At 35.1% G+C, this 72089-nt stretch overlaps 4 protein-coding genes, 2 long non-coding RNA genes and 1 pseudogene across 6 annotated transcripts; 5 read left to right on the top strand and 2 right to left on the bottom strand.

Annotated features, from left to right (window-relative positions):
- Nucleotides 1–22727: 22727 nt before the first annotated feature.
- On the top strand, nucleotides 22728–25611 carry LOC146915022 (uncharacterized). The gene is made up of 2 exons (XR_015014463.1): nucleotides 22728–24738; nucleotides 25361–25611. It is a non-coding gene; the product is annotated as an uncharacterized LOC146915022 (long non-coding RNA).
- A 2563-nt stretch (nucleotides 25612–28174) lies between these two features.
- Nucleotides 28175–28662, bottom strand: LOC146915021 (uncharacterized). Its single transcript, XM_085721205.1, has 2 exons — nucleotides 28420–28662; nucleotides 28175–28333 (listed from the first exon to the last, which is right to left on the bottom strand). Exons 1-2 carry the CDS (start codon nucleotides 28660–28662, stop codon nucleotides 28175–28177), a joined length of 402 nt encoding a protein of 133 aa, XP_085577331.1.
- A 527-nt stretch (nucleotides 28663–29189) lies between these two features.
- Nucleotides 29190–32325, bottom strand: LOC146915020 (uncharacterized). Its single transcript, XR_015014462.1, has 2 exons — nucleotides 32196–32325; nucleotides 29190–29546 (listed from the first exon to the last, which is right to left on the bottom strand). It is a non-coding gene; the product is annotated as an uncharacterized LOC146915020 (long non-coding RNA).
- Nucleotides 32326–34457: 2132 nt separating this feature from the next.
- On the top strand, nucleotides 34458–35612 carry LOC146915019 (uncharacterized). The gene has a single exon (XM_085721204.1). It carries the CDS (start codon nucleotides 34458–34460, stop codon nucleotides 35610–35612), a length of 1155 nt encoding a protein of 384 aa, XP_085577330.1.
- A 4295-nt stretch (nucleotides 35613–39907) lies between these two features.
- On the top strand, nucleotides 39908–43154 carry LOC146915018 (uncharacterized). The gene is made up of 3 exons (XM_085721202.1): nucleotides 39908–39981; nucleotides 40127–40732; nucleotides 43127–43154. Exons 1-3 carry the CDS (start codon nucleotides 39908–39910, stop codon nucleotides 43152–43154), a joined length of 708 nt encoding a protein of 235 aa, XP_085577328.1.
- Nucleotides 43155–50187: 7033 nt separating this feature from the next.
- Nucleotides 50188–52709, top strand: LOC146915017 (uncharacterized; the record flags this gene model as incomplete). The annotated part of the gene is made up of 1 exon (XM_085721201.1): nucleotides 50188–52709. A coding segment is annotated over one exon (594 nt), but the record flags the coding sequence as incomplete, so codon positions are not given.
- Nucleotides 52710–56618: 3909 nt separating this feature from the next.
- LOC146915016 (uncharacterized) lies at nucleotides 56619–57937 on the top strand (annotated as a pseudogene).
- Nucleotides 57938–72089: the final 14152 nt, after the last annotated feature.

Raw genomic sequence — 72089 nt, 5'->3', positions numbered from 1 at the left:
CACGAAAACCAAAATAATAGTGACAGAAACTAAAAATATAATGTGAGCATGACAGAGAAAGTTGTTACAAAGGTTGTTATAAAATGGTTGTACAAATATCATTTCTCTTAATTTAAATTGATAGAGTACATCCATACAATACAAATTAAAAGTCGCTTAAAACAAAAAAGATGAATCTGCAAACAAACTTCCAACATCCATATTAATAGCATAAAACATCAGAGTACTTATGCCTACTAACATGATTATATTAAAGTCATCGCAAAACTCATGGATCTGCAACGTCGACGAAGTCAAAATTATTGATTAAATTTGCACTTACTCAAAACTAATCTTTCAACCTAAATCAAATAAACACAAGACTAAGGCAAAAAATCAAAGACAAGCCGCACAAAGAAAGGAAAACAAAACAAACAGAGTTGTGCAAAGATAGCGAAATCACAAAGAGAAACGAAACAAGACTGAAAATATGTGGAAATGAGTTATTTAACTTAAAAAAGAAGGAAAAACAACTCAAAGAGAGGTAATTTCGATTAAAATTGATCTTAAATCACCCCATTAGATAAATAAGAAGAAAAAATATGATGCAGGCAAGGGTTTGAGATTGCTTGAAGAGAGAAAGAATTGATCTATTGGACTACGTACATCTAGCCATTTGAATGTTTTTGCTAGTGCAAATGCTAACTAGACTTCAAATAGGACGAGACATAGATTAACTACTAGAGGATGGTATATTTATTCCTTTCGGCACCAACTCTCTCTCCTTTAGGCTTTGTTAGAACACTAGTTATAGCTAGTGAGAAATTTGGATAGAAAAAACAAAATGTAAGAACTAGTGTGTGGGTGTGACTTAAAAATGATCCACATTGGTGAGCCACCCCAACTAGTAAGTGTTTATATATGGGAAGAGTGACCTCCAAGGGTGTAAGACCCGTAATTTTAAGAATAAATAAATATTAATAATATAATATTACGTCACTTTGTCTATTTTAGTTTATGATCAAATAAAAATAAATAAATACCTTCGACGATGAATTTTTATCGCTACTCGAATATTTTGTAGTTGTTGTCGCGATAGCGACTCATGATAAATTTTTCAGAAAATTTCTCGAGAATTTAATTTTCAGTCTTTTCCACAAACGGAAAATGTACCGCGCTTAATTTTTAAAACAAACTCCGTTTTGTACGAAATTTTTTGTATAGGCTCATAAAATTATTTATGATTGATTTATGCAATAAAAATATTTTTCCCATCGAAAATTTTCTCTTATAAGAACCAATTGTAACTAATAAAATTAAGGAAGTTTAGCTTTAAGGAAAATATCTACCTCTAGTCTTATCCTCTTTTTCCCACGGCATAAGTTATGGTACATAAGCCATTTGCTTATGCACCATGCATAAGGACTTCACAACCATTAGATTTATTGGACACTTGTAATAATCCTAGCCTTCTCAGCTCATACCCCACAATTAAACTTCATTTGTTTCTCTCACCAAAACATAGGCCGGCCACTCCTTCTTCTCCGGCGAGCAAAACGATTCCGGCACGGTGGCCGGTGGTGCACCACCGTGCCGGAGTTTCAAAACAACTCCGAATCCATTTTTTTTTCATATTTAGATATCCTTTTTCATGTAGATTACAGATCCGGCCTTAGTTTTTCAGAACAAAGCTTCACAAGTTCTAGATCTAAAAAACAGAGACGAAAAAGAAACCTTGAGGTTTATGTACAGTTCTCTTTGCGGTCCTTTTTCACAGTTTTGCTCTGAGCTTGCTTCATTCCGATATGTTCTTCTACGGATCTAGCCAGTTGCTTGTATAGTTTGGGTAGTGGTGACAGATTCACACTCGTGGCTGTGGTTTGTAGCTTGAACTAATTCGGTTTCAGTGGTGTTGTGGTTTAGAATCCGAATCTGTGATGTGTGTTGGTGGATTTTGAATTTCAGTGATTCTGGAGGACTATGGTGTTGTGTTGTTTGATTTTGGTTTGATTTTGCTGGTTTTTGAGTACAACTCACAGAAACCATTTCCACAGCTAAATGGTTTTGGCATTCTGGTATTGTAACATCCCGCTCATCAGCTTAAGGAACTTTATCTGTTAAATGTATCAGAGGACTCAGGTCCATGGAAAGTAAGTTAATGGAAATATTTTATGAGATGTCAGCTTAATACGAGTTAAGTATCAGAGACGGATGTAGCACGTTTGAGACAAGGGCAATTTGGTATTTGCACACAAAAGGATATTTATTTGATATTTGTCCCAAAATATTTCATTTTCCCTTATTCTTTCTCTCTTTTCTTCTCTTCTCCCACGCCATGTTTTCTTCTCCCACCCTCCTTCAAGCTTGTAACTTCTTCCTTCTTGGAATCTTAGAGTAGAGATGGAATTTTCAACATGGTTTTTCTTCTTCCTTCTCTCTCTCAAGAACAACTAGAAACTTGGGTGATCCCACAACTTCTTCTCTTCACCAAGAGAAAAATCCATGAAGCTAGGGATTGTTGGTTAGTAAGCTCAAGAATGGTTTCTTCATGATCAATCAAGGATCATGATGTCTTTGATTGCAAGAAAAGCTTCAAGATAGAAAAGTTTTGGACAAAGGGAACAAGTGGAGTGAAGCTAGGGTTTGCTTGGGGACTTGTTGATGCTTCAAGAGTATTGCTAGGTGAGTTCCATAGATAGATTGCCTACCTTTGGGTTTGTTAATCTTGTGAAGAAATCATGATTTATGTTAGTTTAGTTTTTATGAAACTTTAGTACCCCAAAGCAATTCTAGTTGATTATATGTTAACATTGCCATGGAATATGTTTAAATAAGTCTATATATGTTGTTGGATGTATATGGTGCATTACAGGATCGAATTGGACGAATTTTGGGTCGAAAATGGCGAAAACCCGTAGCCGAAAACACCGAAAACGCAAATTTCGCAGCGCTGCGCCTGTACAAGGGCGCTAGGCCCCCACAACACAGAGAGCTAGCGCCAGGCGCCCTTCCTCTGGCGCCAGGCGCCCCAGACAGGACAACGTTCGCGTTGTTCTGCGTTCGGGTGCTTGGGGGCAGTCGCGTGGGGGTCCGTAGCGATCGTTTCGGAGTATTCTTGTACTGTTTTCACTTGCTTTTCTACTGGAACAAACTTGGCTTTATCAAGTCATAGAATTTTCTAAATGGCTTAAGACTTGGGTTTTGGCATTTTCGGTCTTCAGAAATTAATGGAAATATGCACATTACATCAAATGATCCTTGAATCAGAAATCATGGCAATCTTAACATGTATCACAAGGATGGCTCAAGAGAGTTTAAGCATGATAGGATAGCAATGAACTAAGAAAGGGAATGTATGTAGAGCCTCGACTTAGCTAGTCGAGAACTAGAAAGATAGCAAGAATCCCTAGAATGATAAGACGCGAAGTGTAATATCTTCGCACATGAGCTAGAATGACTTAGCTAGTACGTAAGTTGTGGATTGATAAGTTATTTCTCTCCACCATGTTAAGTATGAACAAGTATAAGTTACCATCAATCGGATCGATCAAGGTTCCGAGGTAAACAAGCAAGTATGTATATGTTTAACTTATATGCACGACAAGACCATGATTAATATGTGTAGGTGACATGTCTCTTGCTATCCACATCAGGGGGATACAAGGGGTTCTCATTATGAGAACGATTCAAGCCGTAAGGGACCCGCATGTCACTGAGTAAACAAGACGTAGGTGCTCGTGTCTCTTGTTATCCACGCTAGGGGGATACGGGAGGTTCTCGACCGAAGGGGAACGGTTCAAGCCGCAAGGGACCCGCACGACACCGAGGGAGTCCGATGTACGTACATTGGTCATGTATGGGATTGTTCTCGGGGTTACTCCACCCGGGGCTCTCCGTAAAATGAACCAAGATAATAATTGTTTGTTCAACGCTAACCTAATGAATGAACTTATGCACGACTATGTATGTTATGTTTATGATCATGTTTATGAGTATGTAAGAGTGATTACATATATAATTAAGATATGAGCAAGAGCATTAGATGCTAAAAGACAAGTACAAGTTATGTATAGAGCAAGTTATGAACATGATACCGATGACGATCTTAGGTTTCCCCTAATCGTCCGGTTTTAGAATCGTGCCATGATTATGTTATGTTTAGGCCTCGGTACGTAGAGCGTATCTTTGGCAATGCGGTTTTAGGTTCCCCTCGACCGCCATGACACGTATAGGAAGTGAAGCCTATAACAAGTTAAGATAAGATTATGACGGCTCTAGTATGCACTACCGTCTAAGTATGCAAGTCCCGACACACGTATAATCAACCGGCAAGTTGTAATGTAGACACGTGGTGACCATAGGTTTCCCCTGAGGTTACCTATAGCTTAGGATTTAGGGGAACTCACTGAGACATTATGTCTCATCCCAATCCTTATTTGTTTCAGATAAGCAGGATGATTATGCATGTTCGTAGCCGGATGGATATTACTTCAAGGGTTCGTTCGTTCGTACAGCTGCAGGATGTTATGGACATCAAGGATGTATTTTTATGTATGGATGAGATGTATTGTATTATTATTTATACGAACGTGACTTGATGTAATTATTATTCATTCGGAAAATTTTTATGTTGTATATTTTAATGGATCCAGTACTAAGAATAATGTTCATGCTAAACTTTCTAGATACGTTTAGTATGGGTGTTACAATTGGTATCAGAGCAGGTCGATTCAGACCGTGCCTTGGGTCATTAATGTTACAACTAAGGTAGTGGGACCTTTGGGTTCCAGGTAAATGTTCTAGTTGTTGTTGTTAGTTGAGCCTGATCAACTCAATTTAGCATTCAACGATTAGAATGGATGCCTGAGAGCTGAATAGGACCCAGGAGGAACGAAGTATGTGATGAAGATGCACTGGAAAGTGTGAACTCAAAAGTAAGAACTCGAAATGAGTGTAAGTAGGAAGTTTGATCTTGCCAAAAGGTGGCCGGTGAACTAATCAAGTAGAAGTGTGAATCCTCCGGGAATGTAAGGCATGTTAAGAAGGAATGTTCCGACAATGTCAGGTAAGATGATAGTGATACTTAATGTACCCGTAAGTGAAGAAGTTGGATATATATATATATATATATATATATATATATATCTAATCATGACCGAAAGATTTGATAAGAGTTGTTGTTGGAACGGATTTATGATATTCTGGAATGTCATAACAAGGCTACAAGATAGTGAGAAGTCGACATATGTTGACGGAGTCAGCAGGCTCTCAGGAATAGCAATATGTGAATGAAGTTAAGGACATGTATGCTCGGAAAGTTGCGTAAGTGGCAATGTAACGAGGTAAGTTATTCGTAGTGGAGGAAGTTAAGGATTCAAGAGAAAGTATTATGTTATCAGGAGTAAGGCATTGATTTCCGGCGTGCCAAGAATTGTATCGAAAAAGGTTGATGTTGCCATGCATATGTTATAGAATATTTTACGATGATAGGAATGAATGATGTGCATTGTATACTTGTGAATAAGAATTTTATGCAATAAATGTTTTCTGAAAAATAGAGTTGGAGAAGCTCACCAATAGCATGCCTGGGACGAAACTTCCCGTTTTGTGAAATCTACTAGTTTGTTCCTATGGTTTGCAATGACTATTGGGGAGATGTCTTCACAATGATATTTTTATGTGACGAAAATCTTTTATGACATCAAGTAACGAATGCATATCATATCCTAAGATTTCCAAGGAAAAAGACATGGGCAACCATCAACGAAATCGATACGGTTTAAGGTAGCTTTGGAAGTTAATGTGTTAAGAATCAAGAACGAGCCAAGATCAAAAGTATAGACATTCTGGTATCTAGAAGGAAAGTCACAAATGTTTATGCAAGAGGTATGAAGTAAGAAGTTAAAGCGGTGCAAAGTTATGAGAAATCACAAGGTTCAAGGATTATGTGGAATTATGATGTATCTCTTGAACCTATGTTTTGCTTAATTGATTTGCTAAGGCTCATTATGAAGTTGAACTATAAAGTTTAAAGGATTTTAAAAAGATTTACACGTATAGGTGATTGAGGTTGATATTTTGAAAATTTACGAGATTTTCTAAGAACCGGTTTGCTTCGACACTCGTAGAGCGGACTAGACTTATAAGAGTCTAAGTTTGATGGCACGTATGTGTTATCAACTCGTTCTATGATTTTAGAGCAACGACCGGGGCCTAAACTCAATTTATATAGTAGAAAATTTTCAACGTCAATGACCCGTGCGTTAGTTTACAAAGTTTTCTTTAAAACAAAAATCAACGAGCAAGCAATGGTATGATTAAGCAAAATGTAGTATGCGAGAATGCGAAGGTACAAGGTTAGATGTTCAAGAAAGATATGACCAAGTGCTAGATGAGTTTGTAAAAAGGAATTCAAGATTTTCTCGAAACAAGTTCAAGTATGTTATGTATACCTCAGCAAGTAAATTCAACCACCCAGAGCGTAAGGATACCCCTGTGATAAGTATTATGAGCATAAGATAAGTTATTATGAGTTTTGAATTTACAAGACAAGTGTAAGGTTGTGACGTTGGTTGCAACATGAAAGATCTTGAGAATAATTCAAGAAGTAAGTATTCAAGTGATAAGCATGAATTGAAGTCTCAATTGCTCTAACAGATTAGAGTATTAGTTTAAGCCAACCAGTGGGAATCAGAGTAGCGCCACGGAAGTTAATGGTAATCATGAAATGTGGAATTTTAGTATGTATGAATCTTCGTGAAGAATATTCGGTTGGAAACACAAGTTTAACAAGAATGCATCACAAGACATGCAAGGAGTTCTCGAGGTGATAAGTAAGGATGAATTCTTATTCAAGCATTGTTGGCTAAGGTAAAAGTTTTAAGTATGTGTCGTCATCTAGGTAAGATAAAAAGGACAAGAATTGTCGTATGTGAATTGGTCAGGATGCATGAATGATGATAATAGAAAACATGTAAGGTTCAGAAGGTTACCTTTCGTGACTCAGTTAAAGAATCAAAGCATCAAGAATGATGACCGGTATTCGGGGAAGGTATTAATGTTCAAGTAATACTTGAAAAGAATATTTGAAGATTCAAGTTTAGTGTTCCGAAGAAGAGGAACAAGTTAACGTCAAGAGGTTCAAGGATTTTCTATGGTTATGATAAGTGGTAATACAAATAAGTATATCAGATAAGAAAGGAAGAATCCACTTGCGAAGTAAGCATGTTATCACGAAAGGAGATGCAACTCTTTAGTATTATGCAATGAAATTCATACCCTTGTATGCAATACTTGTTGAGTGAAAACGATATTTGTTAAGATATGTTAAAGCAAGATTTATAACTTTTAAAACTACGATTGGTATTATGGAACTTGGGAACGATGCTTATTTTTTTAAAAAACTCATGGAATTATACATTTTTGAAACTGATAAGATACGTCGTAAGTAAACTCACTTAAGACGTACAAACTTCAGGACCAACTTGTCATGGACAAGTTTGGGGCGAGTTGTTAAATCTTTTTCAAAATATAGAAACTCGTCCGATGGTTCTGTGGTACTATTACAATTTCAGGTTTGGACATGATAAAATCTTTTTAGTCATGTATCTATTTGTTCCAAGAACCCGAATACCAAAGCTTAAGAAAATTTCTTCAAGAAAAATGCTAGACACATATCGTTATCATTTAACAAGAGGTGGCACTTGAAAGTATGTACATGTTTTATCTTGGTTTTCGGGTGTCAAACATTGATTACGTTTGAACCTTTTTAACCTTTGATATCTCATTTTTTCTTGGGAAGGGAAAAAATAAGCAAAACCCTTGAGAATCGAGGTCCGGGAGTTGTTTTCGCTACGGGAAGGTGTTAGGCACCCATAACGACTATAGTATCCTATAGGAACCGTCTTTACTTTCTACGCGCGCGCTTTATTTTTAAATGCTATTTGGAAAATGATATTTACACCTAAGAATTTACTAAGTCAAGAATTGGAGGGAGAAGAATGTTTGAATTTTTGTTTTATTTGAATTGAAGGAATTTTGATTCCCTGCCTACGTACCCTTTTAAGGGATCAAATCCACCGTAGTTCTCTTCCAAAAATGTTTTTGTTTTTGTTGGTTGATTTTAAGTTTGAAAAGGGATTTTGAAGAATGAGAGAGAGAGGCCTCAAGGGCATGAGATTTTAAGAAAAAGTGAGGTTTGATTAGTTATTTTGAAAAAAGGAAGTCAAGTATGATTAATTTTCATTGAAATTTGATTAAGAAAATAAAAGAGAAAATCAATGGGATTTTGGTCCCAAGGTTTATTTAGAAAATGATTTGAGTGATGTTGTTCATGTTTTTTGGAAAAGGGTTTTTTGTCTAAATTTCAAAGTAAACATGCATCTAAACATACATTCCCTAAGCATACATCTAAAGCATACACTCCCTAAACATTCATCTAAAATATCCATGTGATGTGTGTGCATGTGTCGGTGCTTGTGTCGGTGTACATCATTAGAGTCCATTGACCTTTACATCATTGGCCTAGATACATTCTATGATCTTGCAAGAATTAAAAATTGCATGAAGTAAAATACACCACCCTAAGTTTTTACATTCTAAACCTATGCATGAAAATTAAAGTGTATGATAATAAGGACCAAGAATATAAGATGGAAGATGCTTATGAAACAATGAACAAAGGGTTAGTACTAATAGGCATTGAATAGTAGAAAAAAGTGGCAAGAAAATAAAGCATATCAACATGGTAAAAAACAACAAAAAGTGGCGAAAATGCACTTAACAAAACACCAAAATTCCAAGACAAATGCAAGACCTATAACTCTCACATTTTGACACTTTTCAAGGATTTTTTAGGTTCAGCCCCAATGTGAGTGTTACAAGGAAATTATGCGCCGAGGAATCATAGTATACTACTAAGCCAATTTTGCACTAAATCACACATTAACATAACAAGTAACTTGCTAACTAAGCGACCAATTATCACATATCCAAAAACAGCACCACATACTTCAATTTAAACACTAAACAAGGTCTCCAAAATACTCAACAACTAACCACTATTATAAGCAAAAGAATTGGAAACAACCCATACACCAAAAGTTCTTCAAAATTGCACCAAAACGACACAAATCGCAAGCTACTATCCATGCATTTTTCTATCCATTTTCAGCATACAAAATTCACATAAAACAAATCTAAATCATCAACACAATTGCGATAAGGACTCACCAAAATTTTTACAAGTTTTTAACAAGATTTTATCATGAATCGAAAAGAAATGAATTAACAACAAACAAATATTTTTTCATAGTCTTTTAACATGCAAGAAACCACTAAAATATAGAGGAAAAAGTTAAAGAACAGATAGAAAATTATTTGGAGTTTTTTACCATGAGAATTTAACACAGCAGGGGGGGTGTAATTAGCATGCAAGGGAATGATGAAAAGTAACCAGAAAACAAGCAAGAAACAAAGGAAATGGGCTCCACGTTGGATCAGCCCAGGATCCATGGGTTATGGGTATGGATCAAATCCATGGGTCATAGATGCAATTGAAATTGGTTAGCATCCCTTCTTCTTCATTTTCTTCCAATCGTTTCTTCCCCTTTTCTAAACACACAACACCATAACAGATACACACACAAACCTCACATCACCTCTCTTCTCCTATCGAAAATAACATCACACAGAAACAAAACGCAGACATGACGGAATCCAACACATACACCAGCAACAAATCGGACTTAAAACACGTTCATAAGTGCAAAACAGACGGTAGATCGGAGAAAAGGAAGAAAACGACGATACCTGAGTTAGAAATAGGGAACACGACGAAGCTTAAGCCGGAAAACTTCTAGCCAAACCTCCGTGTCGATCTTGCTTCACGTCGTCGCTGAACAAATCGATCCGGTTCTTCCACGAGCTGTAAACACGCCTCTCCTTGAATCCTTATCATAGCTGCACCTTCTCTGATTCTACAAAGCGCTTCACCGAGATTGCTTGCAGAGCTTATGAACGGTGTTCGGAAATTATGTTTGTTGATATGATTCTGATCATTGGCGATGGTGGGAGATTCGTTGTAATCAACGCCGGTGGCTTCGAGGATTTGAGCTTCGACGAAATGGCCGATTCTGACGGGAGAGATGACGGGGATTGAAACGGAGCATTTGATGGATTTGATTAGGGAAGGATCGGTCATGCGTTGTTGATCGGAGACGGTGATGGCGCAGGCACCAGCTTGTTCGGCGATTTTGGCTTGGTGGAGGTTGGTGACGTGTAGAATTGCGCCGCCACGGGGGGTTTGTGTGAGGGAAAGTTTGAATGAGTATGGAGTTTTTAGTGGGTTAGCTTTGATTTTTGGATGATTCAAGCTTTTGGTTATGGAGGTTTTTTGTGATGGTGGAAATTTGTTATGGTGGTTTATTAGAGGTTGAAGATGAAGTTTGATGGTGGTTGAAGGTGGTTGTGGTGGAGGAAGTTCGTTAGGGTGGAAATTGTGGTGGAGGAAGTTAGTTAGGGTGGTGGAAAGTTGGTTAGAAGAGAGGGAAAAATTGAGAGAAAATAATTATGAAGTTTATGATTTTTTGTGGAGTTTTTGTGAAATGTTTAGTTGAATGAGAAATTGTGAAGTGAGTTGGATTTATAGGTGCCATGCAATAATTCTTGACCAATGGGAAAGTGCCACATGGACTAAGTAGTAACAAACTTTGACCAACTTTGACCTTGACCATAACAAACTCAAAAAGGGTTGAAATGCAAATAACAAAAGTACAAGGACCAAAGTGAAAATTAAGACTAAAATTGGAAAAAAGAGGTAAATTGAATGTGAAATGACCAAAATGCCCCTAGGGACTAAAATGACTCAAAATGACTCGAATACAATTTTTAAAATGGTTTTTTTAACAGGGAATTAAAGCAAGAGGTTATTCAAGCTAATTGAAAAGACTCAGAGACAATTTTTAGAAATTAAACAGAGCTTTGACACTGGAAATGACTAAAATGCCCCTAGGGGCTAAACTGACTCAAAATAACTCCAAATGTAATTTTTGAAATGGATTTTGACATAGAATTGAAGCAAGACTTATTCAAACCAATTGAAAAGACTCAAACAATTTTTAAAGGACCAAAATGAGTTTGAATGCAGGGAATGACCAAAATACCCTTTTTTCATGAATTTTGCAAACAACATTGAAATATGATGCAGAGAAAGATGCAATTGATCAGAGACAAATTTAAATGACTTGAAATGCAAGAAAAGAAGAATTGAGCTAGTATTTTTAGGTCCAAAATTAGGGTATAACAGTACATGTTATGGAAACGACAATGTTCGTATGAAGCCAATATCCTACAGTATACACGGAAATGTGTTAAGAATGTTTGATGTATGTGCAAGTAGATGTGCTAGAAAGTTTCAAGATGCATGTGAACCACAACGTTGGTGATTAAATTGTTAAGATGAATTGGCATAGTTGATTCACATTTCCATGTCAAGCTATGTGAGTACCCACTAATTCAGGTGTAGAGAAATCGCATGAAGTCGGAAAATTTCCTAAGGCTCTGAAAGGAGATAAGTGATTCGTGGAATCGTCTATATGAGTAATGTATGTAAGAGGCATAAGTCGCAACGCGCGGTAAGAAAGATTATGTAGGCATGAAAAGATATTTAATGTTGCAAGTAAGCACTGCAGGGCAAACCTGGTTTTCGGTAGGATTCCAGTTAAAAGGCAAATCCTGAGTGTACATGTTTATGATAAGATACTTTTATGAATGGTTTATGTTAAATGGGTAAGGTACAAATCCGAAACAATAAGCTTATGTGTATGAATTAAGAACCAAGATGAAATGTATGTTTTAAAGGGAAAATTATATGATGAACTTCTTGAGAATGTATGATTAGAATATGTATGGCTTATACCAAGGATGGTAAGTTTTTGTCATGATGATTAGTAATCGATTTCTAAATTTCGAGGACGAAATTTTTTTTAAGGGGGGTAGAATGTAACATCCCGCTCATCAGCTTAAGGAACTTTATTTGTTAAATGTATCAGAGGACTCAGGTCCATGGAAAGTAAGTTAATGGAAATATTTTATGAGATGTCATCTTAATACGAGTTAAGTATCAGAAACGGATGTAGCACGTTTGAGGCAAGGGCAATTTGGTATTTTCACACAAAAGGATATTTATTTGATATTTGTCCCAAAATATTTCATTTTCCCTTATTCTTTCTCTCTTTTCTTCTCTTCTCCCACGCCATGTTTTCTTCTCCCACCCTCCTTCAAGCTTGTAACTTCTTCCTTCTTGGAATCTTAGAGTAGAGATGGAACTTTCAACATGGTTTTTCTTCTTCCTTCTCTCTCTCAAGAACAACTAGAAGCTTGGGTGATCCCACAACTTCTTCTCTTCACCAAGAGAAAAATCCATGAAGCTAGGGATTGTTGGTTAGTAAGCTCAAGAATGGTTTCTTCATGATCAATCAAAGATCATGATGTCTTTGATTGCAAGAAAAACTTCAAGATAGAAAAGTTTTGGACAAAGGGAACAAGTGGAGTGAAGCTAGGGTTTGCTTGGGGACTTGTTGATGCTTCAAGAGTAATGCTAGGTGAGTTCCATAGATAGATTGCCTACCTTTGGGTTTGTTAATCTTGTGAAGAAATCATGATTTATGTTAGTTTAGTTTTTATGAAACTTTAGTACCCCAAAGCAATTCTAGTTGATTATATGTTAACATTGCCATGGAATATGTTTAAATAAGTTTATATATGTTGTTGGATGTATATGGTGCATTACAGGATCGAATTGGACGAGTTTTGGGTCGAAAATGGCGAAAACCCGTAGCCGAAAACACCTAAAACGCAAATTTCGCAGCGCTGCGCCTGTACAAGGGCGCTAGGCGCCCACAACATAGAGAGCTAGCGCTAGGCGCCCTCCCTCTGGTGCCAGGCGCCCCAGACAGGACAACGTTCGCGTTGTTCTGCGTTCGGGTGCTTGGGGGCAGTCGCGTGGGGGTCCGTAGCGATCGTTTCGGAGTATTCTTGTACTGTTTTCACTTGCTTTTCTACTGGAACGAACTTGGCTTTATCAAGTCATAGAATTTTCTAAATGGCTTAAGACTTGGGTTTTGGCATTTTCGGTCTTCAGAAATTAATGGAAATATGCACATTACATCAAATGATCCTTGAATCAGAAATCATGGCAATCTTAGCATGTATCACAAGGATGGCTCAAGAGAGTTTAAGCATGATAGGATAGCAATGAACTAAGAAAGGGAATGTATGTAGAGCCTCGGCTTAGCTAGTCGAGAACTAGAAAGATAGCAAGAATCCCTAGAATGATAAGACGCGAAGTGTAATCTCTTCGCACATGAGCTAGAATGACTTAGCTAGTACGTAAGTTGTGGATTGATAAGTTATTTCTCTCCACCATGTTAAGTATGAACAAGTATAAGTTACCATTAATCGGATCGATCAAGGTTCCGAGGTAAACAAGCAAGTATGTATATGTTTAACTTATATGCACGACAAGACCATGATTAATATGTGTAGGTGACATGTCTCTTGCTATCCACATCAGGGGGATACAAGGGGTTCTCATTATGAGAACGATTCAAGCCGTAAGGGACCCGCATGTCACTGAGTGAACAAGACGTAGGTGCTCGTGTCTCTTGTTATCCACGCTAGGGGGATACGGGAGGTTCTCGACCTAAGGGGAACGGTTCAAACCGCAAGGGACCCGCACGACACCGAGGGAGTCCGATGTACGTACATCGGTCATGTATGGGATTGTTCTCGGGGTTACTCCACCTGGGGCTCTCCGTAAAATGAACCAAGATAATAATTGTTTGTTCAACGCTAACCTAATGAATGAACTTATGCACGACTATGTATGTTATGTTTATGATCATGTTTATGAGTATGTAAGAGTGATTACATATATAATTAAGATATGAGCAAGAGCATTAGATGCTACAAGACAAGTACAAGTTATGTATAAAGAAAGTTATGAACATGATACCGATGACGATCTTAGGTTTCCCCTAATCGTCCGGTTTTAGAATCGTGCCATGATTATGTTATGTTTAGGCCTCGGTACGTAGAGCGTATCTTTAGCAATGCGGTTTTAGGTTCCCCTCGACCGCCATGACACGTATAGGAAGTGAAGCCTATAACAAGTTAAGATAAGATTATGACGGCTCTAGTATGCACTACCGTCTAAGTATGCAAGTCCCCACACACGTATAATCAACCGGCAGGTTGTAATGTAGACACGTGGTGACCGTAGGTTTCCCCTGAGGTTACCTATAGCTTAGGATTTAGGGGAACTCACTGAGACATTATGTCTCATCCCAATCCTTATTTGTTTCAGATAAGCAGGATGATTATGCATGTTCGTAGCCGGATGGATATTACTTCAAGGGTTCGTTCGTACAGCTGCAAGATTTTATGGACATCAAGGATGTATTTTTATGTATGGATGAGATGTATTGTATTATTATTTATATGAACGTGACTTGATGTAATTATTATTCATTCGGAAAATTTTTATGTTGTATATTTTAATGTATCCAGTACTAAGAATAATGTTCATGCTAAACTTTCTAGATACGTTTAGTATGGGTGTTACAGGTATAGTGATGATGACGATGTTGATGATGAGATTCAAGATTCTGGAAACCATTTCCACAACAAAATGGTTTTGGAGTACAACTCGCAGAAACCATTTCCACAGCAAAATGGTTTTGGAGTACAACTCGCAGAAACCATTTCCACAACAAAATGGTTTTGGAGTACAACTCCCAGAAACCATTTCCACAGCAAAATGGTTTTGGCATTCTGGGCAATGCTCTAATGGATTGTTTTTTTCCCTCTTTAGGAATATCATAACAGAAGAGAAGGAGTGAGCACATACAAAGATTCAGAAGTTCTTAACGGCATTATAACTATTGTAAGGCTTAATAGTGTAAACTTGGAAGTGGTTATTATTTTTTTCTTTTGAGTTTATAAGGACCTAATGATATTTCAATTGAAATGTTTTCCAAATTCAAAATATTCTCCACCATTAATTAAACAGCAGTTACATATAACAAATCACGATATGATCAAACCAAATAGTTGACAATAATCACATTCTATTTGAATAAAATGGTACTACCACCTTCCAATCACCCTTGCAATCATATGTTTGAATTTCTTAATTTGTTTTGTCATGAGAAACAACATCAGTCACGCTCACATCATAAACTTTCAACCAAAATGGCTCGCCTAATGAATGGTGTGCCTTATTGGTTATGAAGAACAAGGATGCGAACCTGGAATGCTTTATATGGAAATTGGAAGTTAGCTCTGATGTTTATTTATGGTTATTGAGAACGAGAGGATAATTGAGAAAGAAACACTGATATGTGGTTGTTGAGATTATAGTCACATACAATTTCTGTCACAACTTTGATTTATGTAGTTATACTGGATAATATATTTTCTTTCCTTTTGAGTTTCTAATTGTTTTGTTTTATTTTGTTTGGTTCTTTTTGGGGTGTAGGAAGCAATTCTGTTGGGCTACAGGTTAATGGGCTGGACTTATGCATGATGCATAAGGATTTTCCTTATGCATTATAACCACACCCTTTTCCCACACGGTTACACCACACACACTTGCATTATATATTTTATTTTTTATTTTTTAGAGCAAATACTCTATTTTTACTTATTTATATGCATGTATGTATGCAAACTAAAGTGCTCATTCATACTTCCTCTCATTCTCTCACTTCATCTTCTCTCTTCTCCCTCGTTCTCTCTCTCTTCTTTCTTCATTCTTCCTTCTTTCTTGTTCTTCATTCTTATTTCTTCCTTCCTTCTCTCTTCTCTATTCTCTCTTTTCTTTTCAATACCTAGAACTCCTTCAAAATTAATCTCCATGAAACCTTTACTCATGCAACCTCTACACTCTTTCTTTGATTTTAACATCCATTACTCAAAATTTTTATAGAGAATCATAAACACAAACATCAACTTCTAATAAGGATATGAATCAAATCATTTGGCAAGGATTCATCCTCCTCTTTTCTATTTGGCCTATAACTTCTTTCTTCTTTAGGAACTAAGAACTTTCACTTTTAATTTGTTGTATAAAGGCTTGAAGGAAAATAAATGAATAAATAATTAGAGAGAAGCTAAGTGAACTTGGACATGAAAATTGTTGAAGAAAGATAGATTTAGAGAGACATATAGAAAAGTGTGGTGGTGTCGATATAAGCTTCTCAAAACATGATCCATCAGTGGCGTGTGGTACTATTGTAGTGTTGGATTTTCAAATTCTCCAAATTGTTTAGAGTATTACTTTTCCCACCCTATGGCCACCTCGCGCGCCCTGTAAAAATTCCAAAAATACCCTGGTCCGGATTACATTTTCCGAACCAGATTGTTAGTGTTTCCGGATTATACAATCCGGACCAATTCGATAGGCATATTTTGTGTCTTTCTTTGATGTCAAGGGTCTCTGTTGGCCGTTATACGACCCCCGCATAAGCTGCAAAGCAATTGCAGGGGTCGTATGAGCGGTCAACAATGACCATGACACCACAAACTCTCGTAAAAAACTAAATACATACGAAGAAAATTGAAGAAAAGTGGTGAAGTGTTTTCTGGAAAACTTAATCCGGACCAGATGCTATACGCTTTTTTGTGTCTTTCTTTGATGTCAAAGGTCTCTGTTGACCGTTATATGAACCCCACACAAGCTGCAATGCAATTGCAGGGTTCATAGGAACGGTCAACAATGACCATGACACCAGAAACACTCCTACAAAACTTAAAAAATTTGAAGAGAATGGAAGAAAATTGGTGAAGTGAAGAATGATGGTGTTTGTTGAAGATGGAAGCCTATTTATAGCCTTAAACAAGTCCTAGGTCATTAATACAGTCAATGAAAACGTGGTAGTAGTTGTAACCGTCCAACCACTAATTGATGGCACTCTTTCAAAAGAAGCCAAGCAATCTTTCAAAAGAAGCCAATGCTGAATCATTCCGGATTATACATTCCGGAATGTCCTTCGCCCTACAAAGAAGTGCAAACGTTCCCCTCGTTCACCATAAGAGCACTATAATCGCACTAATCCGGAAAATATATTCCGGAATTCAAAGGTGCATTCCGGATTGTATATTCCGGAACGCCTCAGTGCCATGGCCGGTGGTTTGCCACACGCGTTTTTGACTGTGGTCAAGTCAAAAACGTGTTTTACCATGTTTTTTGACTGCATTTATTCCTTCCCAACCGTTTTTCACCCACCCCTCCCTATAAATACCCTTCCAAACCCCACCATTTCTCACACCATCCCTCTCCTCCTCTTCTTCCTTCTACAACCATGGTTTTCCATCGTTGGTCTTTCATAGATAAGGGTCTCGTTGAAAACTTTCAGGGTTTGTATGAACGGTCAATGAGGATGGAACCACGCTGCAACAAAGTGCGGTTCATCTGAGGGTCATGTGGGTCAGTGTGGTTATTAGCTTCGCCTGCCTGGGCGTAAGTGTGAGCACCCTCTTCCCTCCTCCTCCGGTTTTCCTCCAATAGCCAAACTACTGGTATGTCCCATCACATACCAGTGGATTGGCACTTAGGAGATTAGAATTAGGCTTTTAGGAGATTAGAAATAGGCTTTTAGGAGATTAGAAATAGATTTAGGATGTTATGTAATAAGCTTAAAAAGCTTGAAAATTATTGTAATGTATTGTTCATATATTAATAAAATGAGTTGTTTTTATGTTTGTGTCTTTTTATTAATGTTTTTTATTTTATTCGCATTTTATTTTACGAATTGTAGAGCTTAAAATTGCAAAAGTTCTGCTAAAATACTATTCCGGATTATATAATCCGGATATATCTGCAAATAAATCCGGAAAACATAATCCGGACAAGGGGTAAAATTGGAAAAAAATAGGGCGCGCGAGGAAAGACATAGGGTGGGAAAAGTGATACTCAATTGTTTATCAGGATTTCGCTTTTGTTACCCTTCGTGTTCCATATGTCCCTGGCTTCCTTGCCTTTTGAGAGGTTCTACTTTTCTCTATTTTCATTTTTCTTTTATTATACACTTAATTTAGGGGATTATGTTTAGTTAAAATTAACCGATAGTAGTTGATAATTTTATGTTCATGTCCACTTGAGAATTAAAGGACATTCTTGCCTTAAATTTACAAACAGAGAAGAACAAAGGAATATTTTTCTTTAAAACTATATTTAATTCACAACATATGAAATGAGAGGATACAAGCATGTCCTTTTATAAATAAGGTTACTAGTGAAAAATAAATGGACATATTGAATTTTGTCTTTCTCCAAGCCATAACTAACAAAGTTTAAGTTTATGATCTGTGTAAAACAAAAATGATAAATTAATTTAGTAGAATTAATAGTTGTAGTCTTTGACTTTGGAAGGAGACTTATTTTTGATGTAAAAATAGATTATGAAGTCTTTGACTTTGGAAGGAGACTTATTTTTGATGTACAAATAGATTATGAAGTATGATTATATTTTCTACTTTTAGTAAATTTAAGGAGAATTTAAAATTATACCTTTGTTAGTACTTTTAGTCTAAAACTAATTATTTAGTTAGTAACATATAAAGAATGGTTATTAGACACTAAATATATAGTATTGTTTTTAGAATGAATAGCTTAACAATTTTTTTATATATATGCGCTGAATATTTTTCATCGTAAAATTTGTAGGGACAAATTGTGTATTATGCCTTTTTAGTCCTTTAGAAAAGATGGGTGACCATGATCTCAACTGCTTTTAAAAAAATAATGTTTTTGACGTTGTTAATAAATTTTGACCGCGCGTAAAGTGTTAACGTACTTAACAAAATTCGGGAAATGTTGTAAAAAAATAAAGTAGACTCCATCGAATTTTCCTAGGAGTTTAACAACAAATACATTAAGAATTAGTATAGTTCATGACATGTTAAAGATAGGAAACTTTTATTAATTAGACGTTATTTCGAAATATTAATTTATTTTAGAAAAGGATAACTTCTAAAAATTTTAACTTGTACCTTAAGAAAAAATAAATGTAATAAATCCTGGCCTTATTCTCGATCTTCAACATCGTGGTCTTCTTGGGTAGAAAATTGTTAAGTCGTATTTTCTTGCTCTCTCTCAAGTCTGAGTAGTAATTTATTGCTCCCTCTCTCATATCTGATCATCGCTCTATTTGCTCCGGTTTCTTTTCCCTTCTCTTAAGCGTCGGTGTCATGAATTTTGAGAGAGGAGTGAGGTTTGATTGAAAGTAAAGTGAGATTGTGAGAGTTTAGAGAAATGAGTAAAAAGATAATTAAAAGCATTTAATGGAATGACTATGGATTCTTAAGGGTCTTTCATGACTAAAAGAAATAAAAGGGAATGTTTTTCTCAGGTAAGGGCACCTATCCATTTTTAGATATATAAATATGATAATTAATTATGTATGTTTGCCCTGTATTTTCATGTGTGCTTGATGATGCTTAATTTCCAAGGTGAATATGTGAATACATATATGCAATCTTTTATGCATGAGATAAATTATTTACATAAGCTTATGCTAAAATTGAGATATGTAAGTTGTGGCATTAGCATATAAGGAGAATCATATGCTCATGCATTTCATAGTAAACGTGGCCACCAGAGAGGAGTTACGAGGTGCACACCGGAGAGGTGGCACGGGGTGCGTTGAAGACCACCTTATCCCGTAGTGGATCATTGAGTCTGATAGATGGGTAGATACTCATCTCCTTATGTGGAGTTGCCACAACCCTCTGCGGAGGTGTATTAATTCTGGAATCATTTGCATGTGATGTCCTGTAATAGGCTTCACACTCATGTAGAGTCTGAATTTTTAGGCTAAATGTGCATTGTTATAGTTTATATATTGAATGGTATTTTAAAGCCATTTACCATGCCTACATGCAATGCATGTTGTATTTCTGTAATTATGTTGTTTTTAGATCGTGACCCTCTACATTAATTCGTGGATCGGGCTTTGCCCCACATCTAAATAGGGAATCATTAAGCGGGAGTGACAAAGACTTTGGAGGAGTAGCAGTTTGGGAAGTCAAGCTTGAGGTCATCAGTAGGTCTCAAACCAAGTCATAACAGTTTAGAGTTAAGGATCAGCTTTAGGATTCTTTTTAATTTTTATTTAATACTTTTGTTAGGAAACTTTTCCCTCTGCGTAGGGATGTAAGTGAGTCTTGTAAATTGATCAGTCGTCATACAAAGCGCTATATAACTCTGACGTTCATTTTGAAAAGGAATCTTTAATTTATTTTGTTAATAAAAGTCTATAACTTTGTTTTAAGAAGGTGTAACACTTTTCTTTTGTTCGATTTAAAAAAAAAAACTAACACAATTTTTGGTGCTGAAAAACGGGGCGTTACATTGTGGTATAAGAGCTTTGGGTGACTTTTCTTTAGAGTCTTTCAGTCGTTTGTCCTAAGCTGATCAATATTCGAGTTTTAGTGGGAGAAATTTGTTTGGAGTCTTGTTGTACTTTGGACTTTTTCTTTTTGGTGAAGTAAGTTTTGCCTCATTTAGTTAACTTTTTCTTAACTCAACCAAGTGCTTGTATCACTTATGTGGTATGGTATCCCTTGGTGTTGGGTCTTATAGGAACTTAGTGGGTCAGAGAGGTAAAGAATGTTCCATAGATGGAACAATTGTGTGGGGAAAGTCGTTCACACATATCCATGAATTGTGTAGATCGTCTGAAGATGTTAGTAACCCAACTACCTTATGACTTAGTGTGATCGAAACTTGCTAAGAAACTAACTTTAATCGGTTCTGGTTAACCATGTAGGATAATTGTTTCAGAAAGCTAATTTCTAGGTAATGTAATTTGTTTACCCCTACAATCTATCGAGATTTATCTCGAAGTGGATTGAATAATATTTCATTAAGTCATATTGAATGGAACAAATTTCTTACTTATTGTTGTCATGTGTAAAGATGTCAAATACCCTATGTTGAGAACGGTACGAGATCATCACTTCATGGTTCCTTAAGGGAAAATATCTATGTGTTAATTTGAGGACGGAGTTAAAAACTATAGCGTTTGGATTTAGGCGCCTGAGTGGTCTAGTAATTAGTGGAAATATTTCCCAAATGAAACGAATGTTGTTTAGTTAAAGCGTAAAATTGCTAAAGATAAGCTCATAAAGTGTGGTTTTACATATTATGAAGTGATGATCTCTTACTATTAAAATTTAATGATCTTTTACAAATAACAAACATTTACTGTACCCGTGCGTCAGCACGGGTTTGTTACTAGTTATGTCTGTGAATTTAGGAGAATGATACGTTGAGAGGAATACCTCCAAGAGAATTTTTCGTAGTACTACATGTTTTATTGTCGTTTATGACTAATAGAAGTATTCCTATCTCCAAGTTTCGAGGACGAAACTCTTTTTAGGGGGGTAGTAATGTAAGACCCGTAATTTTAAGAATAAATAAATATTAATAATATAATATTACGTTACTTTGTCTATTTTAGTTTATGATCAAATAAAAATAAATAAATACCTTCGACGATGAATTTTTATCGCTACTCGAATATTTTGTAGTTGTTGTTGCGATAGCGACTCATGATAAATTTTTCAGAAAATTTCTCGAGAATTTAATTTTCAGTCTTTTCCACAAACGGAAAATTTACCGCGCTTAATTTTTTAAACAAACTCCGTTTTGTACGAAATTTTTTGTATAGACTCATAACATTATTTATGATTGATTTATGCAATAAAAATATTTTTCCCATCGAAAATTTTCTCTTATAAGAACCAATTGTAACTAATAAAATTAGGGGTGTAACGGTTCGGTTTGGATTGGTTGTCAGTCAAAAAAATGTCCGAACCGATGAAACCTTCATCGGTTTAGATTGGTTCGGTTTTTACTGTTTTTCAAAAAAGAAACCGAACCAAACTAATCAGTTTGGTTCGGTTGATCGGTTTATTTAAAAATACAATTAAAAAAAATTCATATTCTCACAAAATATTTCATAGAACTTTGTATAATTGTATTTCATATTTTGTTTTTTCGTGTTCTTTATTTTTCAAACAACTTTTTATAACTAACCTTACTCAATATTTCATACATATGATCCAAGATTCATTCATCCATCATCTTCAAAAATAAGTTCATCAAACTCAAATATCTCAGCGGTGACCGGTGGCGATGAACAATGGGTTTGGTGTGTTTGACGGCTAGGGTTTTTTTTAGTAGAAATGAAATAGTCTGACTGATGAGATGAGATGAAGATGAGAGAAAGTGAATGGATTAAAAAATATTTTATGTTTAATTTTGGGCCTAACCATAAGTTTGTGTGAGGTGGGATAATATTAGTAAAATAAGGAGTGTGGTTATCATCGAATTGGTTCATCGGTTTCACGGATCTCGAAATGAAAAACCATGAACCAAACCAAACTAGATCAGTTTCGATTGGTTCGGATCGGTTTCAAACCAAACCAAACAAGGTCGGATATTTTTTCGGTTTGGTTCGGTTTGAACTTTCGGTTTCGTTGGTTTTGTCCGAACCACTTACACCCCTAAATAAAATTAAGGAAGTTTAGCTTTAAGGAAAATATCTACCTCTAGTCTTATCCTCTTTTTCCCACACGGTTACACCACACACACTTGCATTATATATTTTATTTTTTATTTTTTTAGAGCAAATACTCTATTTTTACTTATTTATATGCATGTATGTATGCAAACCAAAGTACTCATTCATACTTCCTCTCATTCTCTCACTTCATCTTCTCTCTTCTCCCTCGTTCTCTCTCTCTCTCTTCTTTCTTCATTCTTCCTTCTTTTTTGTTCTTCATTCTTATTTCTTCCTTCCTTCTCTCTTCTCTCTTTTCTTTTCAATACCTAGAACTCCTTCAAAATTAATCTCCATGAAACCTTTACTCATGCAACCTCTACACTCTTTCTTTGATTTTAACATCCATCACTCAATTTTTTTATAGAGAATCATAAACTCAAACATCAACTTCTAATAAGGATATGAATCAAATCATTTGGCAAGGATTCATCCTCCTCTTTTCTATTTGGCCTATAACTTCTTTCTTCGGAACTAAGAACTTTCACTTTTAATTTGTTGTATAAAGGCTTGAAGGAAAATAAATGAATAAATAATTAGAGAGAAGCTAAGTGAACTTGGACATGAAAATTGTTAAAGAAAGATAGATTTAAAGAGACATATAGAAAAGTGTGGTGGTGTCGATATAAGCTTCTCAAAACATGATCCATCAGTGGCGTGTGGTACTATTGTAGTGTTGGATTTTCAAATTCTCCAAATTGTTTATCAGATTTCGCTTTTGTTACCCTTCGTGTTCTATATGTCCCTGGCTTCCTTGCCTTTTGAGAGGTTCTACTTTTCTCTATTTTCATTTTTCTTTTATTATACACTTAATTTAGGGGATTATGTTTAGTTAAAATTAACCGATAGTAGTTGATAATTTTATGTTCATGTCCACTTGAGAATTAAAGGACATTCTTGCCTTAAATTTACAAACAGAGAAGAACAAAGGAATATTTTTCTTTAAAACTATATTTAATTCACAACATATGAAATGAGAGGATACAAGCATGTCCTTTTATAAATAAGGTTACTAGTGAAAAATAAATGGACATATTGAATTTTGTCTTTCTCCAAGCCATAACTAACAAAGTTTAAGTTTATGATCTGTGTAAAACAAAAATGATAAATTAATTTAGTAGAATTAATAGTTGTAGTCTTTGACTTTGGAAGGAGACTTATTTTTGATGTACAAATAGATTATGAAGTCTTTGACTTTGGAAGGAGACTTATTTTTGATGTAAAAATAGATTATGAAGTATGATTATATTTTCTACTTTTAGTAAATTTAAGGAGAATTTAAAATTATACCTTTGTTAGTACTTTTAGTCTAAAACTAATTATTTAGTTAGTAACATATAAAGAATGGTTATTAGACACTAAATATATAGTATTGTTTTTAGAATGAATAGCTTAACAATTTTTTTATATATATGCGCTGAATATTTTTCATCGTAAAATTTGTAGGGAAAAATTGTGTATTATGCCTTTTTAGTCCTTTAGAAAAGATGGGTGACCATGATCTCAACTGCTTTTAAAAAAATAATGTTTTTGATGTTGTTAATAAATTTTGACCGCGCGTAAAGTGTTAACGTACTTAACAAAATTCGGGAAATGTTGTAAAAAAATAAAGTAGACTCCATCGAATTTTCCTAGGAGTTTAACAACAAATACATTAAGAATTAGTATAGTTCATGACATGTTAAAGATAGGAAACTTTTATTAATTAGACGTTATTTCGAAATATTAATTTATTTTAGAAAAGGATAACTTCTAAAAATTTTAACTTGTACCTTAAGAAAAAATAAATGTAATAAATCCTGGCCTTATTCTCGATCTTCAACATCGTGGTCTTCTTGGGTAGAAAATTGTTAAGTCGTATTTTCTTGCTCTCTCTCAAGTCTGAGTAGTAATTTATTGCTCCCTCTCTCATATCTGATCATCGCTCTATTTGCTCCGGTTTCTTTTCCCTTCTCTTAAGCGTCGGTGTCATGAATTTTGAGAGAGGAGTGAGGTTTGATTGAAAGTAAAGTGAGATTGTGAGAGTTTAGAGAAATGAGTAGAAAGATAATTAAAAGCATTTAATGGAATGACTATGGATTCTTAAGGGTCTTTCATGACTAATAGAAATAAAAGGGAATGCTTTGCTCAGGTAAGGGCACCTATCCATTTTTAGATATATAAATATGATAATTAATTATGTATATTTGACCTGTATTTTCATGTGTGCTTGATGATGCTTAATTTCCAAGGTGAATATGTGAATACATATATGCAATCTTTTATGCATGAGATAAATTATTTACATATGCTTATGCTAAAATTGAGATATGTAAGTTGTGGCATTAGCATATAAGGGGAATCGTATGCTCATGCATTTCATAGTAAACGTGACCACCAGAGAGGAGTCACAAGGTGCACACCGGAGAGGTGGCACGGGGTGCGTTGAAGACCACCTTATCCCGTAGTGGATCATTGAGTCTGATAGATGGGTAGATACTCATCTCCTTATGTGGAGTTGCCACAACCCTCTGCGGAGGTGTATTAATTCCGGAATCATTTGCATGTGATGTCCTGTGATAGGCTTCACACTCATGTAGAGTCTGCATTTTTAGGCTAAATGTGCATTGTTATGGTTTATATGTTGAATGTTATTTTAAAGCCATTTACCATGCCTACATGCAATGCATGTTGTATTTCTGTAATTATGTTGTTTTTAGATCGTGACCCTCTACATTAATTCGTGGATCGGGCTTTGCCCCACATCCAAATAGGGAATTGTTAAGCGGGAGTGACAAAGACTTTGGAGGAGTAGCAGTTTGGGAAGTCAAGCTTGAGGTCATCAGTAGGTCTCAAACCAAGTCATAACAGTTTAGAGTTAAGGATCAGCTTTAGGATTCTTTTTAATTTTTAGTTAATACTTTTGTTAGGAAACTTTTCCCTCTGCATAGGGATGTAAGTGAGTCTTGTAAATTGATCAGTCGTCATACAAAGCGCTATATAACTCTGACATTCATTTTGAAAAGGAATCTTTAATTTATTTCTTTAATATCAGTCTATAACTTTGTTTTAAAAAGGTGTAACACTTTTCTTTTGTTCGATTTAAAAAAAAAACTAACACAATTTTTGGTGCTGTAAAACGGGGCGTTACAAAGGGTGTGCCCTTGGGATACCCACTTTTGTGAACGGGTGAATGTCTACAAAATATATATATGTCCGGTCGGGCATGGGTCGTGGGTTAAAAAATGATATATATTTTTTTGTCACTTGAAAATGTTAAATTAATTAATTTTTTCATTATCTGAAAGCGTTACGCGTAACAAATGAATGTGTTACGAACCGACCCGACCCAAAATGCCTGTTCAACCCGATCCAAAACGCGTATCCAATTAAGAAACCCTAAACGCGTGACTTGAGGATCAAGCCGACTTGATCCTCAAGTCACTCCTTTTAGGTTACGAACTCTGCCTATAAAAAGAGAGCTCACCCCACTCATTCTTTACACCGAAATTCACAGTTGATGCTTCATGTGCTTTTCCTCACTTCTCCCTTTAATTTGTGTTAACGAATCGTTCTTCTTCTACTCCTTTCTGTCCCTTCGGTTTCGATTAGAGTGGTTACATACCATATTCGAGTGGTTTTAATCGAACGATTAAACCATATTTGAGGTGTATAATCTCGAGCGATTACATACTGTGCAGTGCGTAATCGTAACAGTGATCTGGGCTGTTTTATCTTGGAGGCGGCGCGGTTGTTAGTCTACCTTGCACAAACTAGGGTAGTGCCGCGAAACGTCTTAAAGAAAGCGACCTGGTCGTGACTCACCCCGGTAATTTCGTTCGGTATAATTTTTAAATTTGAAAACCAACAGGCTTTAACCACATATTGCGCATGTTCTAGATTAAACATCACTTCTTAGACTTCACTTGTTCTTTGGACTTTGAACTACTTCCTTAGGAGGGGAGGGGTTTTTTAGCAACAAATAATAGATGACCAGGTCTAAGAAGGGGGTTTTTCAAAGGAAGATTTTTTTACAGCCATGCAACATAACAATCTCTGGTACATAATCCACTAACAATCGGGAAAAAAAAAGCAAAAAATAAAACCCTTATAATGCAGAATCATGAAAAAATGAAGAAAACCACCAATGATGAAGCAAAAACTAAAACAGTGTCGAAAAATGAACCCCTCAAGCCATAAAAATCAGTCAACTCAAGTCATGCATGGTCTCAGAACAACGAAAAAAAGAAGAAAATGACATCTTATGAGGAAGAAAGTGAAACAGTGTTCCCAACTGAACTTAGGTACAATTTGGCCAAACTTTTTAGCGGTCTAAAAGTTACTTCAAAATAAAATTATAATAAAGGCCTTTAAGGAAGAAGTTAAAGATGTTTGGTTTCTTTGTTTATTTATAGTTTTAAGGCTATTTTTAAGTTAAAATTTGTTTGACAAAATATTGTACAAGCTTTGAATTATTTTTTTATGGTGTCCGGGGTTCAAACCCCGAACTTTGCATATATTTATGCATTGTCCCTAACAACTGAGCTAAGCTCACGAGGATAAAACTTTGAATTTATTATGAATTAGCATAATAAAGAAAAAAATGTTTAAAATATTTTCTGAAGGCTAAAAATGTTTAAAATATAAAAGATATTTTTTTTACAAATACTATATTTACTCGATGACGTTTATTTTGTCTAACATGAATACAAATTTGTATCATCATATAAACGACTTATTAAATATTTGAATAGGAGAAAAATTTAAGGAGGCTGAAATAATAATATAAATAATATCAAAATAGTTGGTTTTTTGTAACGCCCAAATTGAAAGTGTCTAGAATATTCAAGAAGTGCGGTTTTGCCATTCCTTCGCTTAAGCGAACGTCCGTTTGCTTAAGCGAACATTCATCAGTCCAGAAGTGCAGAAATCGTATTTTGACATAAAAACCTCAATTTCAAGTGTTCTAATGCATCCTAATTTTCCAGAACATCATAAAAACAGTTTATATCACATGCATGGCAACAATTAACAATATTTGATCGTAAATGGTACAAAGGGGATTCTATAACCCTAAATCACATACTAACACAAATCATGCTTTCTCACAAGAAATTGCACAACCCAAAGGTGGGACAAGCTATCTAAGAACTCACCTTGCTTAAATTGAAGTGAAACTCAAGTTTCCTGAGCTCTACACCAAAACCCTATATTGAAGTATCAAGTGAAGAAAGCTTGATTCAAGAATTCTAAGTTGCTTCCATCCAAAGCTTTTCATTCCTTACATAATTGCTTGCTAAAGGAAGAAAACACTAAGTGAAGATGGATTGGAGAGGGAAGAAGGATCGATTTCTAGAGAGGGAAGAGAGCAAAAGTTTTTGTCCAAAAACCTAGAGAGAGAGAAAGCTTGTGAACAAATGAATATTTTGGGTCTAAAAGTCCTTAAATACCCTTCTCGCTCAATTTCCAAAAATGCCCTTAATCTTAAACGCGCGCATTTTATCGTTAACAGGTATTACATCGCACCATAAAAGAGCGGGATATTACACTCTACCCCCTTAAAAAATTTCGTCCTCGATATTTAGAATTTACCTGAAAAACAAATGCGGATACTGGTTCATCATCTCTGATTCAAGTTCCCACGTAGCTTCACCATCCGGCGAACCTTTCCATACTACCTTCACTATGGGAGTTTCTTTGCTTCTGAGAGATTTGACATCACGGTCTACTATCCCTTCTGGTTTCGGCTGAAAGTCAAGTCCGATTTCAACTATACGGAGTCCAGTTCAACTGGCTGGAAAGGATCCAGAATATACTTCTACAATTGAGATACATGAAATACATCGTGCAAGCCTGACATGGCTGGAGGTAAAGCTAACTGATAAGCCACTGGATCGATATACTTGAGTATCAAAAATGGTCCCACATAACTTGGACACAATTTCTTTGTTCTGAAGACACCCCTCAAACCCAATTTAGGTGTAACCTTTAGGAATACATGATCACCTTCGCTAAACTCTAAAGGTTTACGCCTCTTGTCTGTATAACTTTTCTGACGACTCTGAGTTGTTCTCATCTTTTCCTGAATTGATTTAATTTTCAAAGTTGTTTCTTGAATGATTTCCGGTCCAATAATGCTCTTATCTCAAACGTCTGCCCAACATAAGGGAGTTCTGCAATTCCTACCATACAATGCTTCATATGATGCCATTCCGATACTCGAGTGATAACTATTGTTGTAGGAAAACTCTATCAAAGGTAAGTGATTATTCCAACTCCCACCATCTTCTAGAATATAAGCACGTAACATATCTTCTAAGATTTGAATAGTTCTCTCTAATTGACCATCAGTTTGTGGATGATAAGACGTGCTCAACTTCAAGCGAGTCCCTAAAGCTCTTTGAAAAGGCTTCCAAAAGTTTGAAGTGAAAATTGGATCTCTATCCGACACTATACTCACTGGAACACCGTGTAACTTGACTATCTCTGAGATGAGCAATTCTGCATATTGCAATGTTTTGTAGGTAGATTTAACCGATAAGAAATGAGCTGATTTGGTTAATCTATCCACGATCACCCAGATTGAGTCATATCCTTGTTGAGTGTAACACCCTATTTCTAATAAGCGGTAAAACGCGCGAATACATTAGACATATTCTAGAAATAGATGTTACGTCTTCGAATAAACCACAAAGCATACATGCATAAAGATCATGTTTACACAACATAGCAGCTGAACAGACATATAATTCATAAAACATCTCTGGCTCTCAACAAATACAATTGTATTCTCCAAATCTCAAATAACAAATAACATCTCAACTCCAAATACATGGTCCAAAATAAAACAACATGCAAGAACTATCCTAGATCAGAGCCCTAATCTAGACACTTGCATGAAAAAGAGGAACTCCACTCCTCGGCATCATCAAGCAAACAACTAAGCATCCTGCACTCCATCTACCCGTCCATACAGAAAGGTAGGTGGTAAACCACTGAGGGTTAGCATTACATCATCATAATCCACTTAAAATATTTATCATGAACATTGGAAATGAAAGAATATATATTCAAGAATACAGAATAACAAATCATACATGTATTCACAAGTATTCATGATTCTCATACCATTCAAACCATTCCATACAATCATTCCAAGTTCATATCAACAAGTGTATCATACACGTATCACATATACATAACCCTCCCTCCTAGAACACTAGCATCACATGATCATTATTATCCCCCATCACTTACATTTCAAGCTATCACATTAATATCATAGCATAGCATGCATATTCAACCTCTAATCAAGTCATCAAGAAAAGCTCGTCATTTATCAACATCAATCAATGAAAACATTACTCACTTCATTACTCATCTAGCATGCTTATCTTAACAAGTACAATTCATCATATCGAAGTTATAAGCAAGCCATCATCATTATCAAAGAACATCACCACATCATATATGTATATATACATATACAAATCTCACCTCATCATTATTATTAAAATAACCATCATCAATTGATTCACCAAGTGTATAAGCACAAACAATTAAGGCATGCAATTAGAGCATAATACAATTATTCACAATCATCTACAAAATTCACCAATGTACATATACACCAATCCACATCATCATAACATTCACCAATACACAAATTCACCAATGTACATATACACCAATCCACATCATCACAACATTCACCAATTTCACCAATACACAAATTGACCAAGTCACATTCAATTATGACACGACTCATCAATTAATCAAATTCATGCAATGTTCTAGACTCTTCTAGATGCATGTGGTACCAAACTCCTCCAAGGTCGTCACCTTATGATGCAACAAAAACATCATTATCAACGGCTATAATCAACGGCAATATGGATACAAGTATCCGGTCAACGGCAATATGGATATAACATCCGAAACGACATATGATGCATGAACATATGACTCAATCCACAATGCATATGTTCACAACAATTCAACGGCTATAATCAACGGCTATAATCAACGGCTATGATCAACGGCTATATGTATATACATGCATTCATCACCAATCACATCAAAACTAGCATGTATAAACTCACCACCAACAATCAACATTTAACATGTTCAACAAACAACATAACATAAACACGTTCATCACCATTCAATTAGTATATATGCATCGACAACAATTCACCACCACTTGACAAATATACAATCACCAACAACATCCACAATTCAATCAACATATAGTTGTCACACATACACATCATCAATCATCTCCACATAAATCAACATATAGTTGCCACATTTCCACATATTTCCTTACAATCCAAATAAAGGAACAATTATAACATATGATCACAAACATCATATTCATCACTCAACAACCATTCATACACCATCTCATAATCATATTAATCTACTCATAAAGGGTTCATAAGCAATTGGCCCTCAATGATCATTTTCAATCAAGTTCGTCTCAAAAATCACAATATTGAAAATAATTGAGCACCTAAGCCAAAACCAAGTAAACGAGTTCAATTGCCTATGCCATGTATCCTCTCAAGTCACACATATGTGCAGTAGAGATTACATAAGCATTTCATCGGCCAAAAACGACGAATTCAAGAAAAACTCAAAGTTCGTCTCACTTTTCCACTTTTTACAAAATTTTCCATTTTCAAGGCAAAACAAGTTAGATCCCTCACATCATAGTTTAAATACTACTAAACACCTTAATTGAACTCATAAAATATAAGTTTCAAAGTTTGGAAACAATCCATAAGGTTTGGGTCGACTTAGAAATAGTTATGCGGATTTTTCGTAAAATTTTCTCTAAGACCTCCTTGGAGTATTTTCCTCATAACTCAAAAACCAAAAATAATTTTCAAGTCAAACCAAAGCCATTGGAAAGCTAACAAAATTCTCTACAACTTTCATGTTTACACCGAAAACCAATTCAAAACAGAAACGTGCGAAAAAGACACAAGAACGCGAAACAGGGAGTTCTGTCCTGTACAACTCGCAACTGCGAGTGATTTACTTGCAACTGCGAGTTATGACAGTCCAGTCTCGGGAAAAACCTCATTTTCACCCCAAAACTCCAATTTTGACTTCCCAAAGCTCAAATTTGATCCCAAAGTTTGTTTAAACATTTCTAAACATGAAAAGACACACAAATGCATATCAAATTTGTCCCAAAACATTCTCTAAACAAAAATCATCATTTGACCCATTTTTCATCAAATATTCAAAAACAACACAAAGTCATATCAAACTCTCCAATTATGATTACCCAATAATTTAATCATCAACAACAACATCTATCAACAACAACAGCAGCTAAACATCATGAATTCACCAACAATTCATCACAACAACATATCATATCACCATTTTTGGACAAAAATGCAAAGTATACATGTAACCACCACTTAAGCATGTAATTTCATCACTAACAACTCAATTAACATTCAATTTACATACTCAAACATTGCATCAAAACATGAACACGAATTTGAAAGCAATTAGGTTCAATTCAACAATTTCACAAAAATGGGTAAAGAGAAAAAGATGTGAATTATGGTTGAAATCTAACCCTCTTACCTCTAACACCAAGATTCTCTAACCCAAGCCTCAATTTTGCTCCTAGATGTTGAATCCCCTCTTTGCCTTCTAACCCTTGTTGTTGTTGTTGCCTCTAGTCTCTATCTCTTCTCTTCCCAATGAAATGAAATGAATAATGTTGTAAAACCTAATTTCACCCACAACTAGAGTTTATATACTAGCTCTACTCAATTGGGCTTATCTCTTAAACCTTAATGGGCCTAACCCATTTCTAATTCTACCTCAAAAATGTTACTACTCACTTACCGGTAAAATATAACACTAACGGTCACTCAACGGTAATTAAAATAATTACTACACCCTCTCTACTAACTAGGTAAAATAATAACTTCCACTAAACACTAAAAAAATAACTTTCAGCAAAATTACAAAATTGCCACTGCCCTCAAAATGACCAAAATGCCCCTAAGTCCAAAATGACTAAAATACCCTTCTAACACCGAATTCTACGATTCCCAACCAAAAATACACAAATAATCACATAAGAGCACATATAACACACATAAATAAATAATAAAATAAAACTAGCGAAAATCGGGCTGTTACATTGAGTATGGGGGAAGCCTCCCACAAAATCCATAGATATATGTTCCCACTTCCACTGTGGAATCTCTAACGGTTGAAGTAAACCCGATGGTCTCTGATGTTCAATCTCTATTTGTTGGCATACAATGCACCTCGCTACAAACTCAGCAACATCTGTTTTCATACCGGGCCACCAATAATCTTTCTTTAGATCCTGATACATCTTGTAAGCTCCAGGGTGAATCGAGAAACTACTCTTGTGTGCTTCTTCTAAAATCAACCTTTTGAGTTCTGAATCATTCGGAACACATATCCTTCCTTCGAACAAAATCGCTCCATCCGAAGCCAAATAAAATTCTGGATGACTAATTCTTTTTCCCAATTCATCATCTGCTTCATGTGCTTGACCGTAAATCACAGGAGACTTCTAGTTTGTGTAACCAAATACCATCATCATCTTCTGAAGCTTCAAGGTTAATGTCTCGGACCTTCTCGTACAACTTACAAGTGTGCATCATGACTTCAACTTGAGCTAAAGTATTGCGACTCAAACCATCTTCTACAACATTGGCCTTTCCTGGATGATATTTCAAATCAAAATCAAAATCCTTAAGAACTCCATCCAACGTCTCTGCCTCATATTCAGATCCCTCTGATCGAACAAGTATTTCAAACTCTTGCGATCACTGAATAGTTCAAATTGCGCTCCATACAAATGATGTCCCCATATCTTCAAAACAAAACTATGGCCGCCAATTCTAGATCATGCGTGTGGGATATTTTTCCTCATGTGTCTTGAGTTGTCTGGATGCATAAGCTATCACATTTTTTCTTGCATAAGTACACCACCGAGTGCTTTAGACGATGCATCACAAAACACAATGTATCTCTTCTCCGGGTCTGGAATGGTTAAGACTGGTGCTTGAGTTAAATTCTTCTTTAGAGTCCTGAAACTCTTCTCACATTCTTCATCCCACACGAATGGTACATCTTTTCTTTTGAGTCGAGTTGAAGGCAAAGCGATCTGGAAAAACTTCATAATAAATCAGAGGTAGTAACCAGCTAATCCCAAAAAGCTTCAAACCTCTGAAACATTCTTCGATCTAGTCCAATTCTGAAAAACCTCTACTTTCGACTAATCGACTGCCACACCTCCTTGAGAAATAACATGACCCAGAAATTTGACTTCTGACAGCCAAAACTCACACTTACTGAATTTTGCATATAGTTTCTTCTCCCGAAGAATATCCAACACTATCCTCAAATGCTGAGCATGTTCTTGCGGATTCTTGGAATAAACCAAAATGTCATCAATGAAGATAATGACAAATTGATCCAGATATGACTGAAAAATCCGGTTCATATAGTCCATGAAAACTGGCGGGGCATTAGTCAGACCGAATGGCATAACTAAAAATTCATAATGTCTGTAACGCGTTCTGAAAGTCGTCTTGGACACATTTGAAGATTTAATACGAATCTGATGGTAACCCGATCTGAGATGAATTTTTGAAAACACCGATGCTCCCTTAAGTTGATCCAGTAGGTCATCAATACTTGTTCTTAATAGTCACTTTATTAAGCTGGCGATAATCAATACACAACCTCTTACTGCCAACTTTCTTCTTAACCAACAATATCGGTGCACCCCAAGGAGACACACTGGGCCTGATAAAATGCTTCTGAATAGGTCAACTACGCATCACCACCTCAAATATGCCTTCCTTCACAACCTCTGGCACTTCTGGGTCTGCTAAGAGGACTTCTAATCAGAATGTTCAGAAAACCAGAAAGAAGAGAAAGGTAGAGGAGATCAGAGATGAACCTCCTAAGAATGTAGAAAACAGACCTCCCTCTCCACCAGAGTTGGAAATGTTCTCTGAAGTCTCGAAGCTTGCAAAGGAGATTGTTGAAGAAGGAAGCTCCCAGTTCAAAGTTCTACTTGGAGAGTCAGTGATTGATGAGGATGCTCAGAAGGACAAAGAAGTATCTCCTCCAAAAGAAGCTATGAATTTTGATGAAGCTGCTGAGACTCATGAAGGTATATCTCAGATGGCTGGTAAGGAAAACTCTCTAGATGAAGATCAGAGAGTTGAAGAAATTACTGAGAAGAAAGCTCAGAATGTTGATGAAGAAACTCAGAAAGTGGCTGAGATCTTGGCCTCCAACATGAGCAGAGAAGAGCCTGCTCAGGATGAGCACATGGAGTTCACAACTGGCTTTGACCTCAATCTTGAACATTTCAACTCTGACTTCGACAATGAAGTGTTTCAAGACAGGCATGAAATCACTCAACATGCTCAGGAAATAGTTGAACCAGAAGTTCAGAAGGTTGAAGCTTCTGTTGCTGAACCAGGAGTTCACAATGTGCAAGTTGTTGAACCCATTCAAGCTGAAGAAAATGTTCCCTTTGTGGAAGTTGCTCCAACTGCTGAAGAAGCACAAATAGTTGATCAGAATGCTCAAGGTGCTGAGCTGAATCAACTCTTTGCTGATCAACACATTGATCAAAATGCTTCTAATGAGCCTGCTATGTCAGCAGATCCAATGCCTTTGGCCTCTGGATCTTTACCATCTGAAGAAGTTCAATGTATGGCTCAGACAGCTCAGAATGTTAATCTCTCTTCTTCTACTATGGGGTCTATTGCTGGTGGAAGCAATTTTTTGGTTTCTAACCTTCCCAATCCAAACACTATTCCCTCATCAACTCCACCACTACCACCAATGAAAACCACCTCCACAAGCAAGCTTCCCAACATGGCTGCTCTCTTTGACTCCCTCAATACCTTTGTGACTGCCAACAAAGAGAAGGCTGAAGCTTCTGGTGCTGCTCCACTTGCTCCTCCCTCTAAGCCTTCAAGGGCTGAGTAGCTAGCCTCTAGGGCACTCAGGGTCTCTACTAAGACTTACAAAATTGTGTGTGCGCTGGCTGATTGGACTGTCAAAGTTCATGCTCCTGGATTAGCCATTCCACCTCCTACTTTTGCTGACCAATCCATCTTTGATGAAGAACCATCCTCTGATTCTGGGGATTCTACTCCCTGAATCTTTCTGTGCTATTCCTCCCTATCCTTTTTGCAGATGACTAAAGGGGGAGAAGCTTTAGGATTTAAGTCTTAAGTTTTTCTTAGTTTTAGGCCCTAAGTAGGTCTAGTGATCAATAGTTATTGGAGTTTAGAAACTTCACCTTTTGCTTGATCACATACTTTGAATTTCTTTTTTTTTGAACCACATGTATCATGTAATGTTATATCAATGAATGAATATTGATTTTGGTACAATCTTGCATATTTTTATTTTTATGCAATATATTATGCAATTGAGGGGAAGCTTTTTAAAGTTCTTAAAAACTCTGCATAATGGATTATAAAAATGAGGGGGAGCATTAAAATAAATTTTCAAGCTCTGTTATTCTTCATAAATATAATCAAAATACTTAATCCTAAATCATAGGTTTATCATCTTCAAAAAGGGGGAGATTGTTGTGGCAAAATCCCTAATTAATTTTAAAGATAATAAACCAATATGATTAAAGAATTAATGGACTTTGATTAATTCCTTGGTATTTAACTTGTGCTCTTGAGTGTTTTACTAAGACAAGAACAAGGTTTAAATCATACCAAGAATCAAGTAATCAAAGGACATTTGAAATTCAAGATCTAACACTAAGGTCAGAAAGTTAGATCAGAATGTTGCTCGAAGATCAGAATGTTCAAGCAGAGATCAGAAGGTTGTTCTTACACAAGCCAAGAATCTCAAGAACATTGATCCAGGTTATGCAAGGCACATGTGACATGGATATATGTCCAGAAAATTACATTTGCATGGATCAATCAAGCAATAAAGGCATCTATGGTGATTAAAGGATTAATGGACTTTGATAGTTCTTGGTATTTGTGTGTTCTTGAGTGATTAAGACACAAACAAAGTTTAAATCATACCAAGATACAAGAAATCAAAGTACATTTGAATTCATGAACTAATTCTGAAGTTCAGAAAGTTAGTTCAGAATGTTGATCAGAGAGTTGATCAGAACGTTCTGATGATAGTTCAGAAGGTTGTTCATAAGCAAACCCAGAATCATCAAGAACATGAAGAACATGCAAACTACAACGTGACATAAATATATGTCCAGGAAAGTACAATTGCATGGATGTTTCATAAATAAAGGCTTGAACAAGCAAAAGTGTCAAAAAGGTCTTCAAGGTTCATTCAAGACTATGAACACTTGAAGTTCTAGGAATATTCCAAAGAGGATATTATCCTAGAGTTTACTTTACTGCACTTCAGTTATGTCTCTACTATTAGGATTCATTACATCAAAAGTAGTCTTACAAATTGATGACATGCTGTCATTACGTAATTTTTAGGACTTATTTTGACATTTTGATAGAGTTCTAAGCAACATTAAGTGTCCAGGAGCAGTTAAAAGCATCAAATCTGGAAGAACTGGAATGAAGCCATCGTACTGCGATTTGCTAATCGCAATACGATTTCTTGAAGTCAGAGAGCATGTTTTTTGTGGAGTTGGATCGCAATACGATCCATCCAATCGTGATACGATTTCAAGAAGGGCTTTTAAGGAAATTAGGGTTCAAAGAGGCCATCGTGGTACGATTTCTAAATCGTGGTGCGATTTTGGGCGATCCAGAAGTTGCCTATTTAAGCTGAAGTCACTCTCAAACATAAGGATTACGATTTTGGAGAGCTAAAGTGCGATTTTAACACCCAGAAGGCTGCAGCGGAGAGGATTTCATCATCTCTAACCCAGTTTATGTATGTTTTAATTCTTTCATTGATTATGCTATTTGTAAACTCGATTATGAGTAGCTAAATCTCTCAGAGATTAGGTCAGAGATGAATCTATGTAACCCTAATTGATACATGTTGCTGTGAAACTCTATTACTTATTAATGATATTCTAGTTTTCATTCAATTCAATTGTTCTTAATGCTTTTTATATCCTGATCAAATATAAACATGATTTTGTGAGAACGAATGACTACTGACCATAGCTTTCGACTTAGACCTAATTGAATTGTTCTAATAAACATGGTTAGTCTAGGAATGGATAATCGTTTGTTAGTGATATTAGGTTAACGTGCTTAAACCTTTGATGATTATTAGACCACCTAAGGAATTAGGGGCTGTAGTTTAAAAAGAGGGTCCTAACTCAAGGGATTGATTAGGGCTAATTTGTTAACTATCGTGAAACTAGAGAATCATTAGTAATAATAGGTGCATTAACCAATTAGGGGAAACATAGAGGATTCGACAGACCTGATCTCATCTCTCTCCATATTTTCTTAATCAAACCTATTTCTTTTATTTGATTTCATAAAATCAAACCAAATCTTCTGCCTAGTGGCAAACTAAAAATAAATTTTATACATCCTATTTCTATAACGCAATTGAATTATTGAAGTTAAAAACAGTCCTCATGGGATCGATAATTTTACTACTTCGATAGTTTTTGGTGCACTTGCCAGAATTCTATCACAAATCATCCTAAAGTAAGAGCAAATGAAACATTCTGATGGTCAGAATGTTTCACTCCTGCACATGCTTCCAGCCATGAACAGTGTAGTTGGTGGAAAGATGAAAAAGGTAGCAAAAGGAGATCTTGCATCAGAGATAACTTGTCCTCTGATAAGAATCAAGCAAATCTCCTAGAAGCATGGGCCTGAAGTTGCAGACCCACTATCCTCTCTCTCCTGCACAATATCCAAGGCAGGTTTGAATCAACTTTATCCTGCTTTATCCAGCAACTTTTGAAGCATATGGAAAAGTTACCTTTTGGTGGATAAAGCCTAACAAATCTCATGTCACGCCTTGAACAAGCCCAGAAACTCATCAAACATTCATCATGGATGAACCCAAATGAAGAACATCATGAATATCAACATTCTGATGAAGAACACAACAACATTCTGATGTTTATCCTAGGAACGTAACAACATTCTGATGGTCAGAATGTTCACCCAGATTTTCAAGTAAAAGCTTGTGGGGCCTAGGACACGTGGCATAACACCATTGGACACCCCACAATGGCTATCTGAGCCCAAAAACTCTATAAATAGAGATCAAATGCTCAACATTACTTGCACCATTGCAAAGCATACAAGAAAACAACTTGATTTTGTTTGAAGCTCTTGCAATCTGAAATTGATCAATCTCTAAGGCTTTTGTTTCCTTAGTGCACATCAATACTCTCTGTTATCTCGTGCAAAGATAACTTTCTCTTCCCCCTCCTCTGTTTGATTCTCAAACATTCAAACTCCAGACAAATTGCAAAGCATACAAGAAAACAACAAAGTTTGTTTGAAGCTTTTGCAAACTAAAATTGATCAATCTCTAAGGCTTTCATTACTTAGTGCACATCAATACTCTTTGTTATCTCTAAGATAACTTCTCTTTCTTTCTTCTTGTCTGTTTGATTCACAAACATTCAAACCTTCATACAAATAGTAACAAAGTCTCATCTGGCTTTAGGGGTACTAAAGTGTTAGTTTGAGCAAAGGTTGTAAAAGTCTAAGTGGTTAACTTAGCAACAAGGTGCAAGCTTGCTGAGGCTTAGAGAATACAGGATTGTAAGTGTTCAGGTGAACACAGATTGTAAGGTGCATGATTTGAGAGGTTATCTCAAGCATCATAGTGGAAACTCTCACAAGATTGTGAGGAGTGGACTAACCCACATTGGGGGAACCACTATAAACTTCTGTGTGTTCTTTCTCTTCCCTTTACTTTTTTAAATTCAGTATACACTAAACACACAAAACACAGTTACTTAATTAAATCAGTTTTTGCATAATCTGCACAAGAACGTTAGAACATTCTGAAGTCAGAAAGTTAACTTAACTATTCCAAGTAAACTACTTGAGAATCATTTTTAAGTTGCAGGTTAATTTTTAAAGGGTCACAATTCAAACCCCCCCTTTCTTGTGACTATTTTATCCACTTCAGTTGCATGCTGGAACCACTTGTTGAGGTTGCCATAAGATGAAGATTTAGGGTTCTAGGGTTTGAGAAGCAGAGAATTGCGCTTACTTCACAAGTGAACCGGTTGAAAGAAAAGTGTTTGTTGTGAAGTGAGTAGTGTATGAATTGACTAAGTGTTTTGAGTAAAAACGTTTGCAATTCAAAAGAGACAAACAAACATAGCATTAATGACATTTGGGGGGCGCGTGATTGTACTTTCAAAGCTTAAAGCCACGTTAGAAGTTCTCAGAGTAACTGCCAAGTTAGTGGGCCAGTGCTACCAAAAAGTAACTTCCAGCATTTCCACTAACTCTACTATTCAGAAGTTTTGGTTTAACTTAGATTTGATACTTGGAAGTTTCCTACGATTCATTAAATATATTTACCATTCTTTGATTTCACTACAGGTGTGATACTGTTCTTCATCCCAGCTTTAATTCAACTGTACGAATTGAGAAGAATAGATCAAAGAGGCATAGGAACAAGAAGTTTGGCAGCATCTCTCAAAACAATGTAGTGTACACGTGCCATTTCTGTTCACATCGGAATCTCAAGAGAGGTACCACTAAGGGACATGTAAAAAAGATATGCTCGACAAAAGATAAATCATCCTCAGAATCAACACCTGCTACAAAACCAATTGTGCATGAATCTTCAAAATCAGTGAAAAAGATTTTAGGGAAAGACGAAGCAGGTAAAATTAATGCTTTTGGTTCAGAAGTTGTAGCTAAGGATGCCACCCTTACGAATGGTCTTCAAACTCCACAAAGCACAAGTACACCAATCTTGTTAGAAGGAAAGAAGAGAAGCAGGAATAGTTCTGCATTCAAAAACACGTTTAAAACTCCAAGCATGTCTGCCAGAGTAGAAGGAACGAAAACTCAGAGCACGGTGAGAAAAAGACGAAAACGATCTTGGACCAGTTTAAAAGAGATTGCTCAGAGCAAACTTGATAACAGTCAAGTAGCTAATTTGACAATCCCATTTTTAGGGATTTTGCAATTTAATTTTCTGTTTTTAATTTTTATTTTTCTGTTTTCATATTCACTTGATTACTTTGAGTTGTGCAGTGCTACTAAGGTATTTTGCTGTTTATGCGAGGTAAACAGAGCTCAGACGACTTAGAGTACGATCCAGAAATTGAAAGGACTGCTAGAGCACTTCGGAAAGCTGTCCGGTCACAAAGGTTAGCTCAGTCCGTTCCACCGGGTGTTCGAGAACAAATACCGGAACAACTCTCAAGTGAATCTGAAACAGTCTCTTCTCCGAAATCTGCAACTATGGAAGGAGAAGGAGTTGTACCACCGAGACCTAAGCTAGGAGACTACGGGTTAGCCACTCATCGCGGTCAACTGACCCACACTTTTCAACCAGCTAACCCTGTAGCTTTCGACATCAAGACAACTGTCCTCAACGGTTTGAGGGACAAGCAATTCGATGGGACTGAAGCTATGAGTCCTCATGAACACTTGAGCCGCTTTGCTGAAACCTGCGAGTTTTGTGTGCAACCAGCCACCGTGACTGAAGCACAAAAGAAGCTAAGGCTGTTTCCTTTCACCTTGACGGGAAGAGCAAAAGATTGGTTGCTGACAATACCAAACGGGACTGTCCAAACATGGGAAGAGTTAGAGCTGAAGTTCTTGGAGAAATATTTCCCTATGTCTAAATATTGGGAAAAGAAGATGGAGATCTCTAACTTCAAGCAAGGAGAAGGTGAATCATTGTATGATGCTTGGGAGCGATTCAATTTGCTTCTTAAGAGGTGCCCTAATCATGAGTTCACCGAGAAACAATACCTCCAAATCTTCACTGAGGGGGTAACACCAAACACTAGAATGTTCTTAGATGCTTCCGCGGGAGGTAGTCTCAAGAGCAAAACTGATCATGAAGTTCAAGCTCTAATTGAAAACATGGCTGGCAATGAGTATCGTGATCAAGCTAAAAAGAAAGAAAGAGGAGTGTTTGGGGTGAGTGAACAAACTGCTATCCTTGCTAACCAAGCAGCTATGAACAAACAAATCGAAGCTCTAACTAAGGAGTTTCAAGGCTTCACTTTGGCTCATAAGCAACAACAAGTAGCTGCAATCAAGTGTGACTTATGTGGTGAAGAACATCCCAATGGTGAATGTGTTCCAGAAGGATCAAATGAAGAAGCTAACTTCATGGGAGGTTATCAAAGGCAGAATCAATACTACAATTCAGGCATTAATAAGCATCCAAATCTAAGCTACTCAAATAACAATGCTTTGAACTCTCAGATGCTCACTCCTCCTCAACAACAACAAAGGAAGCCATCAGCTCTTGAGGAAACCATGATGAACTTCATGAAGATGACTCAAGGCAACTTTGAAGAGATGAAGAAGAGTCAAGAAGCTGAAAGAAAGAACAATGAAGCTTCTAGGAAGATGCTTGAAACTCAACTGGGGCAATTAGCTAAGCAATTGGCTGAACAAAGTAAAGGCGGATTCTCAGGTAACACTAAAGATAACCCTAAGAATGAGTCTTGTAATGCTATTGAATTGAGGAGCAAAAAGGTTTTGACACCTTTAGTTCCAAAAGCTCCAAAGAAGGTTGATGCAGTAGTTGAGGTAGAGGAGAATGGTGAAGTTGAAAAGAATAGTGAGGGCGTAGTTGAAAAAGAAAATGACCATGGAGTAGTTGAAAATGAAAGGAAGAAAAAAATAGAGGGAGAAAAAAGTGAGAAGTTAATTGATGAAGATTCAATCTTGAGGAAGTCGAAGAGTCAAATTTTGAAAGATGGAGACAAACCACAGGTCATTCCATCATATGTGAAGCTTCCATACCCTCACCTTTCAAAGAAGAAAGAAAAGGATGAAGGTCAATTCAAGAAGTTCATGCAACTTTTCTCACAACTTCAGGTGAACATTCCTTTCGGCGAAGCTCTTGATCAAATGCCGTTGTATGCTAAGTTCATGAAAGACTTGTTGACTAAACGAAGGAAGCCTAAGGATGATGAGAACATAGCACTTTCTGAAAATTGTAGTGCTATTCTTCAAAAGAAGCTGCCACCTAAGTTGAAGGATCCTGGTGCCTTTACTATCCCTTGTTCAATTGGACCGGTAGACATTGGAAGAGCTTTATGTGACTTGGGAGCAAGTATAAATCTGATGCCACTTTCAATGATGAAGAAACTTAAGTGTGGGGAACCAAAACCAACAAGAATGACCATTACTTTAGCTGATCGGTCAATCTCTTATCCTTTCGGTATACTTGAAGATGTGCTAGTCAAGGTTAATGACTTGGTGTTCCCAGCAGATTTTGTGGTCTTAGATATGGCTGAAGATGAGGATATGCCACTCATTCTAGGAAGACCTTTCCTTGCAACTGGTCGTGCTTTGATTGATGTTGAACGTGGAGAGTTAATGTTGAGATTCCACAATGAGCAGGTTGTTTTCAATATCTTTGAGGCAATGAAGCACCAAGATGAGAATCCCAAGTGTTACCGGATTGACGTTGTGGAAGAAACAGTCGAAGATAAATCCCTTGAATCTCAACCTATTCAATCTACGGAGGTGGAAAGTGTGAAATCTATAGACAGAAAAGAAGTGATTGAAGATGTTGGAGTAATAAAGGGTGCTAAGCAACTGGAAGTAAGCAAAGAACAGATGCAACAACAATCATCAGGAGACATCCGTGACAACAAGTATGGGGGATTGACAACTGGTAACAATGAAACAAAGACTACGACCACTGGTCCAGGTGGTAAATTTGCTTATAAGAGGATTCCCTGTGGGATGCGTAATGGGCCGGCTGCTTTTCAATGGTGTATGCTTTCAATTCTCTCTGATACTTTAGAAAGAATTAGGAGGTACTGTGACGAAGGGTTGGCAAGAAACAAACCTGTTGATGAAGCTGTGGACCTAAGGAAGTCTGGTGCACAAGGAACTTATAAGGGTAAGGGACGAAAGCTGAAAAGGTACCGTGAAGGAGGGCTCCCAAATAATGAAGAGGGAGAGACATCAACTGATCCTTAGGGATCGTCATCAGTCAAGCTAGTGACGATAAAGAAGCGCTGGGTGGGAGGCAACCCACTAATTTATTTTCAGGTATAATTTATTGCTTTCATCTTTTAATTTTTCTTTTACAACAAAACACAAAACAGGCAGAGGATTTTCCAAAAAAAAAAAAAAAAAAAAAAAAATTAATAAAAAAAAAAAATATGTGTGCAAGCCCTGCCAGGAAGATTGTAATACAATACTGATGTTGTATCACAATCTCCCTTTCCAAGAATAATTATTTTTCAAAAGTAGAAGTCCAGAAAAAATTTTAAAATTTTAAAATATTGGCATTCTGACTTTACAACATCGCATTACGATTGTAAAATCGTAGTACGATGGTGAAGTCAAACACCTGGACTTTGACTTTTGAAATCGTATTACGATTGGGGTATCGTAATACGATCAATGGAAAAATTTTGCACCCTTTCTGTTTCAGACAAATCGCACTACGATGGGCTAATCGCATTACGATGGCATCAAGAATTTGAAAAAAATAACCGTTACAAACTGAAATCGTAATACGATTATACCATCGCAGTACGATTTTATCAGGCTCTATAAAAACCCAGCAGTTTCCAGCACCAACCATTCGACCCTTTTTCCTAGTGTTACTCTGCCCAAATTTCTCCAGAAACCCTAACCACGAAATTCATCCCTTTTCTACCAATTTTTCATCTTCCTAACACTTCCCAACATCAATTCCTTCAATAACCTTCATCTTCATCCACATAATCCAACATATTCATCTTACCCTTTTCACCAAATCATCCAATTTTCATCAATGGCACCCAAACAACAACCACCCTCCAAACCATTGACCCGTCAACAATCCAAGCCTAAGAAAACAACCACCCAACCTTCATCTAGCCAAAACAAACGCAAACGAACCCCCGTTCCACCATCCAATGTTAACCGTTTCATTTCCGATGATGCTCGTGCATGGTTTAATTACTGCAAGGGTTTCGAGGTTGTAGGGGAGAGGCAGTTTGATGTGGTGAATCTCACGAAATACCCCATTTTCGACACAATGCTTCGTGAGAGAGGATGGGAAGAATTGAATAGCATGGTACCGGAAGAGAATAACAAGTCTGTTGTGATGGAGTTCTATTCAAACGCTCGTTTCACGGAAACGAAATATCAGTCGTATGTGCGAGGGAAGGTCATAGATTTTAGCCCTGATACAATCAACAACTTGCTTGGGTTGGTTGCTCCTGAAGAGTGTGCAGTTCGGAGGTTGGAGAGGGAAGCAAAAAGTTGGGGTGATGATCGATGGGCTGAGTTGCTTGCCCAAATGTGTAGGCCAGGGGCTTCATGGAAGAGGGCTAGGATGTTGACATATGCTGAGTTTTTGCCCATTCCAAAGGCGTGGGCATCTTTTGTTATTCAGACGCTTGAGAGCACATCTTGCTCTTCTGAGATTCCTCTCAAGCGAGTGCTCACTGTTTCTGCTATTCTTGATCAACAACACATTAATGTTGGTGAACTCATCGCCAACAACATTCATATGTTTGCAAAAGGAAACAAGTCGGTCTATGGGCATGGGAGCATGATTAATTGGCTATGTGAAAAGAAGTTGGTGCAAGAATTTGAGGGTGATTTGCATACTCCGACCACTAAGCCTATCACGGACAAGACTATGGATGTCTTGATGAAGAAATATGCTGAGTATATACGAAGGAGAAGTGGTGAACCTGAGGCACCACCACCGCAGCAGCCACCACAAATGGAGCATGGAGAGGGTAGTAGTCAGCATGGTTCTTACCCTCCAGTTCATCCTATGGTTCTAGAGTATATGTTCAGTTCTGCTAACTGGATGAATGAGACCTCTGATCTCATGTGGGTTAACCGTCCGAGGTTCTCCGCTGAGTTTGCTGCAGAGGCACAGATGCATAGGAGGCCTATCACCGGGTCTTATGAGAGGTTTGACAAGTCTAGGGAGTCTATGGATGCTTACTTTGATCGCCAAGAGCGATATGCTGCTTTCATGAAGAAGGAGATCACTGATGATTTCGAGGCAGGAGAGAAGGCAGATGCTGATGACTTCTTTGATGGGATACCCGGGACTGGTGGTGATGATGATGTGGATATGGGACTGGATCACTGAGGGTCCAGCTTTGCTTGTTTTATTGTTTTGTTGTAATTTTTATTTTCTGTTGAACAATTTTATTTCATTCCGTATTGTTTTTATTTCTCGTATTGTCAAAAGTCCGTTGAACTAATTTCCCCTTTTGTGATAAATTTGCACTTGTTTATTATTAACGGATTTGTTTGTTATGTGACCTATTCCAGTTTAGTAACAGTTGTTTGATGAAACGGTATTCCAAAAGTTCTAAAGGAGGGGTGACTTGATTCAAAGGCAAAGTGTACGGCGTTGCTAGGTAGTCACATACTCCCACAAATCTCAGCCATAAGGTTCATTGCCAAATCTTGTTTTTCAATTTACTTATATTTAGATTAGTTTTCCATGCAACTACATTTCTAGAACTTGCATTGTTTCTCTATTATTGATTGGTCTTTGTCAATTACACACTGAGGCAAAAGTGCTTGGTCCTGTGAGCCTTTTTGAAGCCTACCCTGTTTTAATTTGTTAAATTTATCCTTTCTTAACCAATTGTGAGCCGGTAGGATTAGAACTTTTTGTTCGGTGACAAACTACATTACAAGCCTAGAGACTTTTAGGACTTGTCCCTTAATGAATTTCTGAGTTAAGGCATTGTAGAATGTTGCTAAAGATTAAGTTTGGGGTTGCTATTGGAATTTGCAACCAACTAAGTTTGGGGTGGGGGTACTAGAGAATTAGAGAACAAAAATGAAAGAATTATGAAATTGTCATGCAAAATATACACATAAAAATGGTGTATGAAAAAAAAATATATATGATGAAAATGAAATGATGAAAAGAAAGGGACAAAACACATTGAAAATCCGAGTAACTTCAAACTCGATTGTCCCTACTGCTGAAAACATTCTCTAGTACCTTTGCATTGATTGTTATTCCACAAGGTGAATGAAGGAAGGATTGAATTTTGTACTTTAACTTTCGTAGGAATGCCTAACTCAAATTTTGTGTAGCCTACTTATCCAAATATATCCCACCTTTCACCTAAGCCCCGTTATAACCCTGAAGACCTCAAAAGTGTGTAATGATATTGACTTTGATTGATATTTAGAAACTTTTCAAGCTTATGGTAATATGTAGACTTGCATGTCGACTGGTAGAACCCTATTTCAAATTGATGCGAGGAGTTGTGAATTGGTGGATGCGAATAAGTCAGACTAGCTCATCTTTAGCTAGAAGGAGAATGAACTTTTGGGTACTATCGTTTTGTCAGGTAACTGTTATTTTACTGTCGTTTGTCACTGTTGCAAGCAAATTCCTTGAGGACAAGGAATGGTTTAAGTTTGGGGTTGTGATGACATGCTGTCATTACGTAATTTTTAGGACTTATTTTGACATTTTGATAGAGTTCTAAGCAACATTAAGTGTCCAGGAGCAGTTAAAAGCATCAAATCTGGAAGAACTGGAATGAAGCCATCGTACTGCGATTTGCTAATCGCAATACGATTTCTTGAAGTCAGAGAGCATGTTTTTTGAGGAGTTGGATCGCAATACGATCCATCCAATCGTGATACGATTTCAAGAAGGGCTTTTAAGGAAATTAGGGTTCAAAGAGGCCATCGTGGTACGATTTCTAAATCGTGGTGCGATTTTGGGCGATCCAGAAGTTGCCTATTTAAGCTGAAGTCACTCTCAAACATAAGGATTACGATTTTGGAGAGCTAAAGTGCGATTTTAACACCCAGAAGGCTGCAGCGGAGAGGATTTCATCATCTCTAACCCAGTTTATGTATGTTTTAATTCTTTCATTGATTATGCTATTTGTAAACTCGATTATGAGTAGCTAAATCTCTCAGAGATTAGGTCAGAGATGAATCTATGTAACCCTAATTGATACATGTTGCTGTGAAACTCTATTACTTATTAATGATATTCTAGTTTTCATTCAATTCAATTGTTCTTAATGCTTTTTATATCCTGATCAAATATAAACATGATTTTGTGAGAACGAATGACTACTGACCATAGCTTTCGACTTAGACCTAATTGAATTGTTCTAATAAACATGGTTAGTCTAGGAATGGATAATCGTTTGTTAGTGATATTAGGTTAACGTGCTTAAACCTTTGATGATTATTAGACCACCTAAGGAATTAGGGGCTGTAGTTTAAAAAGAGGGTCCTAACTCAAGGGATTGATTAGGGCTAATTTGTTAACTATCGTGAAACTAGAGAATCATTAGTAATAATAGGTGCATTAACCAATTAGGGGAAACATAGAGGATTCGACAGACCTGATCTCATCTCTCTCCATATTTTCTTAATCAAACCTATTTCTTTTATTTGATTTCATAAAATCAAACCAAATCTTCTGCCTAGTGGCAAACTAAAAATAAATTTTATACATCCTATTTCTATAACGCAATTGAATTATTGAAGTTAAAAACAGTCCTCGTGGGATCGATAATTTTACTACTTCGATAGTTTTTGGTGCACTTGCCAGAATTCTATCACAAATCATCCTAAAGTAAGAGCAAATGAAACATTCTGATGGTCAGAATGTTTCACTCCTGCACATGCTTCCAGCCATGAACAGTGTAGTTGGTGGAAAGATGAAAAAGGTAGCAAAAGGAGATCTTGCATCAGAGATAACTTGTCCTCTGATAAGAATCAAGCAAATCTCCTAGAAGCATGGGCCTGAAGTTGCAGACCCACTATCCTCTCTCTCCTGCACAATATCCAAGGCAGGTTTGAATCAACTTTATCCTGCTTTATCCAGCAACTTTTGAAGCATATGGAAAAGTTACCTTTTGGTGGATAAAGCCTAACAAATCTCATGTCACGCCTTGAACAAGCCCAGAAACTCATCAAACATTCATCATGGATGAACCCAAATGAAGAACATCATGAATATCAACATTCTGATGAAGAACACAACAACATTCTGATGTTTATCCTAGGAACGTAACAACATTCTGATGGTCAGAATGTTCACCCAGATTTTCAAGTAAAAGCTTGTGGGGCCTAGGACACGTGGCATAACACCATTGGACACCCCACAATGGCTATCTGAGCCCAAAAACTCTATAAATAGAGATCAAATGCTCAACATTACTTGCACCATTGCAAAGCATGCAAGAAAACAACTTGATTTTGTTTGAAGCTCTTGCAATCTGAAATTGATCAATCTCTAAGGCTTTTGTTTCCTTAGTGCACATCAATACTCTCTGTTATCTCGTGCAAAGATAACTTTCTCTTCCCCCTCCTCTGTTTGATTCTCAAACATTCAAACTCCAGACAAATTGCAAAGCATACAAGAAAACAACAAAGTTTGTTTGAAGCTTTTGCAAACTAAAATTGATCAATCTCTAAGGCTTTCATTACTTAGTGCACATCAATACTCTTTGTTATCTCTAAGATAACTTCTCTTTCTTTCTTCTTGTCTGTTTGATTCACAAACATTCAAACCTTCATACAAATAGTAACAAAGTCTCATCTGGCTTTAGGGGTACTAAAGTGTTAGTTTGAGCAAAGGTTGTAAAAGTCTAAGTGGTTAACTTAGCAACAAGGTGCAAGCTTGCTGAGGCTTAGAGAATACAGGATTGTAAGTGTTCAGGTGAACACAGATTGTAAGGTGCATGATTTGAGAGGTTATCTCAAGCATCATAGTGGAAACTCTCACAAGATTGTGAGGAGTGGACTAACCCACATTGGGGGAACCACTATAAACTTCTGTGTGTTCTTTCTCTTCCCTTTACTTTTTTAAATTCAGTATACACTAAACACACAAAACACAGTTACTTAATTAAATCAGTTTTTGCATAATCTGCACAAGAACGTTAGAACATTCTGAAGTCAGAAAGTTAACTTAACTATTCCAAGTAAACTACTTGAGAATCATTTTTAAGTTGCAGGTTAATTTTTAAAGGGTCACAATTCAAACCCCCCCTTTCTTGTGACTATTTTATCCACTTCAGTTGCATGCTGGAACCACTTGTTGAGGTTGCCATAAGATGAAGATTTAGGGTTCTAGGGTTTGAGAAGCAGAGAATTGCGCTTACTTCACAAGTGAACCGGTTGAAAGAAAAGTGTTTGTTGTGAAGTGAGTAGTGTATGAATTGACTAAGTGTTTTGAGTAAAAACGTTTGCAATTCAAAAGAGACAAACAAACATAGCATTAATGACATTTGGGGGGCGCGTGATTGTACTTTCAAAGCTTAAAGCCACGTTAGAAGTTCTCAGAGTAACTGCCAAGTTAGTGGGCCAGTGCTACCAAAAAGTAACTTCCAGCATTTCCACTAACTCTACTATTCAGAAGTTTTGGTTTAACTTAGATTTGATACTTGGAAGTTTCCTACGATTCATTAAATATATTTACCATTCTTTGATTTCACTACAGGTGTGATACTGTTCTTCATCCCGGCTTTAATTCAACTGTACGAATTGAGAAGAATAGATCAAAGAGGCATAGGAACAAGAAGTTTGGCAGCATCTCTCAAAACAATGTAGTGTACACGTGCCATTTCTGTTCACATCGGAATCTCAAGAGAGGTACCACTAAGGGACATGTAAAAAAGATATGCTCGACAAAAGATAAATCATCCTCAGAATCAACACCTGCTACAAAACCAATTGTGCATGAATCTTCAAAATCAGTGAAAAAGATTTTAGGGAAAGACGAAGCAGGTAAAATTAATGCTTTTGGTTCAGAAGTTGTAGCTAAGGATGCCACCCTTACGAATGGTCTTCAAACTCCACAAAGCACAAGTACACCAATCTTGTTAGAAGGAAAGAAGAGAAGCAGGAATAGTTCTGCATTCAAAAACACGTTTAAAACTCCAAGCATGTCTGCCAGAGTAGAAGGAGCGAAAACTCAGAGCACGGTGAGAAAAAGACGAAAACGATCTTGGACCAGTTTAAAAGAGATTGCTCAGAGCAAACTTGATAACAGTCAAGTAGCTAATTTGACAATCCCATTTTTTTAGGGTTAATATGTCTTTGCCCTTAAAAAAAATAAAGAACAAAATTAATTATACGGTCAGCGTGCCACATAATCAAATATGCACTGTCAGCGTGCCACTCAGCATGCCATGTCAGCATTTTGTCCAGTCAGATGGCCTCAGGGTCTAAAACGAAAGAGTCTTAAATTACAGGGTTGGAATCTAAACATTTTTTTACAGGGGGTAAACCGGAACTCGCCCAAATTACAGGCGGTAAAGACATATTAACTTTTTTTTTTTTTTTTTTTTTTTTATAACTAGGAATATTTCATTTTCAAGCAATTTTATTATTTTTGCTGTGCTTGATAATCTATTGTACGAAAAGAGTAACTTATTTCAACCTTGACGGCATTTGTGTACATTGATCCTTCTAACTCTAAAGTTAGGAACTTCTCTGCATTTGTGTATATTGATTCAATTTGTGGGTTGTTTTTTTGTTGCATTGGAGTTATCAGTTGTGCGCATTGAGTTTGTAAATCATTTTGAGCTCTCATACTGGTTTGGCTTAAAATGGCTTAAGTGACAAAGTGGCAACATTAAACCTTTAAAATGCTAAAGGAACTATAGAAACACATATATGACACTTTTTGTTCATAAAAGATTAACCTGTTCCAACTAACAGACATTACATCTGGTACAATGTAGTGTATCAGTGCTGAATTACTTTTATAAAAATTATAAGCTAATTCGATTTTTAGAAAATTAGTGTAAGAAGCTGTGCATTATTATTTGAAATTTTGAATTGTATTTCATTTTTCCTGAAATTAATGTGACAAGGATTTTCTAAAGTGTGAGTAAAGTGTAAAGCGAGAAAACCTAAAGTTGTTATTGTAACAAACTTATGATTTGTTATGATGTATTTACATTATCTACCTTTAATTTGTTAATTAAGGGCTTATATTGTTCATTTTACACTCTAGAGTGAATTGCCCACTTTAAAGGAGTCGGATCCAAATTAATGAATCTTTAAAAGAAGAAGATGTATCTAATCAAATTATTAGAGATTTTGGGGACGAAAATGGTGACATCTAATCAGCTTGTATTTAAAGAATAAATGACCAAAGTGAATCTTTTAAAAGATAAATGATCAAAATAGATTTTAATTAAAAGATAAAGTTAAAAAATATTCTTAAGCCTTAATTGTTTGGTTAAGTTTTGTTTCTAGTTTCTCTCTCTGGATCAAAAGAATTTTATGGGAAAGTAAAAAAATTACAATGAGTACTCAACCGACAACTCGGACAAAAGAACAAGGGGTACTCAACCCACCAAGAAAAACAAGTGAATCTTTGAAGTATATGTGTTTAATTGCTACTTGGTGTCATACAGATTAGATGCATACGTTTTTTTTTTTTTTATTTATGTTCATTATATGGTGTTAAAAGTCTCATCACGTTCATTTGGATCTTAGCTTTATGAAATATGATGTTAAGCAATTTTAATTAGTTATAAATTGTAATCCGTTTGGCCTTTAAGTATATAGGTTATTAAGTATATGATACTAAGATTATTATTAACATCTAAAGTGTGCACAAATCAACAAATGATCGACCTTGAATATTATGTTATATTCTTAGTCACGAGTCTTGATCTATCTGCATATATTTCTCTTCTATAAATGTTAATTAACTGTTCTTTCTCTCTTCTTCTGGAATTTAAGGTTTATATTATAGATAGAGACTCTGATTATTTCAATTCACTTTATTTAGTAAATTCATACTATAGAGTGAAAAAGATAATTGTCTTCCCCTTTGTATTCAAAGCCATTTAATAACGAGTTTTAAAAAAATTAATTCATATAATATTACTTTGCATCGCATTTGCAACCATTATATTATTTAAAGCAAAGACTCAGCTATTTTTATAAAGGAAAACTAATTTAAAGCATTATATTATTTTATCTCTAACCATAAATTTCAATTCCCATCACAAGTTCATAAGCAATGGAGAAGGTTTACCAAAATAAAATGTTTGGTACAGTAGTCTAATTGTACTATATGTAAAGACAAAAGAAGGTCAGGTCCATTTTAAAATAATAAAATAATACTAACAATTCGAAAAGAATAAATATAAAAAGAAGGTCAGGTCCATTTTAAAATAATAAAATAATACTAACAATTCGAAAAGAATAAATATAAAAAAGTTAAACACTTTTTTAAAAGAAAAACTGAAAAACAAAAGAATATAGTCAGACACACTTAGCATCCAGTTGCTATTTCAATGTATAAAACAAGCAACAAAAACCCTAACCAATACTTCATCATGGTGTATATATAAAGGTTCATATATTCAACACCAACCATATTTTTTCTCTACCATCTCCAATCATGCTTTTTTCATCTATTCATTTGTTCTTTTGCCTCTAACAAATAATGCATGTTTTTCTCTATTTGATTTTTTGTTTTTGTTTTATCTTAGATATTAGCTTTCTCCGTCCATTGGATTGAAGCATAATTTTTTTTCATCTTCTTTAAAATTTTAAACACCAATTACTATCACGTATGTATCCATTTTGACCCCTTCAAATTTTATCATGGTGTATATATAAAGAGAATATTCTTATATAAAGAGAATCAGGATTGGATGCACCTATATACCTTGTTGTTTAAGACTTTGATTTGTTTGTTTACTCAATGACAAATATTATTTGATGTTATTGTATTTTGACCAATATCTTCATTTTTGTTTGTTTTATTGTTACAAAGAAACTGAATTAGTTTGGATAAACAGTAATCTTGATTTTTACAAACCGTAATTAATTGAAATATAGGGATGACAAAAAAGGAAAAAAAAATGAGCATCCATTGTTATTGGACTTGATTAACATGATTGGGAAAATTTTTGGCAAGATGGCGGAAATTATCCTAGTCACGAAGGAAGTAAGAATTGTTCCAATGAATGTTCAATTTTCTTCCTCGTTCTTATCTTTTATTCTTCTTCTTCTTTTTTTTTTGGTTTGTGATTGTCAAATTACTTTTCATCCAAACCAAATGCAAATTAAGATTTAAATCAACAAAGGTCTCTAGGTGCATGTTTCATCCAAACAAAACATGCATGGATACTCTCTTTTGGAAGGAAGCTTGGTTAGCAAATGAGCCCGTTAGTGTCCATTTCCCAAGGCTTTTTTTGATTTCACATGATCAAGATTTCAAGGTGGGGGAGGCGTGGCATTATTCCTTGGAAGGAGGGGGGGTGGAGGCTACCTTGGCGCAGAGAGTTGTTTGGTGGGAAAATGCACTTTTACAAAGCCTTTTTCAAAGGTTGGAAGGGGTGGTGTTGAGGGAAGGTGATGATTGGTGGTGTTTGAAGCCGGGGGGGGGGGGGGGGGGGGGGGGGGGGGGGGGGGGCGGGGGAGTTTTTTTCTTGAAGTCTTGTTACAAAATCCCACAAGACTTGTGGTTAGTAGAGGGGGTTTGGAGTGGGGACGAGGAGGTGGTGTTCCGAAATCTTTGGAAGAGTAAGGCACCGTCAAAGGTGTTGGCATTCTTGTGGACCTTGCTTCTAGACCGCATTCCAACCCAGGTTAATCTTGTGAGAAGACATCTTTTGGCGGTTGATGACTCTAAGAGGTGTGTGTTTTGTGAGCTTGAAGATGAAACGGAGGTGCATTTGCTTTTGCATTGTAGAGTGACATCTAGAGTTTGGTTGGAGGTGATGAGGTGGTTGCAATTCAACGTCATCACCCCGCCAAATTTATTTCTTCATATTAATGGTTGGTTGGATGATATACGTTTGAAGAAATTGAAGAGAGGGGCTTGGTTAATTTGGCTTTCGGCAATTTGAGTTATTTGGAAGTCGAGAAATGACCGGATCTTTAACAATAAGGTCAAGGAGGTTGACAAAATGGTGGAGGAAGTCAAGGTTCTCTCGTGGCAATGGAGTTTGAGCCGGCTAAAAATTCCGTCTTGTTTGTTCTATGAGTGGTGTTGGAATCTTAGAGAGTCTTTGGGTAGATAGCTGTTTTGGAGGTTTGGTTTTTTTATGGTTATTTTTGTATGTAATCTTTGGGTGCGATCTCTGTTTCTGTTTTCAACTTCTTAGGAGGTTGTTAGCTTTCCTATTTTGTGGTGGCATGCTGCTTGTGTTTTGGTTTCACCCGTGTCCTTCTCTTCTTGTGAGGACATTTTGGCTTATGAATATATTGTTGTTAAAAAAAAAAATCATTATTCTCTTTTGCTAATCTATTGTATCACTGTCATGTATTATTTTGGAGTGTGGTTCAGGAGGCTCCTGAATCTTTTATTTCATTTTTAGCTTTATAAAAAAAAAATGCAATTTATTATCTCCTGAATCTATAAGTGGTTACAGATTTCGATTAAAACAATCATCAGTAGACTTGATTATCACATAGGGATTTAAGAAACATAATGGTTCATGTAGCCAACTTCGTCTAGTGGGAGAAAGCTTATGGACGTTGTAGTTATTAATCAGCTTATTATCCACTACAATTTAAATTTAAATTTTTTGGTTTAGAAGTTGTAGTTATTAAGGACGTTGCCGTTACGGATGGTTTGGAACTCCATGAAGTACAAGCACACCAACTTTGTTACAAAGAAACAAAGAGAATCAGGCAAAGATCCGCATTGAAGAATAATTTGACACTCCAAGTATGTCTGCAGGAGTAGCGGTAACAAAAACTTATAACACAGCGAGCAAAAGACGAAGAAAATCTTGGTCCAGTTTAAAAGAAATTGCTCTGAGCAAACTTGATTACAGTCAAGTAGCTAATTTGTGAATCCCATTTTTTTTATGGCAAATTCTCCAGTTCAGTCACACAAAAAGACTTCACCAATGAAGTCAAAACCTTCTAAATCAGTTTTTACAGAAACCAGCTTAAAAAGTCTAAAATAATACAAATCATGAATTGGATCAGAAATCCTACAGGAAGAATTTTTCCTTCTCCTTTTATTTTACATCCTAATTACCAACAAATTAATTTAGTAAAATCACAAATTAAATGGTTTGAAGAATTAGCTGATCACTTTTTGAAAGTGGATTTTGATTACCAACTTTTTTCAAAATACATAGAGTTAGCCAAAACTCTTAAAGAAATACTTCAAAAACTAGCTATATAAATTTAAAAATAAACTTATAATCTCAAATTATAACTATGTTTTAAGCAAAATGACTGAAGGAAGTATAACAAATAAGGGTCTTGCTAACAAGTGCCTTAAGGCATTGTTTAAGGAACCCACAAAAAGAAACTATGTCTTGAAAATACAAGTCCAACACATGTTAAAGTCATAATCGTACAATTTCCAATGCAAAAGTTGCTACTTTTAGATGCTTAAACAATGCCCTTAGGGCACTTGTTAGCATTTTCCTAATAATATACGGAAGGTTTTAGATGACTTTTCTGATCTAAAATATAAGATAGAAAAACAAACGTCCTATATAGAAACTTTGTAGTCTAAAGAAGAAAAGTATAAATCTCATGAAACATGGAATTTTGATGAAGAAAATTTTGCCTGTTATGAAGAAGATGAAACACATAGATATCCTTACCTTTTTCATACAGAAAATCCACAACTCAACAATATAGTTTGTATGTTAGCTTACATAATCAAGAATTGTTGTTATAAAAAATTTCACCAAAGAATGGATGAAATTCAAGAAAGTATTTTAAAATTCTTAGAAAATAACGAAAGATATTTAACCCTAGATGAGTTATCTCAATTTCTTACGAGGGGGGAAGATAAGGAAAAACAAATAGTTATCCCAGAAAAAACACCAGAAATAATTAAAATTCAAGAAAAAGTTTCTGAACCTAAGGAAATTTCTGAATCTAAACAATTAACTATTAGACCTCCATCTAGTTTCTTTTGATGGATGATACAGAAGAAGCCCTTAATAAGCAACTAGAAAATCTAGAAAGACTTATGGTTTCTTTAGATATTAGTGGCAAAGGTCAAGAAACCTTTAATGACAAACCAGAAGATAATAATCAAATTATCTATGACTTTAGCTCAGAAGAAGAAGAAGCTAATGAAACCGATAATGAAAACCCTCATTATGTAAAAATAGACGAGGCTGAAACTTCAGGAACTAACGGACCCGCAGACTTTGAAAAAGAATTAACAAAACAAAAATTTCAAAAAATACCTCATACTATGAGCCTTCACAAAATCCTTTTCAACGACAAGGAATTCTAGATATATATTGTACTATAGATACTGCAAAAGATTTAAGAGATTGGTATAATACAAGTAATGTATTAGTCCAATTAAATGAAGATCTTAGAAATTTGAGTGCTATTGATACCTTCAAATATCTGCAGTATAAAACTAGAGGAAATGCATTTAAATACATTTCAACTCTACCTTCAGATGTTATGGCAACCATACCCCTAACTGGATCCTTAGTAACAGACTGGTTATATGGTCTATTAGTTAAAGAATTCAAGGGATGGAAGGATACCATCCAATCAAAAATAGCATTTTCCGAACAGAACCTTTGGAAGATAACCAATCTAAAAATTAGCAATATGTGTTATATAGATAACTTTATTTGTGAATTCCAAAACTATTATTATAACATAGATAAAATAATACCAGAAACTCTAGAAACTTGATAAAATTATTCTATGATAAGTTACTAAAAAAAGTATCAGAACAGATTAAGTTATACTTTGCCTCAGCACTCACAGAAGGAAAAGTAGATAATACCCTTGGAGGAAGAATAAATTGCCTAAAGATCTGGCTTTAGGAGAAATGTAACCAAAAAATAGCTAAAAGAGAAGCTCAAGTATCACTTTGTTGTAATAAATTACAAGACAAAGTAGGAAACTATGGATGTAACCCTAATTCTAGAAAAAACTCAGAAACATCATTTTAAGAAAAAGAGGTTTAAGAAAATTCCGTTTAGAAAATTCAAGAAGGGAGATAAAAAATTCTTTAGGAAAAAATCACCTCATCCAAAAAGAAAAGTATGTCCACGAGGTAAAAAATCATGTACATGTTGGCTATGTCATGAAGAAGGTCACTATGCAAATGAGTTCCCTAAGAAAGATAATCCAAAGAAAAATGTCCTACATGCTATATATGCTTTAGGATATGAACCTATAGAATCAGACATTAGTTCTAATGAAGAACTTTATGAATATTGTAGTGAGACAGATTCAGATGTCGAAGAAAATACTTGGTAAAGGAAATCCGAGTGCTACATTCATAAAAATAGTGTTAGGAAATAAAAAAACTCCTGGTCTATATAGATACAGGTGCAACTCTTTGTTTTGGTAAAAAAATCTATCTCTAGAAGTTGGGAAAGATTAGCAAAATCAAAAGAAATTATAGTTGCAGACAAATGGAAACATCAGACATGGTTTAACCTTAGAGATGTTTCTATAGAAATTGAAGGGTATAAGTTTTTTATTCCAACAATTTACCTCCATGATTCGGGACTAAACTTAATCATAGGAAATAATTTTTTAAAATTATATGAACCCTTTACCCAAAGAAGAGATACTATATCACTTCATTGGAAGGACTTAGGAAATCCTAAGAATAGTAAAATGGTAACCACCAAGATAGTTACTAGAAACGAGATTTTAAATCTTATTAAAGGAAACCTTAAGGAATTAAGAATTATGTGGGAAGAAAGAAATTTTCATATTAGCATAGAAGAAAGATTAGATGAAGTTTGTTCAGATAACCCTCTAGACAGTCTTAAGAACACTAATCATGAACTAATAGTTATTAAACTTAAAATTCCTAAAGATGAAATAAATGTTCCAAATAGAATTCCATATTCTATTAGAGATGTTGAAGAATTTCAACAAGAATGTAAAGATTTACTTGATAAGGATCTTACTAGATCATCATCAAGCCCACAATCTGTACCAGCTTTTTATGTTGAAAATCACAACGAGATAAAAAGGGGTAAGAGGAGAATGGTGATCAATTATAAGAAGCTTAACCTAGCAATAGTTGGAGATTCTTATAAGTTACCAAGAGAAGATTTTATTTTAGAAAAAATAAAAGGATGTAATTGGTTTTCTTCCTTGGATGCAAAGTCTGGTTATTACCAACTTAGACTAGCTGAAGAAACAAAACCATTAACAGTTTTTCATGTCCACCTCAAAAACATTATGAATGGAATGTTTTACCTTTTGGACTAAAACAAGCACCATCGATATATCAGAGATTTATGGATCAATCTCTTGAAGGTTTGAATCATATATGTCTAGCATATATAGATGATATACTTATTTTCACAAAAGGAAGTAAGGAACAAAATCTTAAAGATGTAGAAACTGTTCTTTTAAGAGTTAAAGAAAAATGTATTGTAATTTCAAAAAAGAAATAAAAAATTTGTCAGAAAGAAATATAATACCTTGGACTTATCTTAAAATAAAATGGGGAACTAAGTTTAGCACCCCATACCCAGGAAAAATTACAAGCTTTTCCAAACGAACTTTCTGATAGAAAGCAAATCCAAAGATTTCTTGGATGTTTAAATTATATTGCTAATGAAGGATTTTTCAAAGATTTAGCAAAAGAAAGAAAGCATTGGCAAAAGAAAATCTCAGAAAAAATTCCTTGGTCCTGGACTAAAACTGATTCTGATATCGTTAAAACCATTAAATAAAAAATTCAAGTTTTACCTGAACTTTACAATCTGGGCAGGTTGTATGAGAGCTTTGCCTAATGGTAAAGAAAAACTTTCTCTTAATGAGAAAGGAGAAATTTAAGAATCGAAAGATCTTCAAACTATAAAAAGCATTGATTATAGTGCTTTCAAAATCCTGATAAAGGATAATGAAAAATTGCATTTATGCAAATACATTTCTGGTACGTTTACAGATACAGAATCCAGATACCATATTCAGGAACTGGAAACTCTGGCATGTGTAAAAATATTAGAAAAATGGAAAGTTGAATTACTTCCATCAAGATTTTTATTACGAACGGATTTCAAGTATCTTACAGGTTTCTGGAAATACAAAATTAAAGCTGACCATAGACAATGAAGATTAATTAGATGGCAAATGAAGTTACAACCATTCCAGCCATGCATTCAATACATACAATCTGAACAAAACATTTTTGTAGATACATTAACAAGAGAATGGAGCAGGCCATAAAACTTCTTCAAAACAACATCAAGCAGAAGGATGAGCAGCTAGCCGCGTTAGAAGCTCGAAGGAAAAAAGTCTCTGACAAGAGGGGGGAGATGATAATCACACTCAAAAGCTTACAAAGTATGGTAAGAAATTCAGATGAAGTTCCTAAAGATGACGAAAACTGGGACTTACTAGGTCAAGATTCTGGAAAATAAAACTACTATGTAAAGTACACAGCCCCAGAAGAATCAAAAATCCCCATTGAATCAATAACACCTAGTGGTTGGAGTTCAACAACTGAAGATCAGAAATTAAAATCTTCACCACCAACTTCAGAAATAACCTCAGACAGCAAAAAATCATGGGCTGAAGAAGTTGAAGAAGAAGATGAAGCAAGAAAAAATGGTTCAACCATCCAAACAAGCGATCATGTAGACAATGAAATGGGAAAGTTTGAAGCATATGTCATTTTCGATGGTCCAATGAAGGGCATCGACATAAAATGGGCAATTGCAAAACAACATATCATCGGCAAAAATGTACGTCACAAAGACTACATGACGATGAAAGAAGCTGAACAGGCATCTCATAGTTCATACAAAGAGGTTACAACAACAAAAGGCCTCCAGAGATCTCCAACAATGGAATCAAAAAAGAAGACGTTAATTGGCAAAATTCGCTAGCTCGAACACCAAAAGAATTTCCAAATAACTGATCCAACTTATTATGAGTTCAGTCTTAGATGGAAATGGTTAAACAACTATGTAGAAGAATTCACCACTGAATGTTTCTACCCAGTCAGCAGATTTGGTTGTACCAAAGCAGTTATACTACCAGGAATAGACAGCACCACATGTCTATCTTTCTTTCAGAATGGTTTAATTCATACCATATATCTGGAAGAACAACCAGGAAAAACATTTGGAGAACTCAAGCTCCTCCCAAACGAGTTACAAAATTTGGCACAAAAGTTCAACAATTTGTTTGCCAAAGGGAAAGAGATCTTTCTTCAAATCGACTCTACATATCCTTGGTATGATAAAATTACCTCGGATCTTATCTCTAAACCATTGTATCTAATCAAGATTGGAATCTTAAACAAAGAGTACCCAGTCATGAGTAGATAAAGCACCGAATGGAAACCAGCCATATATGTTAATCAAATGAAAAACATGCATCAAAAGATTTCCAAATTGACACAGCAGACAAACTACAGAGTAGTCTACGAAGATGCCTCAATAGTTGTATACAGCGACTCCAGAAAACCAGCAAAAGACTAGGATGTCAAAGCAGTAAAAAACTTTGAAGAAAAAATAGATCAGTTAAAAAATGATCATGAAAAATTACCACGAGCCATACAAGAAGAATGCTGTAGATATTTTGATACATATTTGAAGGGACACGTGTGCAAAAGTTGTCCAAAGAAAACATCAGCACAAAATAACAACGAAGAATCAATCATTAAGCCACGCATCATGTAGTAAGCTAAAGTGTACAGTGGTACCTTATCACATCTGAGTCAGATGGGGACCACTTAGTGATAAACCTTATCGCTTTACGCATAAGAAAATAATTATATAAATTATTGTTTGTATTTTTATTTGCTGTGTGTGCATTTTATTAGCTGTTGTGAAAGAGACATGTGAACCACCTGTGAGCCATCTTCACTATAAATAAGAGCTTTTATGCTTATTTGTAAATAACGAATATTGAAGTTCAATACTACTAAGTATTTCGTTCCTATAAAAACTCGTTTTTATAGAAGTAGCTCTTAAGACAAGACTCTGGAGGAGCTAGATCCATGAGGTAATACTCTGGAGGGATCACCCAAATCAAAATATAGTCATTCAAAAGATTATATCTAACAAAACCAAAAACAACAACAAAATCTCGAAGAAGATCAAATCAGGTATGACTATATCTTTAATTCAAAATTTATTTTCCAATATCATATTATTGGCATGATTAATTTCTATAGAATATTACTGAGTTTTCATACTATGAAGGAACATCTAGTTATTATGCTGATGGCATTATAGATAATAAGATAGGAGAAGCAGATTTATCCTTAACTGCTGAAGAAAACTTCAAAAGAAAGTTTAATAAATTCAAAGAATTTTTCTCAAGAAAAAATATTTTGAAATTCGGAATAATGATCGGAGAAGAAGCAATTCCAATTGAAACTACTCAAGGAAATATAGTAATATCTACCATAGATAAAACTCAAATTGAAACAAAGAATTGAAACATTTTCTGAAAAAGATAAAAGTAAAATTGGTTAAATTCATATTTCAACTATCCAAATTTTAATCAAAAGTACTTTTATGAAAGGTATTGATTCACCTCTAGAAATAGCCCTAGAAGACTCCAGGATTTTAGACAAAAGACAAGCAACAATTGCACAAGGAAAGTGTAATTTAAAATATTGAAAAATTAAATTTGATATAAATTTAAAAATGGGATTATCCCTAAAAGATAAAGATCTTGATAGATCTATAGTTTTTCAATATAAGTTAAAAAATTCAAATTTTATGAAAAAGGGTAATCATCCTTTTACAATCTACTATAGAATTAATTATGCTTTGAGTAATTCACACCATAGCATAGAATTTATAGGAAAAAATACAATTCATATTGATGAATTATTTACACATTTAGTTACCCTAAGGTCACCTATATTTAGAAGTTTAGCAAGAAATAGTTTTTCTTTGATAGAAGCTGAGAAAGATCTATTCGAAGAAACAGAAAAACCGTTATTCAGGAGTCAAAGCCTTAGAGTAACACCACCCAAAAGAGATTTTGAAATCTCAGAACAAAAAGAGTTAAGTAAATTACAAAGCTCAGTAGAAGGGTTGTCTTTACAGCTTGAAAAGTTAGACAAAAGAATCTAAATAATATAAATTTATCTATGAAAAAAGTCTTCCGCACTCTGCCTCAAACTCTGGTATCAGAGCAAGCATCGATCTTGGAATAGGAAAATTCTCATAAAAAAAAAATTCCACGTGGCACTCTCCTATTGGGCCACATAAATGACTTCACCAAAAAATTCATATGGCTGACTTCACCATAGAAAACCCCCTTTTTTTTTATAACTATGACGTTCCTAGGCATGCAAGCCCCAGAAAGATCATCAAATAAAAGACTCTGAAGCTCACTAGGAGGAGTCTCCAACGGATTAAAATTAATAGAATCCATCAAAACACTATAATTAGCAAGCCAATCTGCACTTCTGTTGCCTTCACGCAATGTATGGTTAACTTGGACAGTCCAACTCAAGTTCAAAAAATTCCGAATACGCCGAACCAATGTAGGAATTGTCCCACTAAACTTGCAATTATCAGTAATCATGTCTACGAGAATCTTCGAGTCACTTTCTACTATAAGATGAGATATATGCTCCGTCAGTGTTGTGTTTAACCCAACCAATCTGAGGTCGTTTCCATCCAATATATATGGTCTCCTTTCTTTGAAGTCTTCTATGCATAAGATAAGGGTAATGTCTTCTATATCTTTAATGAATCTGTGAATTACCAAAGTTGGGTTGCTTGGTCTTCGAAAATCTGCTTCAAAAATAGATTTGTTCCGCCACGTCCACAAGAACCAACATGTTGTCATAAAAGTAGTGTGCCAAGTAGTTAGGTTATCTCCAATCCCTTTTTTGTTGAGGTTTTTGAAAATCCACTCCCTGCAATCAAAAGAGAAAAAGTGAGATACATAATCAGACGGGACAAGACGAAGCACATGAATGATTGTTTCATCTTCTTCTGCACAACACGGACAAGTAGGGGAGATACCAACCCCCTACTTGCTTCTACGAAAGTTGGTAAGAATCCTTCGATGAGCCACTAACCAAATAAAGGTTTGAATATGATGAGGTCCCTTCCACATCCATAAAGTTTACCAATCACCTTCCACACCCAAAGAGGTATCTTGTTGCAAATTATAAGCACTTTGGACAGTAAACTGATGAGTGTTTGTGCCTCCCCATCCAACATTATCTGACCCATCAACATCTGAAGGGGCTGGAAGGGCTAAAACCTTTTCAACAATGTCCACTGGTAAGTTATCCATCAAGAAGTTCAAATCCCAATCATCAGAAGGATTAAGAACATCTCTGACTGAAAGATTAGTGTCAACACACACTTGGTTTCCTAAAGAAAGAGAAGTATTATTTGGCACCCATTTGTCTAACCAAAAATTTGTACGTCTCCCATCCCCAATTTGCCAAATTATATTACGTTGAAAATCATCCCAAATCCCTGCTAGCGCCTTCCAAAGGGGGGAGTCATAAGGTTGGGAGCTAATAGTAATACTAAGATCATTATTTCTACCATATTTACTATAAAGAACTCTACACCAAAGTTCATCTGGTTTTTTAATAAGATTCCACATCATCTTCATGAGGAAGGCCTCATTCATGTGATGAGGTCGCTTAATACCAAGACCACCATTCAACTTAGGCAAACAACAAACATCCCACCCCACCAAATGGGCTATACGCCCCTGATGCGAGTCACCCCACACAAAACCCCTTTGAATTTTTTCCATTTCGTCACAGATGGTCTTAGGGATTTTAGCATATTGGATGTGGTAGTAAGGAATAGAACTAAGGATAGATTTAGAAAGGGTAATATCCTTCCCACCAAACTTAAGCATTGTTGCTTCCAACCACTAAGATTGTTTTGAATTTTGTTGGCAATATGGTTGTAATGACCTCTAGTGGTTCTTCCCGGTACTATATTTACCCCGAGATATTTGCCCAAACTGTTCACCTGACAAAAACATGTATGTTGGACAATGTCATCTCAGAGTAATTTTTTTTAATTTCTAATAATCTAGCAAAAAAATAATCTAACGCACTTCAAAGAAAAATAGTAGTGCGGGTTCATTTTATTTTAATATAATCAAATTTTAAATACATATCTTTCTCTATTTTCTATTCACAATCTCATTAACATATAGTTTTAAATCCTATTATAAAATATGAAAAAACCCAAAATAAAATTAAAATATGTGAAAAATTACTAAAGTCAATTAAATATGGTTATTTAAAAGTGAATTTTATACTCTAAATTATAAAATTAATAACAAAATATTTAAATTTAATGTCATTGAAATTTAGATTATAAAGAAACAAATTTATATTTTTTTAAATGGTGATTCAATATTAATATATATTATAAAAATATTTATTTATGTTAAAATAGATTAAAGTGCAATCCATATTTAATTATTCAGGGAGGGGTTGTAATTTAAGCATCTTATAGGGGAAGGGAGTATAAATTTTACTTTTCAAGGGAGGAGAGTGTATATTTTAACATAAGAGGGTAGGGGAGTCTAATTCAAACATCTTTGAGGGGAGGGGAGTGTAATTTACTCTAATTTATTTCAACCTTGATATCAATTGAATTATTTAGCACTTTGTTGATATGATCCTTCTAACTCTAAATTTAAGAACTTCTCCGCATTGAGTTATCATTTTTGTTCATAAAAGTTAATGTCATTACATCAATTTCTCATTCAAGGGCAGCTTTCCAAAGGAGTTATCAATGGTAACAATGTATTGTATGAGTGCTGAATTACTTTTATAAAAATTATAAGCTACTTCGGTTATTAGAATATTAGTGTAAGATCATTTTTGTGCATTATTATTTGGAATTTTGATTTGTATTCATTTTTCCAGAAATTATAACCATGCAATACTGTTAACAGCCAACACTTAGTTGTCTGAGACAAAGTAAATGATGGTATTAATGGGTCCCGTAAGTATAGCTCAGTTGGTAGCTACCATAGATATTATTTGCAGGGGTAGGGGTTCAAACCCCGAATTCTACACTTCTCCACACTTTAAAAAATGTGATATTACTTGACCAGAAAATAATGATGGTATTAATGGTATTTCCTGCGATTAGATTACTTCCTTTCAGATGAGATTAGTGAGGTTACAAGACTAAATTTTACAGCTGAATGTTGATGAGCAGGAATAGACCAGTCATGGGTGTATTTATCATATTTGCACACAAATGGAAAAGGCAAATAGCTAACATAAAGTAAATTTGGCTTGTGCCAAAAAAACTAAAAGAACCCACATGCTAAGTGTACTTTCTTTGATTTTTTGGGTAGAAAAACAATTTAGATTTTTGAACTACAATATTGAATTAATCGAAATAGCAAACACATCCTTAAATATATATTTTATCAACCATTTTGGCCTCAACAGTGTTTTTAGATAATCAAAATATGGGTGGGAATCTTTCTAGATTTTCTCCTAGCATCAACCTCATTGGGTTGATCTGGCGGTATTGATTTGAGATTTTAGAGTGTACTCCATGAAATTATCATATTCGATTCTTCCCGTGTCAATTTCGGTGGCCTATAATGTCGCTCCATTGCAATTTTGACCTACATTTTAAAACACTCATAAAACTAGTTCTCCTATCTTTTAAATTCAGATTTGTGGTCTCTCCCTCACATTTTTAAATCTAAAAGTGGTGATATGACAATTTTTTAATCAACTTGACATGAAGTCTAGTGACAAAATTTGTTTAAATGTGACCAAAAAAAAAAAATAAGACTTTTCTTTTATTCATTTTCATTGTATCTATTGCAACAGAAAAAAAATCAAAATAAAGAAAGTTCATTTATCGGGTACATTGCTTAAAAAAAAAAACAAGCAAACAAAAAATCAAACTTAGTACGGGATAGTCTCTTTCCCATGTTTGTCCATTTTTACTATTTGTTTGCTAACATAATTGAGGTATTGTTTGTTTTATTTACTAACCCTCGTCCTTTTGTTACAAGTGCTGAGAATTGATTATATTATACCTATAAAATAAGTCTTCTACCTCTTCATCCACTCCATAGACACATAGCCACACATTGTATAACCTTCTTCCAAACCAACACCTTACTACATTTTTTATTTGCATTTTACCTCTCCTCCTTCACTTCATCAACTCACTCTTCCAAATCATGAACTTAGAGTGCTTAATTATATCTTCTATTTCAAAAACCATTGCCAAGAAACACATCTTGTTTCCTCAACAAAACCCACCTGTTTCTACCTCGCTTCTTTCTCATAGCTAGGGTCTCTTTGATAGGAGGATTTTGAAAGGGAGTGGAGTGGATTTTTTTTCCTTCTCTTTTAAACTAAAAGATCCATGAACTTTCATAAAAATTGAATGAAGTGTGATCCTATGTCATAGTATTACTTCAAAATTTTCTAAATATATAATATTTATTAAAATATGAAGATAACCATTGAAAATTATCCTTTTCTAAACTGTCCAGAATCTCTCTTCCAAGTAGACCCTTCGATTTCATTTCCGCAATAAATCATGAAACAAAATGATATTCTCATACCACCATGCTAGATATTACCCCAATAGCGGTAAGCTACTACGATGACCATTGATGCATAGGGTTGTGATGGTTGTGACTGAAAAACGCCAAAATTCACCGCTGTCGGAGTTTGCAGCTGCCGCCTATACCTCTAGGCTTTTGCTCATTTCTGCTGTTCATTTTCCACCTTCATGGAGAGTATCCCAATTATAGTTCACTCCAATTAATCCAAAAATCATAAAGTTCCAAATTTTGGAAACCAGAATATTGTTAGTTTATCACTTATTTTAGTATTTTTTTTTTGTTTTTCTTCTTTTTTTTTTATTTAAAAATGAAATTTTTTTAAAAATTGTTTGAACCGTCTTTGATAAAATATCTTTAAACTTAGTTAAAAATTAAATAAGATATCTTTAGATCAATATTTTATGAGAAGGAAATGTCAATGACTCACAATTTGTATTAGTTTGTTTGCTTTAAGGGCCCATTTGTTTCAATTTTAAAATAAGGAAAATGTTAAAAGAAAAAAAAATATATATCTTCTATATCTATATTTCTATATATACTATATAATACATACTTTTAGGATTATTTCGTCATTTCCAATTATACCTTTAAACAAATTTGTCTATAAGAATGTTATATTATTGGTGTCATTCGAAAAGATAAGAATTTATATTATATTTGTGATATTGTTGGGGTCATTAAAAAAATATAAGTGTAATTTATTATAATATGAAAATGTAAAATATATATTTTAATATAAAATTTTAATCAAAATTTCATCAAAACTATTATTTTTAATTTATACACATTAGCTGAACTCTAGTAGTAATAATGTTTGTGAACTCGTGTAAACAATTCATTAAAAGTTTACAAAATTCCATCTTTTAATTTTTTTTTTAATAAATATCGTTAGGTCGCATGATCCATAATATAGATACATAAGATTTGCTCAAAAAAAAAAAAAAAGATACAAGAGACAGTTAGAGAAGAGAGAAAGTGAGAACACCAATCATTTTTCATTAAAGAGAAAGAGACACATTCTAATTGTCGTTTTAAAATTTGGATTGACTGGTCGGAATGAGAACCGGTAGAATGCCTAGTTCGATTGAGACAGCCAATCGGTGTGTTACCAAATCAAGGTAATTCAATCAGGCTAACATTCTAACGAATCCATGTAACTGATGTGAACCATACTAGAAGAAGTTTGAATTGAATATTTAAAAGAGAATGTACAATTAAGATGCTATTTCCTTTAAGAATATTTTATTGACAATAATGCATCTAAGTTTGTTTTAGGGGGATAATGCATCTAAGTTTTTTTTGTTGTTGAAGGAAGATAATGCATCTAAGTTAATAGCTTATGTTTCTTAATCCAATTATTTTTTTTAAATAAACTAAATACAAGTATCAATTATATATAAACGTGGATGCATTATTGTCGGTAAATTCTCCTAGTCAAGTGGTTAAATTGAGAAATATCATGCTTATTGTCAGAGTTGCAACACTTTTAAGCATATTTTGGTATTTTTTTCTTAAATATTTTTCTTCAAGCCTCCTATCTGTATGGTTCACACCCGTAGCAAAGATTCTAGTATGAATGATAGTCTTGTCGGGTTACATTGCTTTCCTTGCATATGTCTGTTGTCACAATTAATCTGATACCCTATTGTTCCTAACAGGATTATCACTCCAATGCAAATTTCAAAACACATATTAGTCCGACCAATGATCTATCGATCTAACCAGTGATCCAATAATTTGACTGAATCGATCATTGGTGTTGATTTTAAAACACTGGTTTATTTCCCGTTTTCAAAATTCCAATTTGTTCCAAAAACAAATTTGACTTTTGGTTAATCACTTATTCTTAAAGCTTATTAGGTCTTGCCATCACTTAACCTAATTTTTCCCTCTAATTCTATTGAATTAATTGCTAATCCTCTAAACCCTAAAAAATTTCCCTCCTTCTATATGTTCAATTTGAAATTCAAAATTTACCTGCCTATTTTTCCGTTCCATCCACTTCCTATGCATTTTTTTTTGACAAGACTTCCTATGCATTTATTAAGACATGGTTTTAGCACTATTAGTTAGCTCTTCCATGATATTTGCACTTTGAAATTCAAAACATAGTCTGCTTTTAAAATCGTCGGTTAGCTATTTCCAAAGCAGCTATTTCCAAAGCAATTATACGTAGCTCTTCACCCTCCCGTTCTGCTATATATACATGCAAACCAGTATTGGAATTGAACAAGCATTCATAATCTTCCTATTTACTTTTTCAAAACCCTTATTCTAACCATGAACTTGACGTTTTTATTTAATCTCTCTAAAGACCCAATTATGTCATTAGAATAGTTTTCCTCTCACTGAACTCCTTCAATCTTCTTCTTTGAAATGATATTTTTCTACTTCATTTTGTTTGTATCTTTTTCTGAAAGGATTTTAAGTTATCTCTTTTGCTTTGTAACCGAGAAAATGGGTTTTCGAATTTGAATTTTTCACTTTTCAGCAGAAATCATATTCAATCTTTACCCTCTCAATTGCTTCTTCGAATCCGACATCAAATCGTTTTTGAGAGTAATACAATGATAAAATTGAAGCTTCCTTCTTGCCATGACTAATTTCGCCACCTATGACGTGTACAACATCAACATAATCAAGGTTCTCCTGTCATTCCCTTTGTAAATCCCTTATGATCTCTCACACATTTCCTTTCTGTTGCTTTTTTTTTCTTCATGTTTTTAAAATTTCTAATTAGGGTTTTTCAACATGCAGATAAAATTGAGCTCTCTATAAATATTCCTTCTTATTGTGAGGATTTTCATCTATTTGTGTCATTGAGACCGATGTTTGTAGTTTCTCTGTCTCCTATTGGTTTGCTTGAGACTCATGCTTAAACTACTGTGAAAAGTTGAAAGAAAAAATATGTTTAGTTAAATGTGAAATGAATTTTATAATGAAAAGTTGGTGGAGAAAGCAGAGTCAAATAGAGAAAAGTAGAGAGAGTTGGAAAAGTTGGCTGTATCACTCTTTCAAAATTTCTAATGCTAACCCGTCAAGCTATCGAAATATAGAGAGTTTATCAAAGTTGGCTGTATCACTCTTTCAACATTTATAACAACATTTACTTAAAGTTTTTCTGCACTGTTTTGTTTACTGTTATTGTTGTGTCCTTTGATAATTATTGGAAATAATAATCACAAATTCAATAGTTTTCTAATTATCAGTTTTTAATGGTTTAAATTACATCTTAATTTGGAATTCACAATTACAAGTGAAGATAGAATGAGTTTCAAATAATTTCATGCTACTTATACATTGAAGGAATATATTACGGATCCGCTACACGAAATTATTATGTGTGGTGCTGTCATATATTCTCATAACTGCGGCGTTATTTTTACATTCTAAACTGCGGCGTTTTTTTTTTTTGGCATCTACTAATGGCAAAGTCGCTAAAGCTCTTGCGAATAAATTCGGCATGGTTAATTATCAGACTTTATTGTTATTAGTCTCTGTCAATTTTGTCAACTATGAATGTGGAGACAATTTTCCCTTTAAAAATTGATGAAACAATTCAAAGGTTACTTTGTCTGTGTCTTGATGCTTAATTGTTTTAGACGAATGAATTGAGGTTTTTAAGGTTTAAGATTCAGATCTAAGGAAGAATTACACTTAAAAATTTACGATCATCATAATTTAGAGAATGTCAAGACAATTGATGCATTATGATATTGCTGGAACTATGTCTTAGTTTCAAGAAGGATATGTGTACCGCACCTCAAGCAATGTATACTGTATATTTCATAAGCTGATATTAGATAATTAGGTCATTGTCGAATTCTACTGCTAACATATATGTTTTGTTACGGTTACAACTTCGAATATTCGAATGAGAGTCATCAATGGTTGTCGAATATAAGGATGTTATTCAATGCAGTTAATGGCAAAGTCACTAAAGCAATTTGGTATTTATACGCTTTATGCTATGTTTTTACATGAAGACAATTTTAGTTTAATTAAGTATCAAAAAAAATTTCCATTCTAAACTGCGGTGTTTTTTTATTTGGCATATGTTAATGGCAAAGTCACTGAAGCAATTGCACATTCAACTTTAGATGTAACCTTAATTGTACTGATTTTTAATCTGCAAATAAATGGATTGGTTTGATATCAATGTAATCCTTTTGCAAATAGTTAATTTCAAATAACATGAAATGCAGGATCGTTCTTATAATTTAATCAGTTATAGCAATGGTTCGGATGGCAAATTGTAGCTCATGAGTAGCAATAAACAAATTACTTTTTTTTAGGGAAATAATAAAAAAAAAGGGAACTTCTAAGGTACACCCGCAAATTCAGGTGTACCGGTACTCTCGCTTACAATTTTTATTAGTTAACTATCATTTTATATGAAGAAAATAGGTGTTTGTTGACATATATATTTTAGAAAATATCATATTATAAGAAAAAACATCATTCCATTTTTTATAAAAATCATACTAATTTTTTTTTACATTTTATTGTAAAAAATAATCAAAATTCTCTATTATGAGAAATAAGAATTCAGAAAAATCAAATTTTATTGCGTTGACGTTTTTGGTAAATAAGATTTAGTTATTATAATTATTGTGATAGAAAACAATTTTTTCCTACAAAAAATAACTCATTTAACTATTAATTTGAGAATTTGGTGTACCAATACACTCAAATTGTTGGGTGTACCATAGATTTTGCCTAAAAAAAAATACTTATTAAGCATTAATAACATATTAGTGCAAAGATCTTATAAACTGTTACATTTTATCGTTATGCAAAGATCTTAAGCTTATAAGACCCGTGCGGCGCACGGGTCATCAATCTAGTTATTTACTACACAAAAACCATA

The sequence above is a fragment of the Medicago sativa genome, chromosome 6 (assembly GCF_051527215.1).
Source record: "Medicago sativa cultivar Bolivia chromosome 6, Bolivia_mono, whole genome shotgun sequence".
Classification (NCBI taxonomy): Eukaryota; Viridiplantae; Streptophyta; class Magnoliopsida; order Fabales; family Fabaceae; genus Medicago; species Medicago sativa.
The sequence above is the reverse complement of the archived record's forward strand: the minus strand, read 5'-3'. Positions and strand labels throughout refer to the sequence as shown.

Excerpts from the sequence above, each read along its gene's own strand:
- LOC146915019 (XM_085721204.1), top strand. The coding sequence starts at position 34,458 with ATGCCTTCCTTCACAACCTCTGGCACTTCTGGGTCTGCTAAGAGGACT.
- LOC146915018 (XM_085721202.1), top strand. The coding sequence starts at position 39,908 with ATGACATTTGGGGGGCGCGTGATTGTACTTTCAAAGCTTAAAGCCACG. Across the intron at positions 39,982-40,126 it reads GTTCTCAGAGTAACTGCCAA|GTGTGATACTGTTCTTCATC; the intron begins GTTAGTGGGCCA and ends ATTTCACTACAG. Across the intron at positions 40,733-43,126 it reads ATTTTGCAATTTAATTTTCT|GTTGTTTTCAATATCTTTGA; the intron begins GTTTTTAATTTT and ends CACAATGAGCAG.
- LOC146915021 (XM_085721205.1), bottom strand. The coding sequence starts at position 28,662 with ATGAGAACAACTCAGAGTCGTCAGAAAAGTTATACAGACAAGAGGCGT. Across the intron at positions 28,334-28,419 it reads GCTTGCACGATGTATTTCAT|CCGAAACCAGAAGGGATAGT; the intron begins GTATCTCAATTG and ends CTTGACTTTCAG.